The 71,094-nt window shown below is 47.6% G+C and overlaps 3 protein-coding genes across 4 annotated transcripts; all 3 read left to right on the top strand.

Moving 5' to 3' along the window:
• Positions 1-43,221: 43,221 nt before the first annotated feature.
• Positions 43,222-54,197, top strand: LOC126028563 (zinc finger protein 230-like; the record flags this gene model as incomplete). The annotated part of the gene is made up of 5 exons (XM_049787518.1): positions 43,222-43,247; positions 44,456-44,500; positions 45,554-45,680; positions 46,811-46,906; positions 54,130-54,197. Coding segments are annotated over exons 2-5 (306 nt in total), but the record flags the coding sequence as incomplete, so codon positions are not given.
• LOC126027512 (zinc finger protein 239-like) lies at positions 51,168-52,727 on the top strand. Its single transcript, XM_049786507.1, has 2 exons — positions 51,168-52,075; positions 52,412-52,727. The coding sequence occupies exons 1-2, from the start codon at positions 51,255-51,257 to the stop codon at positions 52,725-52,727; spliced, it is 1,137 nt and encodes a 378-aa protein (XP_049642464.1). The 5' UTR covers positions 51,168-51,254.
• A 4,153-nt stretch (positions 54,198-58,350) lies between the features above and the next one.
• On the top strand, positions 58,351-67,057 carry LOC126028209 (zinc finger protein 235-like). Of its 2 annotated transcripts, XM_049787256.1 has the most exons (4): positions 58,351-58,412; positions 59,542-59,668; positions 60,699-60,782; positions 65,149-67,057. In XM_049787256.1, the coding sequence occupies exons 1-4, from the start codon at positions 58,398-58,400 to the stop codon at positions 66,945-66,947; spliced, it is 2,025 nt and encodes a 674-aa protein (XP_049643213.1). In that variant the 5' UTR covers positions 58,351-58,397; the 3' UTR covers positions 66,948-67,057. The 2 variants fall into 2 exon arrangements, with proteins under 2 accessions (XP_049643213.1, XP_049643214.1); XM_049787257.1 differs by lacking the exon at positions 59,542-59,668 and having other exon boundaries at positions 58,393-58,412.
• The last annotated feature ends 4,037 nt before the right edge of the window (positions 67,058-71,094 follow it).

Here is a 71,094-nt window from a genome sequence, read left to right as displayed (position 1 = left end):
AGGTGGTTAGGTTCGAATCCCAGCGTCCCATATGGTCCCCCGTGCCTGCCAGGAGCTATTTCTGAGGAGATAGCCAGGAGTAACCCCTGAGTGCTGCCGGGTGTGGCCCCCCCCCAAAATAAAAAGTACACTTGCCTTGTGCACTGTCGACTGGCCCCCTATGGTCCCTAGAACCCACCAGGAGTGACCCCTGAGTCAGGAGTGAGCTATGAGCACTGCTAGATATTGTCCCCAAAATAAGCCAATGGGGAGGTTCTCCGACCAAACCTTTATTTTCCCCTCTTCGTGTGTGTCTGTGTTACTCCTGAGCAGTGTTTCAGGAGTCTGGGGATACCCAATCTGCCTGGACTGTTGTTGCTGTTCTGTACCAGGGCTATACCCAGTAGTATTGGAGGCAGAGCAGGGGCAGTATGTGATGTTAAAAGATCCTTGACCCGGAGAGATAGCACAACAGCGTTTGACTTGTAAGCAGCCGATCCAGGACCTAAGGTGGTTGGTTCGAATCCCGATGTCCCATATGGTCCCCCGTGCCTGCCAAGAGCTATTTCTGAGCAGATAACCAGGAGTAACCCCTGAGCACCGCCGGGTGTGGTCCAAAAACAAAAACCAAACAAAAAAAAGTTTAAAAGGTTTATTACATAGAGAATAAAAAGAGTTAGACAAAGAGAAAAAAGACAGACAAAAGAAAGTGAGTAAAGGAATTTGTTGTTTTTTTTTTTTAGAGAGAGACTTAGATACAGAAACAGACAAAGAACAATTGTAAATAGAGGATATTGACCTCTTAGAAGTTTACTAGAAAAGAAAGTGAAAAACTGATAACCCACAACTGTCCCTTATCAGCAGGAAGCAGCATTAAGATTTTTGTTGGGGCCGGGCGGTGGCGCTAAAGGTAAGGTGCCTGCCTTGCCTGTGCTAGCCTTGGACGGACCGCGGTTCAATCCCCCGGTGTCCCATATGGTCCCCCAAGCCAGGAGCAACTTCTGAGCACATAGCCAGGAGTAACCCCTGAGCGTTACCGGGTGTGGCCCAAAAAAAAAAAAAAAAAGAATTTTGTTGCCCTTTACCCTAAAGAATTGGAGTTTTTCACTTTCTTAGGCTAGGCATAGATTGGATAAAAAGCTATAAAGTTGAAGTTTTGTTTCTTAAAGACTGTTTCATTTCTTCCCTATACCTGTATCTTGGCTTTGGAGCTTCTAAACGAATTGTCAAGAAGGGAAATGCAGCAGACAACCAGCATGGCTTTTGCAGACTATCACCTGAATGAATTCCACTGGCCACTGAGGATAATTGTGTGTGTGTGTGTGTGTGTGTGTGTGTGTGTGTGTGTGTGTGTGTGTGTGTGTGTGTGAGAGTATTAGGGGCCAGAGAGATAGCACAGCAGTAGAGCATTTGGCTTGCACACAGCTGATCCAGGATGAACTGTGGTTCGAATCCTGGCATCCCATATTGGCTCCCATGATTTTGAGCACAGAGCCAGAAGTAACCCCTGGGTGCCACTGGGTGTGACCCAAAAACCAAAAAAATCTAAATATAAAAGATGGGGGCTGGAGAGATAGCATAACGGTAGGACATTTGCCTTGCACACGGCTGACCCAGGACAGAGCTGGGTTCGATACTCAAAGTCCCATATGGTCTCCCAAGGCAGGAGTGGTTTCTGAGAGCATAGCCAGGAGTAGCCCCTGAACATCACCGGGTGTGGCCCACAAACAAACAAAAAAACATAAAAGATGGAAATGTATGGCAGATGGACTTGGATATACCCCTTGGATATCATCACTTGGCAATTGGATTTGAACACGCTCCCTGGACATGCTTCTTCCTCCCATCCACCCTTTCATGTTTCCATCCCTTCCTTTTATACTCCTTGTCATGCGGGGTATAAAAGAAATAACTTGGACTCTTGCAGGCGTGCTCAGAATAGTGACCAGAGCAGGCCTGCTGGTCTGTGGGGGACCAGAGATAAAGCATCAGAGAGATGCTATCTGCTTTGTATCTACTTCTTTTTCTCTTTTTTTTTTCTTTAAACTCAGGCCTCCCCCAGTCACCTCTGTATGGTGAATTTTCATCTATCTCTTTTCCTTTCTCTGAAAGTCCCAGGTGTAACAGCATGCCTCAGACACCAAGAGGAATAAAAATTATATACTCAGTTCTTCTCTGTCCTCTCAGTCCCGGACCGGTAGTGGCTACAAGTTGGTGTTCTTGGGTAGACATGAAGCCCCACCCAGCAGCCAGCAGGGTCCAAGGACCCCTGTGAGCTTTGCAGCACTGGGCCCTGGTAGTCTTGGAGATCTGCATGCTAGGTTTGATTCCTGAAACTATGAAAATTAAGTGAAAGGCAGGATAGTTTGGGGACTTTCTGAAATCTTTGTATGTCCATTTTTCAGGGAGTGTGTTAAAAATGGGCTATCTAAGGGTCTCAGGTGTATTGAGTGGGGAAATAAAGGTCAGAACTAAATACCAGATAGAATCAAGAGACCCAAATTATAACAAGCTAATCACAAAATGTACCTGTTACACTAGCAGTCCATTGGGCTAAGGGCAGAGGCATGGATGAATGCTGGGAACACTGGTGAAGGGAGGTCAACACTGGTGGTGGTAATGCCCTAATTCACTGTCACTATATGCCGGAAATATAGCTGTCAAAGACTTGTAATTCACAATGGTCTCAATAAAAAAATTTTAAAAGGGGGGTGTGCTGAAGGTGGCTTCTGTCCTACAGCGCCACTGGGATTTTGATGAATCCGCTTCAGGGAGAGTGGGTTGCATGGGTGGCAAAATATGAAATAATGAAACCAACACAAAATAAATTGTATGGGGACTCACATCTTCAATTGACGTGAGACAGTTTTTACTCTTCCATGTTGGTAATATATATATAAAATCAACCAGTCTCTGTTATGAAAGGAATTTCAGCATTGACCAAAGGCAGGAGTCATAGAAGAAAGGACACAATGACAGTAGGCCCTAAAAATACATATCAAAACTAATCAATACAGGTAGATAGAATCCCACACTTGGAAGGAGGAAGTAGTATAAGGAGAAGGGGTGTAGCTAGTTTAGAAAGGAAGATCTTATGACAAAAGATGAAAAACTTGTTTTGCTACAATTTGGGGGCTGACCCAGAAAACAACTAGCAAGGAAGGTAGAAACTATTTGTTTACTACTTAGAAGCTGAGATCAGAAAAGGGGGTTTGCATCTGAGCTGGCCCTTTTGCTTTAGAAATGCAGATTTATTTGGCCAGAGGGGAAACTCTTTGTAGACTTTTGGTGCTGAAATTTCCCTGAGCTGAGTCATTGACTAAGGCCGTATTTTGGCCTGTCATTTTTACAAGGGAGAGAATGTGCCAAATAATAAGAAATTGTGATGTCAGTATCCTGTCATGAATTTCCGAAATATTGCCAGAAATCCATGTAGGGGGTATAATTAAAGCCCACTAATGAACCTGCTGGCTAAAATATTTCTTGGGAATTTATCAGCTCACTGCTCCAGGAAAATCAATAGATACATCTGGTGGGCCTGGCTCCCCTAAATAGAGGTGTCTTATGTTACACTATCTGAACTGGCACTGATTCACTAGTTTACTTCTGACTCATCATTCTGCTCTGCTCAGTGTGATCCAAAATAGCTGTTGGGATCCAGCCACCACATTCCTTTCCTGCCCACACACACATGCCAGAGACCTGTGCTGTAAATCATTCATAAAACTCTCACATCTCACTGATGGGATCTTTTTTTTTTTTTTTTTTTTTTTTGGTTTTTGGGCCACACCCGTTTGACGCCCAGGGCTTACTCCTGGCCATGTGCTCAGAAATCGCCCCTGGCTTGGGGGACCATATGGGACGCCAGGGGATCAAACCACTGTCCGTCCTATGCTAGCACTTGCAAGGCAGACACCTTACCTCTAGCACCACCTTCCCCGGCCCCCGAGATCTTTTCTTTTTCTTTTCCTCTTATTCTTTGTGTGCCTACTGCTGAGATAATAGGATTCTTCTATTTTTACTGCCAGAGAAAGGAAAGGAATTTGGTTTCACATTTTCTTTCTTGAAAAACCCCAGCTTGGAAAAAAGGGTTGCCAGCCTTGTCATCCTATGGTTTCCTTTGATCTCCTAGGCTAAGTTGAAAGTCTCCTAGGCCACTCCTGGTAACACGAAACTATCTGCTGATAAGGCTTTGCCAAACTAGGGTGTCACTCGAGTCATGTGGTTAGTACTTGGAACCATGTCAGGGATTGAACTTGGAACCGTGAACTGCAGACATGTGCTCCAGTCCTTTGAATTTTCTCCTTAGTTCCTATGTCAATTTCTGAGACTTTTTTTTGGTGGGGGGTCACACTTCCTCCCAGCTCTGCCATCAGAAAACACTCCTGGCAGGCAAGGAGGACCATATGGGATGCTGGGATTCGAACCACTTTCCTTCCTGAGTTGGCTGCGTGCAAGACAAATGCCCTACTACTGTGCTATCTCTCCAGCCCCAATTTCTGAGACTTTGGATCCTCCATTTAGCATTAATCCATCCCTCTATTCCTCCTTCCTTCCTTCCATCCACTCTTTCATCTCTCCATCCCTCTCTCCATTTCTCCATTCCTCCCTCCTTCCATCCTTCTATCTCTTCTTCTCTTTATCCCTTCTTCCATCGTTCCATCTCTCACTCTATCTCTCTCTTTTTTTTTTTTGGTGTTTTTTTTTGGGGGGGGGCCACACTCGGCGGTGCTCAGGGGTTACTCCTGGCTGTCTGCTCAGAAATAGCTCCTGGCAGGCACGGGGGACCATATGGGACACAGGGATTCGAACCAACCACCTTTGGTCCTGGATTGGCTGTTTGCAAGGCAAAGGCCGCTGTGCTATCTCTCCGGGCCCTCACTCTATCTCTTTATCTCTCCATCCCTCCATCTCATCCATCTATCCATCCATCCTTTCCTCCTTCCCTGAACCCATCAACATTTACACACGGTCTGAGATGTACATTCTCGCTTCCATGTTCTGAGGCCCAGGCAGAAGAGACAATGAGCTCTAGGGCAGGAGAGCAGAGCAGTGCTCAGAGCAAGGGTGGTGAACACGAGGCTCTCGAGCCTCATGCGGCTCCCAGCAAAATGAATGCGGCTCTTTGCCTCTTATCATTATTTTGAATACTGTGGCTCATTGCCAAGTTTGGATTTTGTTATGCTGCTTCTGAGGAGGGACCTCTGAGGAGAGATCTCCTGCGCGGAATCCCGTCTCCCATCCCTCCGAAACAACTGCACGGGCCAGCGAGCGGGGGACCCGTGTGTCACCTGTTGGGTCCCATCTTTTTTTGTTTGTTTGTTTTTGGGTCACACCCGGCGGTGCTCAGGGGTTACTCCTGGCTGTCTGCTCAGAAATAGCTCCTGGCAGGCACGGGGGTCCATATGGGACGCCGGGATTCGAACCAACCACCTTTGGTCCTGGATCGGCTGCTATCTCTCCGGGCCCTGGGTCCCATCTTGCCGTTAGTTCTTAGTGTGGAGGACGCAGCACACCCTCACCATCACTGCAGGATTTTGACCCTCACTCAAAATGGCAAAATGCAATATGTGTTTAATAGATCATTGTTCAAAATATATGCTTTTGTGTGAGCGTTTGTCTGTTTTGGCAGGTGATGCAGCAGCTGCTGAGATCCAGACAGGATTTGGCCATGGGCTTCTCCAAGGCAAGAAATGACTTAACTTCCCTTTTGACGGAGGTGAGTAAGAAGAAGGTGAGGCACTACTCCAGGGGGATTTTGGTTGATCACTGGAGCCTTAATAGTTGAGGCTTTGCCCAGGACTCAGGGGCTACTCCTGGCAGTGCTCAGGGGACCTTGTGGTGCCAGGATTAGGCCCAGGCTTCCAGCATGCAACCCTTTGACCTATTTCCATGACCCTGAAAGATATTTTGTGGCACAGAGTTGGTTTACACCTTATATTGCTCAAGGGTTACTCCTGTCTTTGTGTTCCTACACCCTGACGATGCTGGGGGTGGGGGTGGCTATAAAGTACAGGCGGATCAAACTGGAGTCTCCGGCAATGCAAAGCAAATGCTTTACTCCTATACAATCCAACTTGAAATATTTTATTTTGGGGGTCGGAAAGATGGCGCTAGAGGTAAGGTGTCTGCCTTGCAAGCGCTAGCATAGGACAAACTGCGGTTCAATCCCCCAGTGTCCCATATGGTCCCCCCAAGCCAGGAGCAATTTCTGAGCGCATAGCCAGGAGTAACCCCTGAGCATCGAATGGGTGTGACCCAAAAACCAAAAAAAAATTTTTTATTTTGTTTGGGGGTCATACCCAGTGGTGCTCAGGACTTACTCCTGACTCTGTGCTCAGGGCTTACTCCTTGCAGGCAGGGGAAACATATGGGGTTCTGGGGAATTGAATTCTAGTCAGCCATGTGCAGAGCCAAGTGCTTAACCTGCTGTACTCTCTCTAGACCCTACAAAATATTTCGAATGTGTTTGATAACCAGGGTTCTAGTCTAGCCTCAATATGTAAGGCAAGTTCTTTGCTGCTGAGTTACATTACAAGGCCTGAATAGTTGGGGTTTTTTTGGGTGGGGGGCAGAAAGATATTTTCATTTTAAGGGGCAGGGAGGAATTTGGGCTACACCTGTGGTAATCAGGGGTCACTCTTGGCAATGCTGGGAGACCATATTTAATATAGAGGATTACATGAATTCAGCCACAGAGAGACTTTAACCCCTGTCACCGCTCTCTCCTATCCCTGCAACAGTTACTTAGGTTGGGTGTTAGAGTTGCCCAGGTATTGAGAAAACAGATTCTGGCCATCCTGCCTGTTTCCTTGAGTGGTGTAATCGAGGACTTGGAAGCTGTAGGACAGAATCTTTATTTACCAGGTGGACAGAGAAGCTTCGAGTGTCCATTTGCAGGTTAGAGAAAGAGAAGCGAATGGGATTTCCTGGGATTCCCTATCCTCACCGCATTTGTCTACATGTATCCATACAGTGGCCAATAGAATGTGCAGAAGAAATGATGTGCCAAATCTTTTTTTTTTTTGCAAAATAATATCTTTATTTAAGCACCATGATTACAAACATGATTGTAGTAGGGTTTCAGTCATAAAAAGAACACCCCCTTTTACCTGTACAGTATTCCCACCACCAATTCTTGACTAATGGGATGTGATGAAAGTGATGCAGCGACATTTCCCACAGCAGGAGGCAGGAGAAATGCTCTATCAATCATTCTTCACTTGAGTTCAAAAGGGCCTGGCAGCACCAGGAATCTCATGTCTGCCATGAGAACCCAGCAGCTAGAGTGATGAGGAGGGATGGCCCACAGCCCACACAGCCCCTCAGCAAGTTGAGAACTAACCACAGTGGCTTAGGAGTACAGGGCTGAGAGACATTCCCCACTAGACCCAGTCCTGATCAGTAGGTTGAAAAGTGAGCAAAATCAGGATCTGATGTTTGATTTTTGCTTGTTTGGGGAACCACCCCTGGCGGTGCTCAGGGCTTACTTTTGGCTCTGCACTCAGGGATCACTTCTGGTGGTGTTCGGGGTTCCAACATAGGGGGCCAGGGATCAAACCCTGGGTAGATTTTTGCAAAGCAAGCACCCTACTTGCTATGGTTGATTTTTTGTTTGTTTGTTTGTTTGTTTGTTTTGGGGACACACCTGGTGATGCTCAGCGGTTACTCCTGGCTCTGTGCTGAGAAATTGCTCCTGGCATGGGGGAACCATATGTAATGCCGGGGATCAAACCCAGGTCGATCCTGGGTTAGCGCATGCAAGGCAAACTCTCTACAACTGTGCTATTACTTCAGTCCCTATGGTTGATGTTTTAAGAGATAAAGTTTGGTTATTCATGACACAGCAAGAGCTTATTATGAAAAAAATGGTTCTTTTATTTTCTTGGAGAACATTCTAGACCCTACGATTGAATCCATCAGCGATCTTCCCTAGCTTGGAACCCAAGAGTTTTGAGAATAGAGAGAAGCAGAGAAGGGGTGTTGGTAGCTGATAAGAGAGAGTCCAACAGCCCCCAAAGAGATGGAAATCAGAAAATCAGGAGGGAAGGGTGTCCAGTCAAGCTTTCTGGGAACTGGATCTTGTCTCAGTCTGGGGCTCTCCTTTCACGCTGACATCTTGGGCTGGCAGACAAGGGCTTCCATTTCCAGAGCACTGATTTATATTCTATTTCTCCTTCTGTGAATTGGGTGAGAGAGAAAAAATCAGGATCATCCCTGCTGGGGCCAGAGTGACTTAGTACAGCAGGTGAGGGCATATCCTTGCAAATGACTCATCTACTTAGATCTCATCTGGTCCCTCAAATCCTGCCAGGCATGATTCCTGAGTGCAGAGCCAGGAGTAATCCCTGAGCATCGCTGAGTTTGGCCCCAAAACAAACAGCCAAGAATTAAAAAAAAAAAAAAAAATTTCTATGGCTTGTGTCAGGGTCTCCTGGGCTTCTGACCCAACATCAGGAGCCGTTTCCAGCTTCACAGATGCCAGGCATGTTCCCCTCCACGGGAAGGCCCTGCCCAGCTTATTGAAGCCACCAGGCCTGGTTTTTGTTTTTGGTTTTTTGTTTTGAAGAAATGCTGGGAGTTATTCTAGGCTTTGTGCTCAGGAATCACTTCTGGTACGCTTAAGAGACCCTATGGGATACTGGAAATAAAACTGGATAAGTCACATGCAAGGCAAATGTCCTCCCTACTGTGCTATCATTCTGGTCCCTACCAGGCCTATTTTAAATTCACTGAAATTTTGGGATCTGGGGGGTATTCAGTGGTGCTCAGGGCTTATTCCTGGATTTGCGCTCAGGGATCACTCCTGCGACTCGGGGCCCCTATGGGGTGCTGGTGAGGAATGGAACAGTGCCTGTCATGTGCAATGCCAGTACCCTGCCTACTGCACCATCTCTAGGGCTCTATCAGGTTCATCATCTGTCACAGGTAAAAGGTGTCAATGAGAACAGGACTGATGAACCCTCTTTGGGCTGCCCCCAGAGATTTCTGTGGTTTCTGCACCAGCTCTAGAAGCTTTTGAAAAATTCACTCCTGGAAGAGCTAAAGGACCAGGCTTCAGGCACAGAAGGCTAGGCTCGAGCCTGGAGCATGTTCACTGGATTTAGTTCTGAACCATGAAGGAAAAAGGGAAAACTCTCCATAGGCCTGGAGATGGGGCTCTGGGAAGGTGTTGTCCCCATTTTACTGATAGACGCACTGAGACCTGAGAGGAGACGGAACCTTCCCTTGCACCTCAGTTCCTCTTTGCTCTGACCCTCTGAAGTCACCATTATTTTTTTTTCTGTCTCTGTCTCTCTCTTTTCTTTTCTTTTTTTTTTTTTTTTTTTTTGGTTTTTTGGGCCACACCCGGCGATGCTCAGGGGTTACTCCTGGCTGTCTGCTCAGAAATAGCTCCTGGCAGGCGCGGGGGACCATATGGGACACCGGGATTCGAGCCAACCATCTTAGGTTCTGGATCTGCTGCTTGCAAGGCAAACACCGCTGTGCTATCTCTCCGGGCCCTGTCTCTCTCTTTTCTTTTGTTTTGGGGACATGTCCGGTAGTGCTCAGGGGTTCTTCTTGGCTCTGCATTCAGGCATTACTCCTTGAAGTGCTCGGGGGACCCAATGGGATGCCTGGGATCAAACCAAAGTCAACCATATGCAAAACAAGCATCCTCCCCACTGTTACCCCATCCTTTCTGAGTGAGCCCCAAGATCCTAGGTTCACCCATGAGAAGATGGCAAGGATGTGTCATGAGCAGGGCAGGAAGTACCTATTCCACTGCTTGGCAAAGAACACAGCAGCCAAAATCATCGCGAGGGACCCCAGGACTCCTGCCACGATCACGGCAACAGCTGCTCCTTCCTTCATGTAGTAGTTTTCAAATGGGTCGGGGTCCCTGGGGTTGACTGGCTCCCCCTCTGTAGACAAAGAAAAGGTGCAGCTGTGGGGGATGCCTCTTTCTCACCCACTGACTCTCGTGACTCAGTCTACCCCATGGAAGCCAAATTTCTTGCTTGACTCTGTACCTCCCTCCCTCTGACACCCAGAGAGAAGGTCCTCAACTTCTTCAAATCCCTGACCTCCCTCAAAAGACCAGTTTTATATCCTTCCATGTCCCCCTGCTTTGTAACACAAACACTATCCTGTTCTACTTAAGATTTTTTGTTTTGGGGGGCGGCCACACCAAGTGGTGCTCAGGGTTTTTTCCTGGTTTTGCAGAAATTACTCCTGGCAGTGCTCATGGGATGTTGGGGATTGAATCGGGTCAGCTACATACCAGAAAAATACCCACCCTACTGTGATATTGCTCCGGCCCCTCTACTAAAGTTTTTAAGTTCATTTCTCTGTCTCTTTCCTATTTCCAGAAGAACATACATGCCTTTTTTTTTCTCTCACCCTTGAGTTGATTATTTTTGTTTGTTTGTTTTAGGCCATACCTAGTGGTACTCAGGTTACTCCTAGCTTTCAGCTCAGAAATCAGTCCTGGCAGGCTTGGGGGACCATATGGAATTCTGAGGATCAAACCCAGGTCTGTTGTGTACATGGCAAATGCATTACCTGCTGTACTATCGCTCCAGCCCAGACCTGGGTAATTTTGATGCATTTTAATCTCTCTCAGATGCCCCCTCCTCTAGGAAACTCTGGCTGACTGACTTCCCTCGTGAATTCAGTGCTCCATTGTTCCCCCAATGGATTAAGAGTTCTTTGAAAGGGCCCGGAGAGATAGCATAGCGGCGTTTGCCTTGCAAGTAGCCGATCCAGGACCAAAGGTGGTTGGTTCGAATCCCGGTGTCCCATATGGTCCCCCGTGCCTGCCAGGAGCTATTTCTGAGCAGACAGCCAGGAGTAACCCCTGAGCACCGCTGGGTATGACCCAAAAACCAAAAAAAAAAAGAGTTCTTTGAAAGTGATTAGGGCCACCTCAGTCACCAGAGGATCCCAGCATCACAGAGCATGAACTAGACACAGTTTAATGCTCAATAAACATTTATTTTTTTATGGGGGGTTTTGGGTTCACTCCGAGCTCAGGGAATACTACTAATGGGGCTTGGGGAACCATATAGAGTGCTGGGGGGGGGTGTCAAATCCAAATTGACCATGTAGAAGGCAAGCACCTCCCCCATTGTACTATTGCTCCAGCCCTCAATAAACATTTCTCAAAATAATATTTGTTCTGTTTAGGGGGACATCTGACAGTGCACAGGAAATGTGTCCAGCTCTGCTCAGGTGCCATGCTCTGAGGTGTTCTGGGGACTCTGTGGTACCAGGGATTGAACATGATCGTCCAACAAGCTAAGCCTGTACTCAGCCCATTGAGCACTCTCTAGCCCCACCCTTGAATTCATTCCTTCTCTTCCCTATATGTAGAAGCATATAGGTCACCCCACTTTATGCGCAGGAGAAAACCCGCTTCAAGAAGGAAATTCACTTGTCTTAAATGAAGCTCAGGCACACCAGAGGGCACTCGCCTTGTGGGCAGTTAGATTTGATCCCCAGCATCCAATATGGTCCCCTGAACACCTCTAGGAGTGATCCTTGAGCACAGAGTCAGGAGTCAGCCCTGAGCACAGCTGGGTATGTCCCAACAAAACAAAACAACAACAGCAAAAGGAAATGACCTCACCTTCCACTGACTCCCTACTCCCTTTTCTTTTTCTTTTGTCATTGCTGGGGGCCAAAGCCAGGTCTTAGGCATGTAAGACATACATATATCATCTAGTTCCATCTGGTCTATCCAGCCCTGTTTCTGTGGTACCTTGACACTTCCAACATGCCAATGCACAGGGTAATCAACACAAAATTAACAATAACACTGATCATGCATATGGTAGCAGCACCACCACTTTCCCTTACTGAGCCAGGATGGTACTCAATAGCTCAAATCTCTATTCTAAGTGACCCCTACTGGACACCATGAATGCTCCCTATTACGCACATACACAATATTTTGCAGATGAGGAGACACAGAGAAGTGAAAGCACTGCTCTAAAGTCCCACAGCCATGAAACACTGGAGCCAGAACTTGGGTTCCAAAGCCAATTCTTGAAACCACTAAGTTCAATGATTATCAACTACAACTATGCTTCCTTCTGCCTACGAGCAGGCCTGAGGGGGTGTCCCAATTCTCAAGATCACACCCTGATAACTGGTTCAATCTCCAGCATCCAGATGGACCCTGAGAACCACCAGGTGTAATTCCTAAATGCAGAGCCAGAAATGAGCCCTGAGCACAGCTGAGTGTGCCCTCACCCAATTTTTTTTTTTTTTTTTACACACAGCCAGGACAAGGCAGGAACTGAGACCAGAACAGTCTCTAGTCCCTTCTTCTTTTTTTCTTTTTCTTTTTTTTTTTATAGGGGTGGGGGAACCATATAGTGTACTGGGGATGGAGCCTGGGTCAACTGCATGCCGAACAAGCAAATGCCCTCTCTGCTGGACTAGGGCTCCAGCCCTAGGGCCAAGTACTTCTTTTTTTGTTTTGTTTTGTTTTGGTTTTGGTTTTGGGGCCACACCCAGGGTTACTCCTGGCATACACTAAGAAATTGCTCCTGGCTTGGGGAACCATATGGGACGCAGGGGGGTTGAACCACAGTCCGTCATAGGTCAGACAATTGCAAGGCAAACGCCCTACCACTGCGCCACTGCTCCAGCCCCACCAAGCACTTTTTGAGCTTGAGGCTTGGGGCCATGGACTTTCATCTGTAAAATGGGCTAAGAAGCACCACAAGGAGCTGGTGGGAGGATGTGGTGATCTGAGTCACACCGAGTCTCATGGGCAGCTGTTTACAGAAGGTAACTCAAGGGGTTCAGGCAGGCTAGAGGCAGGAAAAATAGCACCTGGCTAGAATTTGACCCCCACTAGGGCTTGGCCCCTGAGCCTCACCAGAGCTATCCCTGGAGGCTCCTGAGCACTGTGCGGCCCTGAGAAACATTGTCTCCTGGGGTCCTTGCATTGAACCATTCTCTCGGTTGGTTGAGCATCACTGGGATGGGTTTTCAGCCCCCCAAAATACCACTGGGAGCCCCTAAATAATAGGATCTGTCTAGTTGGTCCCTGAGCTGGGAGTGCAGGGGTCTGGGATGGGGCAGGAGATTCACCCAGCAGCTTGAGGGTCAGAGGTGATGAGATGAAGTGCTCCGTGCCATTCTTGGCCTCACACACGTAGGTGCCCAGATGCTCCTGGGCCAGTCGCCGGATGATCAGGAGCTCGTCGGCCTGGCAGGGCTGCCCATTCAAGGTCCACTTCAGCACGGCCGTGGAGCTGTTTATAAGCTGACACTTTAGCACCACTGAATAGCCCGCTTCACTCTGGATGACGCCATCCACCGCACTTGGAGTCGTTTTCAGGTAAAACTTGGAGGAGGAAGCTGGGACCACAGGGGGTGAGGGTGGGAACCACTCAGGGAGGCTGTGCACTCACCTCATCACTCATCCATTCATTCAGCAGAATCAGAGGGCAAAAAGAAACAGAGTGGGGGTAAGACACTTGCCCTATAGGCAACTAACTGCTCTGGCTCAAACCACAACATCATCTATAGAGCCCTGAATACCAGCAGGGGGCACTCTTGAGCACAGAACCAGGAATAGCTCCTGAGTCCCGCTGGGTGTAGCCCAGATGTGCAAAATCATTCATTTGGCACCTGGTGCCTGGTTTAGGTTTCTGGGGCCAAAGGAGGCTACATACAGTTCAGGGAGCATTTGGGGGGAGAGTACTAGCCTCACCTCCCTCCTCCAATACTGCCTCTGTGGCCTGAAGCCTTGTGCTTGTCCATAGAGCTCAAGGGGGCAGCATTCAACATGGCCGGGAATAAATAACAAGTGCATGTTGGTGGGTAGGAGGGGTGGACAGACTTCCAAAGGACTGACCTAGGCTCCCTGGCCTTGGCCTTGGTGGGTACAGGGGTCTGATAAGTTCTATGACAAAAGGGAAGAGGATCAAGGTTCAGCCAGCGGTGGTGTAACCCCGTCCTAGAAAGTTGGATCAAGGAAGGCTTCAGGGAGGAGGTGGTATTAGTGTAGTTTCTTTTTGTTTGGGAGCCACACCTGGCAGTGCTCAGGGATTACTCATGGCTCTACATTTAGGGATCACTCCTGGTGGGGCTCGTGAGACCGTAGCGGTGACGGGATTGAACCTGGGTGCACAAGACAAGCACCCTGCTTTCTATATTGTCTGTCTGTATGTCTATCTCTGTCCTCGTGGCACAGATTTCTGGAGGATGCAAGGCAGGAGAGTTGTAGATGGCTGGAAAAAGAATAGGAACCAAGGACCAGAGGGAGATGGGAGCTGAGATGAACAGAGACAAGAGAGAGACTGAGGAGGAAGCAATAGCTGGGAGGGGACCCAAGTGACCAATTGGCTGGGAATAGAACAGTGCTTCTCAAATAGTGGGGCACAGCCCGGTGCGAGGCTCCAAAAAGGAGGGTGCATTTGACCTCGGCAAACACTGTCCTACCACGCTAAGCCCCTTTTTTATGTCTCTGTATGTCTCTGGAGCTGAGAGTTGCTGTGTCCTGCTTCCAACCCCGCTTCGAAAAGCTATGCATGGCAAAACGTGCTCATTGGAGCCATTCATCCAGACATCACCTCTGATTAATAAATCAGCTCAAATTATTTTATATATGTTTGTTTTGCAGGTTAAAGATTTTTTTAACAAAGGTACTATTTACAGTTGCGCGGGGGGGGGGGCGCAAAAATGTTTTCTTCTTTCTAGGGGGGCATGACAGAAAATAATTGAGAAGCACTGAATTAGAAGGAGACCACAGTAATAGCAGACCTAGAAAAAGAATTTTCTGCCTCTTCAATGAGCGCAGACAGAGGGTCCTGGAAGAGAACAAATCAGCCAACCTCTCAATCTTGAAGACAGACACACCAAGACTATGAAAACAATAATGCACCACAGTTTAAAATGCTCCTTTCAACATTGCCTATGGTCTGTTAGGAGGATGGTGTGGGGGTCCTCAAGGCTTTGTTTGACTGGCTCAGATCTCAAAGCTCAAGTTCAGACCTCAAGAGTTTGCAGGCTTGCTCCTTGCAAACCTCTGTCCCTCTCCCATGGACGATGAATGAAAAATCCATCAATCTCCAATGGAAAAGGACGATGCGAAAAACCCAAAACGACTTGGCCGCTGAGAAATTCACAAGGGGGTGCAGCCTATTCCTGCCCAGCCCACTCCACTTCCAGCAGGACCCAATCCTTTGACTTTGCTCCGACCAATCAATGATGGCCGATGTGACACCATGCCCAGGCTCGAGGGCTGCAGGCTGGACCGCGTGTCCAAACTACTTAGGGCACATGCATGCAGGAGGATCAGGCCCAGCAGCACCCAGGGACACCCCAAGATATAGAGATGCACGAACTGCAAGCAGTTGGGTCAAAAGCATTTGGGTGCTGCGGTAGTGAGACTGGGGTGACCCTTGCTTGGACATGGGTCCCCAGGACATCACATGCCCCTGTAGAGCTTCTCACTGTGATCCACTCACCACGAATGCCGATCTGGGCCTTGGCGACCCTGGGCTCCATGCGGGCTTCTAAACCCATTGAGTGACCATCTGAGTCTTGATTCGACCAGACAGTATCGGGCGTAGTGTCTTCGAACCCGTAGAACGGAGTGTCTTCAGTCCCGTGGCCCCAAGATACAGACTGAGAGTCATCCGTGCTACCGAAGAGGGGGGTCTCTATTCTTTGGGCCAAGGAGTTCTGCTCCGTGGAGACACAGCAGGCACAGGCTGCGAATACGAGACCTTGGGAAAGTTAGGAAGAGAAAAAAAAATGAGACTTTTTGTAGAGGCTTTTGAGATCTGAATCGTCAAAATGTAGAATCCGTTCAGAAAGGTAAGAAACTTTAAAAATTTTTTGATTTGGGGCCACCCTGGCTCTGCACTCAGAAATTACACCTGGTGGTGTTCAGGAGACCATATGAGATGTTGGGGGTCCGACCCAGGTCAGCTGTGTGCAAGGCAGATGCCCAAACCCTCTATACTAGTGCCCTAGGCCCCAGTATGAAGCATTTAAAAGGAAAGAAAATAGTGTAACTGGGTTATATTATTTAGGTTATTTTTATTTGGCTTCTCCACCCATTCCTCACCCCCCCCCTTTTTTTTTTGGCCGTTGAAACATTAGAAGTTGGAGGATAAAGCTTTTTTTTAAGGTCACACACAGCTTGCTCTCTTTGGTCCCACACTTGATGGTGGGGTTGGGCAGCCCAAATGGCTTTGCCTGGGTAGGGCCCCAGACACTACATATGCTCTCCCCTCTGCCCAGAGCAACCCCCATGTAAAAAGCCAGGAGTACTTTCTGAGCACTGCCAATATGGCCAAACACCCCTAAATAAATTAGATTCTTTGTTTTTGTTTGTTTGTTTGGGGGGCTAGCGGTGTTCAGGACTGACTACTGGTTCTGCGTTCAGGGATCTCTCCTGCAGGGTTTCAGGGGACCATATGGGCTCCCGGAGATCAAACCCAGATCAGCCATGTACAAGACAAGCACTCTCTCTGGCCAGCTAGACTCTGTTATAATTTGGGGGGACTCCAAATACCCCAATACTCTCCAATACTTAGCAGTATTGGAGACCAGCAGAGATAAACCCTGTTGTGTTTGGGGGCCGTGTGGGGCCTGGGATTGAACTGGAGTCTTGAGCACACCAGCTACTCCTTGATTGCCTAAACTAGGTTATTTTTTGATTTTTCATTTTGAAACCACACCCAGTGGTGCTCTGGGGACTGGTATTTTATTCAGGCCTTTGAACTATCTCCCTGCCCTAAACTAAACTAGGATCTTAAACTAGGATCTTAATTGTCTTTTTGTTTGTTTAGGGGCCACACCTGGGTTAGTGCTCAGAAGTCACCCTGGCTATACTTGGGGTGTATAGGTGGTGCCTGGATTCGAACTAGTTTCACAGAGGCACATACTAGGTCAGGGGTCTTGCCTCTGAACCATCTCTCTGACTCTTCAGTCTTTTGTTTTGTTTTGGGGCCACACCTGGTGATGCTCAGAGATTACTCCCTGCTCTGCACTTAGGAATGGCTCCTGGCATTGCTCAGGGGAACCGTATGGGATGCCAGGGAGACAAATGCCCTCCCCATTGTGCTATAGCTCTGGTCCCCCTTTAGCTGTTTTTTTATGTACATGCAAGCATGTGTCCACACAAATGCATGAGCTGTAGGCTCCAGGCTCCAGAACTGGGGTGCCAATGTAGAAGTCCCCCCAAACAAATTAGCTGTGGGGGCTCTGGGAGAAACAATGACTTTCCCTCTCAACCCCTCTGAGCCTCAGTCTTCTAGTCAACAAAAAAGGAATCATAATGTGGTCATTCACCTTCGGTGACTCAGCCAGGGGACAATTTTATCATTCGGCCTTCTCTCCATTCCCCACCCCAAACCCTCGAGGACTCAGATGCAGTTTCTGGGAAACCTTTAGGAAGTCAACATGGGTGTGAGGGCCTCTAGTGGGTGGAGGCTAGAGATGCTGTAAAACATTCATTCTTGCAGTTTTGTTTTGGGGTCACACCTAGGCAGTGCTCAGGGGCTTATTCCTGAGTTTATTCTGAGCTCAGGATCTCTACTGGCAATGCTCAAGGGACCATATGGGGTGCCTTGCCTAGGAGTGATTCCTGAGCGCTGAGCCAGGAGTAAGCACTGAGCATTGCCAGGTGTGGCCCCAAAATAAACAAACAACATATTTAAAAAAGTACTTTGAACAGTGTAGGAGAGCTGATTCACAGATAAATGCCACATTGTAATGGGCCTTTGACCATCCTTGCAGCCACAGCAGGTGGAGACATCACAAATTTGTCCTTTAAAGGTAAAAGGGCAGGGGCAGGGGCAGGAGAGATAGCACAGCGATAAGGCATTTGCCTTGCAAGCGGCTGACCAGGACAAATGGTGATTCAAATCCCAATGTCCCATATGGTCCTCCATGCCTGCCAGGAGCAATTTCTGACACAGAGCCAGGAGTAATCCCTGAGTGCTGCCAGTTGTGGCCCAAAGACCACAATAAATAAAAATAAAGGTAAAAAGGCATCAGGTTTCTAATAGCAGAAGCAGTCATACACACTCGGGACACAACTGTGACCATGGCAGCTTGCCAACTTTGTTTTTCTCAGGGAGGGGTATGGAGCACACCCAGCAATACTCAAAGCTTCCTGGCTCTGCACTCACAAATCACTCCTGGGGTGCACGAGGGACCATATGGGATGCTAGATATGGACCCCAAGTTGTCTGTGTGCAAGACAAACACCCTCCCTGCTGTACTTGCTTCTTGGGGGCCAAGCAGGCTCAAATGGGGGCTCCCCAGGAACAGCTGACTGGGTACCAGAGACTGTGACAGACACTCCCTTACCCATCTGTTCCCCTTACTGAGGTTGGCCCTCGACTGTCTCTCAGGCAGGAAAACTGAGGCACGGCACTATTGACCTCCAGATCCAAGGGAGAGATGGGCTTTTTTTTTTTTTTTATCACACGCGGCCATGCTCAGGGGTTACACCTGGCTCTACTACACTCAGAAATCACTCCTGGCAGGCTCGGGGGACCATATGGGATGCGGGGATTCGAACCACCGTCCTTCTGCATGCAAGGTAAATGCCCTACCTCCATGCTATCTCTCCAGCCCCGAGATGGGCTTTTTGGTGTGATTTTTTTTTCTCATTTTATGGGAGGTCAGCAAGTAAAGAGTTTTAGAATTATCTTTGGGGGTCCCGGTTCAATCTCTGACACCACTTAGAGTGTCCTGAGTGTTACCTAGGTCTCTCCAGAGCACAGAGATAGGAATAGCCTCTGAGCATTATGGAGTGTGGTTCCCCCCCAAGAAAGGACCCCATTTGCAATTGGGGTTCCTTGTCACCCTTCCTGCTCTGCTGTCCCCAGCTCACCTCTCTGCACTGACTCATGTGCAGGAGGAGAAAGGCAGGTGTGGCTTTTGGGGGCAGGTAGAGGTGGCTTCTCCAATGTTGGGGCCACAGTAAAGATGTGTTGGATTCCTGGGGGCCAGTCTGCTTGGCTGGCAACCTAAGAGCCTAGGGAAACCTCAGCTGGACACTTTTTTTGTACCCAGTGGTGCTCAGAGGCTACTCCTAACTCTGCACTCAGAAGTCACTCCTGGCAGGTGAGGAAGGCCATTTGAGATGCCAGGATTTGAATCTTCGTCTATCCTAGATCGGCTGCGTGCAAGGCAAATGCCCTACCACTGTGCTATCTCTCCAGCCCCTCAACTGCACATTTTACAGTGCCTTGGGAAGCATTTCTGGTGACAAGAGCCCCGGGACACCCTCTAATTCAGGGAGTGGAGCCCTGGGCCCCGACCCTGAAGGCTCAGGTCCAGCAGACAAACTGAGTCTCTTGTGGCCTTGCTTGTACCCACTGGCCCCTCTGCCCAGAGATTGCAGGCACTGGCCATGGTTCTGGGTAGGGAAGGGGCGAGACACACACACACAGACACACCACTAGGGACAAGGCACAGTGGCTCCAGCCCTTACTGCTCTCTGCGGTGACAGACACTGGGGTATGGCAAGACTTGGTTGGGGGACTCTACCATGACACCAGACTGAAATTTTGGAGAGAGGCCACAAGCCAGCAGTGCTCAGGGCTCATTCCTGATGTGTTCAGGGACCTTATGGGTATGCCAGGGATTGAACTCGGATTTGCTGTGTGCAAGGTAAGTATCCTCCCTGCTGTGCTGTCACTTCAGCCCCTGAACTGGCCTTCCAATCAAAGTGAATAGTGGCTGGAGAGACAGTCAGAGAGTAAGGAGCTTGCCTTGCACCAGCCACCTCAGATTTGATCCCAGGAACTGCATAGGATCCCCTAAAAATTAAAAAAGTTATCCTTGAACACAGTCAGGTATGGCCCAAAAACTGTCCAGAGACACACAATGACACAGACACATAGAGACACACAATGACACAGACACACAAACAAACAAACACACACACACACACACACATCAATACTTCCCAAATAAAAGGTCTCTTGGAGAGGTGAATTTATCTGGATATGGGGTGGGGAGCATGATCTTGGGGTCAACTCATCCTGTCACTTTCCATCATGTGGCCTACAGAGATCAAAGAACCTATCTGTGCCTCAGTTTCCCCTGCTATGGAATAGGGCTCATATAGCACTGCCAGGAATGACTCCTGAGCATATTTGAGTGTGCCTCTCCAAAAAAGAGATAGGAAAAGATGTAGGGCCTAAATAAATCACCCAGGGCCTTTAGAGCAGGTGCCTTGCAAGTGTATGGGTTCGGGTCCAAATCCCTGGCGCCCCACATGTGCCACACATGGCCCTGGCAGCTTGGCCATCTGTTATCTCTGCACCCTAAGAGTGTTCCAATGTGTGAGCATTTTTAAAAGGGGCTCGGGGCAGAGCACTTGCCTTGAACTTAACCCACCCATGTTTGATCCTCGGCATCTCATGTGGTCCTCTAAGACCCGCCAGGAGTGACCCCTGAGCACAGAGTCAAGAGTAAGCCTTGAGCACTGCCAGGTGTGCCCCCCCCCAAAAAAAATAGTGCTGTAGCGCCCTGCGAGCACTACAACTAAGAAAATTCTGAGCCCTCCGGGCCGGAGAGATAGCATGGAGGTAAGGCCTTTGCCTTGCATGCAGAAGGACGGTGATTCGAATCCCAGCATCCCATGTGATCCCCCAAGCCTGCCAGGAGCGATTTCTGAGTGTAGAGCCAGGAGTAATCCCTGAGCGCTGCTGGGTGTGACCCCCCCCCAAAATAAAAACAAAAAAATTCTCAGCCCAAGCCAGAAAGGGCGCCCCTAGTGGTTAAGATGTGAGTGCCACAGACACCTTTTTGCCTCAGACCGGATGAGCTTGTAAGAAACCCTGTAACTAAGGGGGTGCAAATCTGTGTGAGTGCTGTGACTGAGGTGCAGGCATTGCAGCGTGATGTACCTGCGACTATGTGCATCACCAGAGCAAATATATATATATATATATATCCATATATATATATCCATATATATATATTTATATATATATACACATACACATACACATATGTATGTATCTACTGGCTGGAGCAGTAGTACTGGGCTTTTGCTTTGTAAATGACTGACCCAGGTTCAATCCCTGGTATCCCAAATGGTCCTCTAAGCACTGCTAAGAGTGATTTCTGAGTGCAGAGACAAAAGTAATCCCTGAGCACTGCCGGATGTACCCAAAAAAAAGTCACACACACACACACACACACACACACACACACACACATACATTTTTAAAATGGGAATTTTAAAAGTGGGATTGGCCAAGCCATTAACATAGCCAGTAGGGCATTTGCCTAGCATGCAGCCCACCTGAATTTGATCCCCAACATCCCATATGGTCCCCCCAAGAACTTTCAGATGTAATTCCCAAGTGAAGAGCAGGGAGTAACCCATGAGCGTTGTCAGATGTGACCCCAAAACTAATATGTGTGTATGTGTGTGTGTGTGTGTTTGTGTGTCAGGAAGGAGTGTTTAAATAGTGGGGTGGGGACCTCCAGAGCAATATAGCACAATGGGTAGGGTATTTCCCTTGCATGCAGCCCACCTAGGTTTGATCCCCAGCATCCCATATGATCCCCTAAGCCAGGGGTCCTCAAACTTTTTAAACAGGAGGCCAGTTCACTGTCCCTCAGACCATTGGAGGATTTGACTATAGTAAAAACAAAATTTATGAATGAATTCTTATGCACACTGATAGATCTTATTTTGCAATGAAGAAACAAAACAGATACAAATACAAGATGTGGCCCGCGGGCCATATTTTGAGGACCACTGCAGTAAGCACTGCCAGGAGTAACCAATGAACAACACTGGATGTGACCCCGAAAAGCAAAAATAAATTAACTAAATTAAAACACAATGTGTGGGAGCCATGAGTGGCTCAGAGAGTTGGAGCTCATCTCGTGCCTTCCATGCACCAACCCTGGGTTTCATTTCGGCACCCCAAGGGAGAGGCCAGCACCCCAGTGAGTGACCTTTCCCCAACCCCTCTGGACCACTGGATTTGGTCCCAAACAAGCAAACATACAAAAAAAAAAAAAAAAAACTAACAAACTTTCACAAAGAAATCCACCATCCCTATGACTGTGACTGTGTCTTCCTCCTCTCATCCTCCTCCTCAATAGTGGATGGTCCCCCAGACACTAGGAGGGACCCAGGGGTTTTCTAGATGCCAGAGCTGGGCAGGTCCTGAATTCTAGTGCTTCCCTGGCCAGCTCTGTGATCTTGGATCAGAAAAATCTCTCCTGCTCCGAGCCCCCTTTACTTTGTGAAAGGGGTCACCAGACTGGTCTCCGGCAGCTGTCTCAGCTTTCCAGTGTCACTGTCAGACTCAGAGAAATGGAAACTTCGACCCCATGGGTGTCCTTTCCTGTCCCCCACCCAGCCCCTGGGGGAAGCCACTGTCCCTCACGCACCTGTGAGAAGCAGCCACCTCCAGGAAGAGTGGGATCCAACGCTTGCAGGGCCCAGAAAGCACCGCATGATTATATGATTAGTCGAATTAGAGTCGCCCCCAGAACAATCCTGCAGAGAGCCCAGGCTGGGTCAGTTTTGTAATTTGGCCCCGCCCCCTGTCCACTTTGGCCCCGCCCCAGCCCTCCATCAATTGGCTGCTATGGCCCTTTCAGGCCTGCCCCTTTTCTTTTACGAGCCTATTAGAAGAGGTGAGTGGGGAGTGGGAAGGGTCAAGGATCCTGGGGCAGGTGGCAATAAAGCTTGGTGCCTGGTCGAGAGAAGCAAGATGATGGGAGAAAGGTGGGGTCCAACTGTCCTTCTCCCACAACTGGGCGAGGACTGGACAAAGGTCCTCCAGAGGAAACTGGGCTGACCCAGAGATTGCTCGCTATTCTTTGAGCACTGAGCCCCGAGTCAGAGGGGCAATATGTATTGGGCGTATAGTGGGCGTCTACTAAACTCAGACCAATTTTTATCACTCATGTCCAGGGATATGCCTTTTCTTGGAGATTTTCGCACCCCATATTCCGAATGTCACATTTGGGAGGGCCAAGATACAAAAGCTCCGTGTTTTCATCCTCTGTGCTCAGGGTGGGCTCAGGGCACTATATGAGGTACTGGGATCAAACTTTGGTTGGCCACGAGCAAAGCAAGTGCCTTATCCTGTTTACTCTCAGAAAAGGGGTTAGTATAGCAGTTAGGGTTCAAGCCTGACTTAGGTCCTACTCTGAGAACCACCAGGTGGACCTGGGCATCCCCCACACTACAGGGACTGAGCTACATCCTTCAGACCTTGCTTTAGTCCAGGTAAAATAGCACCTGAGAGCCCTGAACTTCCTGAGCACTGCTTTCAGACACACACACACACACACACACACACACACACACACACACACACACACCAAGTCATGGGAGATGAGTTTAAGGTGCTTAAAATAGGTTTTGCATGTGGGGACCTTGGGCTTGACTTCTGGCATCATTAAGTTCCCCCAAAACCATCAAGAGTAGCCTTGAGCAGTGTTGGATGAGGCTCCAAACTAAGAAATTGGGAAGGGGGTGACAGGAATGTGACTTAAGCAGTACAGCATATGCTTTGAATGTGGAGGCATGGGTTCCATTCCTGGCACTACATTCTCTCTACTGGCCCCACTATCACAGTCCCCTCTTTCCCCCAAAAAAAGATTATTTGAATTTTATTTTTAATTTCTTTGGGAAGGGGAAAGGCTACACCTGGCTGTGCTCAAGCCTTGTTCCTAACTCTGCACTAAAAAATTACTTGAACTTGGCCTGAGATGCCAGCGACTGAACCCGGGTTAGCCATGTGCAAGGCAAACACTCTCCCCTCTATCCTATTGCTCTGGCCCCTCATTTGAGTTTGTTGTACCCCTACATGGTAGGTGTTCCTGTTCCCATTTTCAATGGAGGAAGCAGATCTGTAGAGCTGGTTCAATTAACTGTCCAAATCATGCTATTTTTGTTTGTTTGTTTATTTGTTTTTGGGGAAATGCCTAACTCCCAGTTCTGCAATCAGGGTCACTCCTAGCATGTCACAGCAGACTCAGGTGACCATATAGGACTCTGGGGATTAAAACTGAGCCAGCCACGTGCAAGTAGAGCATCCTCCCACTTTCCTTTTTTCCTGAAGCTACACTTAACAGCAACAGAGCCAGGTTGGGTATCTGGGACTTCGGGCTCCAGGGCTTACCCAGGAGGGGGTGCTTGGATGGAGTGTGGGCCCCCAGAGAAGCCCATCACTGCTAAGGAGTTGACTGGCTGACTTTGTTCTTGCCTCCTTGCCATGCAGCCTGGCTGTCACGGTTCCAGTTCCCAGCAATCTGTTCGCTTCTCCTGGGTCTGCTGGATCTTGTGATTGAAGTCGAGAAGCAAACCAGCTCAGCCCAAGGTCAGCGTTATTCATTGATAAAATACCTGCCCAGCCCTACAAGCTCGTGTCTCCCCCCAGAGCCTCACTTTCTTTCTTTCTTCCTCCCATCCTCAGACCAGCTCTCCTCCTTTCATGCTTAGTGGATGTGAGATAAGGGTAATGGTAGGGCCAAGAGCAAGCTCCCAGAGCTAGAACTTGACTTTCAAGAGCAAAATGGTAGACATTTCCGCACAGTTTAAGAAGTGGCGCCCCTAGTGGTCAACTTTATATCTCACATTCCCATATGAGGGGCTGCAGAAAAGAAGGGGCTGTTCTGGCCAGCCCCTGACTGTAGCCAGCTTCCTGCTGGGCTCATAAAACTAAATGGTTGCTGTCTGATTGCTGCATCTCACCATCTGTCCCATTAGAAAGAAGCCTATGAGTTCAGCTCTGAGCTTCCACTGCATAATTGTCACAAACTTCTAAGGGGAATGTCCTCCCAGGGTTTTGACAGGGGATTTATTTGCTTCCTTTGGGTATTCCTTCTCCAAAGGGAGAGCAAAGCTAGGGAGCTTCAACTCTGCCTCCCTCCCCACCTTCATGTGAAGCTCAGGATCTGCTGAAGGGACAGGCAGGAATGTGGGGAGTAACTCTGAGATCACGTGCCCTTCGCATGCTCTTCATGTGCCTCTCATGTGTCTTTTAAATGACTCCCACATGCCCATCATGTGCCCTTTACATGCCTCTCATGTGCCCTCTATGGGTCCATCATGTGCCCTTCATATGCCCTTTAAGTGCAATGCACATGCACTAAATCTGTCTTTTATGTGCCTGTCTCGTGCCTCTCAAGTGCTCTTTATATGCCATCCATGTACCCGTCATGTGTCCTTCATGTGTTTTTCACATGCCTATCATGTGTCCATCACATGCCTATCATGTGTCCTCACATATCTTTCATGCTCCTATTACAAGCCCTTCATGTGCCTATCGTATGCCTCCTTGATGTCTTTCACATGCCATCACATACTATTGGCATGCCCTTCACTTGTCCTTCATGTGCCTATCTTGTATCCTGCATGTACCTATCATGTGGTCTCAAGTGTCCTCACATGCCTCCCAATGTGCCCTTCACATGCCTATTATGTGCTACCCATTTGACCTTTAGGTACCCATCCCATGCCTCTCACTTTGGTTTGACACTTAAGTGTGTTAGTCACAGAGAAGGGGTGTTGTTTCTTTCAATCTCTGTATGTGTGTGTGTGTGTGTTTGTGTTGCTAGGGATGAAAACTGTCACCTCCTACAGGCAAACTTGGCCCCTACCCACAGCCAAACCCCAACCGATATTTTGTGCTTTTGGAGACAGACCCCATGTGCGGCTGGTGTTTTGGTTTGTTTGTACATTTGTTTGGGAGGCATACCTGGTGGTGCTAAAGGGTTAATCCTGGCTTTGTACTCAGAAGTTATCCCTGGTGTTTTCAGTCGACAATGTGGGATGCCAGGAATTGAACCTGTTGTGTTGGCCACACAGGTTTGTGTAAGGCAAATGCCCTACCCACAGTGCTATCACTCTGGCCCCAATATGGCCGTTAATTTTGGAATTGGCCCCATATTTTTGAGATAAATAGGCAAGAACTTCCCTGGAGGTTCAGTTCTGCAGTTTGGAGGCATCTGAGGAGGGTAGATGGAGGCAGGAACCTTCTTTTCCATCAGAGACCCACTGCCTGATGCCCAGGGTTGGAATGAATCCAATTGGGAACCCAAGAATATCACAATGCAAGCACCCTGCAGGGTTGCACTGGAGGAGGCAATGGTGGGCGGGTGCATGTCCAGATTTGGGGCACTGCGTGTCCTGTTTTTGGACAGCAGGAAGGGAGACTATCCCATCCATAGCTCTGACGGTTGCAGGTAAACACTGGCTTCAATTCCTAAAGAGAATAAGTTGTTGATATGTTATGGGGGTAGGGGGGAGCCAGGCAGGGACTTGGGGACTTGCCCAGGGTGGGGCAGAATGATTGTCTTCCTGATAAGGCAAATAACAGCTCACAAGACTTGCACCTGCTTCCCAAGATCCACCTGCTCACCCCCCTCCCATGGGTCCATCACAGAGAGCCCCACTGTTGGCATTAGTCCTGTACTTCTTGTGGCTGGAGATGCAGGTACTCGAAGCCAAAGGAGTCCATTGGGACACTCCCACACACCCTGAAATTTATATCCCCTTATCCCTTAGTCCAACAAACTTTCATTTTTATTAGAGTACAAAAGACTGGGAAGTGGATTGAAGTAATAGTGTAGTGGGTAGGGCACTTGCTTTGCATGCAGTTGACCTGGGTTCAACCCAGGGAACCACTTGGAAATCTAGGATATTAGCTAGAAAGAGGATGGTATGAGGAGAGGGGCTGACAAGGTGAATTAGAGACCCTTAACTACTAATTACCAGAAAGACAGCACTCTTATGAATACCCTATTAGTGGGGCTCCTATGACCTGCCCTGAATGCCCGATTTCCCAGAAGACAATCCAGAGACCTTTGCATGAGCTATTCCAGGTCCTTTTGGTATGTAAAGGCCCAGTGAGGTTAGAGTAGCAGAAACCGGGAACTCTGTTAACGTTTGTTCTTCCTCCAATATCTACTGGCTCTAAACAGTAAATATTATACATGAGGGACAGTTGGGGCTCTCGGTCTACTAGGCTGTGACCACTCTGGCCCCTGGCTTTTCTCTCATTCAAGATTGTTGTACCACACTCATAAATATCAAATCATGCCATCAAAAAAGTTTCTAGGTCAATTATCATAAAGAAAAAAGAGTATAATGTCCCTTTTAAGCACAAAGACTTTTATTTTTATGGGGCTCTCACACAGCAATGCTGGGACTCCCTATCCATCCTGGGAGTTCTCAGCCTCCAGGTGCTTAAAGTGCTCTGGTCTGTGGTATCTGGGGTCATTTAGGGGTTGGGGGATAAGTGTGGGGTAGTGCTCAGTTCCTGAGTCAATAGGAATTGGGGTATAGTGGGCATATAGTGGCACCTACTAAAGTCAGATCAAGTTTTATCACTCATCTCCAGGGATATGGGACTTTCACACCCCATATTCCGAAAGTCACATTTGGGAGGGCCAAGACACAAAAGCTCCATGTTTTCATCCTTTGTGCTCAGGGATCACTCCTGGTGCCTCAGAGCACCATATTGGTGCTGGGGACTGAATTTTGGTTGGCCATGAACAAAGCAAGTGGCTTATTCTGTTTACTCTCATGAAGGGGGTTAGTATAGCAGTTAGGGCTTGAGCCTGGCATGGGTCCTACTCTAAACACCACCAGGGGTACTTGGGCATCCCCACTCTACAGGGACCAAGCTGCATCCTTGGGACTTGCTTTGGTCCAGGTTGAATTACTTGAGGGCCCTGGACATCCTGAGCACTGCTTTCAGACACACACACACACACACACACACACACACACACACACACACACCAAGTCATGGAAGATGAGTTTAACATGTTGAAGCTAGGTCACTTCTCCCCCAAAGAAGGATGGGATGCATGCTAAGAACAGAGGTGGAGGGAAGACAACACTGGTGGTAGTAATGCCCCTGATTAATTGTCACTATGTACCTAAAATATTACTGTGAAAGATTTGTAATTCATTTTGGTTACAATAAAAATTATTAAAAAAAAGAAAAAGATCATTTGAATATCTTTGGGGAGGACAAGGCTATACTGGCCGTGCTCAAGGCTATGTGCTCAGAAATCATCCCTGGCTTGAGGGACCATATGGGACTTCTGGGGATTGAACCACTTGTCCATCCAAGGATAGCATGGGCAAGGAAGATACCTTGCCACTTGTGCCACCACTCTGGCCTCCCGTTATTGTCTTTATTTATTTATTTATTTTTGGTTTGGGGTCACACATAGTGAAACTCAGGGGTTACTCCTGGCTATGCGCTCAGAAATCACTCGGCTTGGGGGACATTATAGAATGCCGGGGATCAAAACCTAGTCCACCCTGGGTTTGCCGCATTCAAGGTAAACACCCTATGCAAACATGCTGTACTATTTCTCCAACCCTTGCATTGTTGTCTTAACCCTAGCTAAGCCCCTGCTTCAGGCTCATTCACCCAGGGCCAGTCCCCAGCAGTACCTTATAGGGTTCCCTGAGCCTGGGACAGGTGGTGCTTGTGCTCAGGGATCACTCCTAGAGGCATTCAGGGGACCCAATGGGGTACAGGGGATTGAATTCAAGTTGGCCACCTGTGAGGTGAGTTCCTTCCCCGCTGTACTATCTCTCTAGGACAACAAATGCAAATTCATTCAGTGGTCTTTTTGGTTGCAAAATTGTTACCCTAATCTCTCCACCAGTGTTTCAAACTAAAGTAGTTTTGGGGTCACACCTGTATGCCCAGGTGTTACTCCTGGCAGGCTTTGGAGACCATATGGAATGCTGGGGATCAAACCCAGGCTGACCACATGCAAGGCAAACACCCTCCCCATTGTGCTCTTGCTCCTGACCCCCTAGAGTAATTTTTTAACCATACTTCAGGCTTTATAATGTACAAAACAATTTTTCCTTTATATTAATTTTAATCAGTATAAATGACATCAAAAGGCAAAGAGAGATATATACTGTCATATAGCAACAAATTTATACACTAACTTAAAGCAATTTTGTCTTTTTAAAATAAAATCTTTATTTAAGCACCGTGATTACAAGCATGATTGTAGTTGGGTTTCAGTCATAAACAGAACACCCCCCTTCACCAGTGCAACATTCCCAATAACAATGCACCCCTTTCTCCTTCCCAATCACTGTCTGTATTTGAGACAGGTATTCTACTACTCTCACTCATTAAGATTGTCATGATAGTTGTTAGTATAGTTATTTCCCTAACTACACTCACCACTCTTTGGATTGAGCTTCATATTGTGAGCTGGTCCTTCTGGCCCTCATCTCTATTGTCTCTGGGCTTTATTACAATAATGTCCTTAATTTTCCTTAAAACCCCATAGTTGAGTAAGACTATTCTGTGTCTACGTCCCTTCCTCTGACTTATTTCACTCAGCATAATAGATCCCATGTTTATGCAGGTATAGGAAACTGTAATGACTTCATCTCTCCTGACTGTTGCATAATATTCCATTGTGTATATGTACCACAGTTTCTTTAGCCATTCATCTGTTGAAGGGCATCTTGGTTGTTTCCAGAGTCTACCTATTGTAAATAGCACTTCGATGAATATAGGTGTGAGGAAGGAAATTTTGAATTGTACTTTTGAGTTCCTAGAGTATATCCCTAAAAGTGGTATGGCTAGATAATATGGGAGTTCAATTTACAGTTTTTTGAGGCATCTTCATATTGTTTTCCATAAAGACTGTACTAGACAGCATTCCCACCAGCAGTGAATGAGAATTCCTCACTCTCCACATTCCCTCCAGCACTGATTGTTCTTGTTCTTTGTGATGTGGTGTGAGATGTTACCTCATTATTGTTTACCAAATTGTTAATAGTTGGGTTTTGTGCATCAAACATTCCAACACCCTCCCCTCCCCTATACCAAAGCCCCACTTCCTGTCCCCTCAATTTCTGCTACCTCCAAACCAATACTGTTTCTGTTGCCTTTGGGAAATGTTTTGTTTCCTTATTTATTAACTCCCTCATATGTGATAGATTGCTCTTTTAAAGAAAAATTTAATGACTTTTTTAAAATATTAATCTAATATTATTTTGGGGAGTCACACCGGGTGTGTGTGACTGTGCTCAGGAGCTCAGGAGCTACTCCTGCCTATGCACTCAGGAATCACTCCTAGCAATGCTCAGGGGATTCCCATATGGAATGCAGGAGATTGATCCTGGTCAACCCTATGCAGGACAAGAGCCGTAACAACTATGGCCCCATTTTTTTTGAATATTTTTTAAAATAGAATCATTGTGAGATACAGACATACAAAATTGTTCTTTCATGAGTTTCAATTATACAATGTCCAACAGCAACACCCTTTACCAGGGCACTTTGCCCACCGCCAATGTCACCAGTTGCCCACTTGCCTGCCTCCAAGGCAGACATTTTTCTTTTCTCTCTTTCTCTCTCTCTTACTTTCTGTCTCTCTCCCTCTTCTCTCCTTCTGTCTCTTTGTTTCTATATACATCTCCGTCTCTCTCCCTCTCCTCTCTTTTCACTGTTTCTGTCACTCTTACTGTATCTTTCTCTGTCTCTCCTCTCTCTCTCTCTCTCTTTCTCTCTCAGGCATCATTCTGTCTCTGCTCCCTCACTCTGACTCACTCATTTTGCTCAACAGGAATTTCCCTCCAGCTCCATTCATGAAGAATCAAACTGGGGGATTTCATCTACTCCAGCCAAGTAGTGTTTTGCTGTGTAGATACACTTTTGTGTAGTTCCTTTATCCTCTCATTTGTTCTTGAGGACTTGGGCAGTTTCCACATTGTGGCTATTGTGAATAGTGCTGCTGGAAATATGGGAATGCAAATGTCTTTTCTGAATCAAATGTTTGGACCCTTGAGGGTAGATGCCAAGAAGGGGATTGCAGGGTTGTGTGGGTTTGAGTGGATCCTAAACATTCTAATCCCAGAGAAACAACAGAAGTGTGTGATGGTGGGTGTGGACAGATATACTTCGAGGTCATTCTACCATGCCCATAAATATCAAATCATGCCATAAAAAACGTCTCAAGGTTAATTAGTCCATTAATAAAAAACGTCTCAAGGCTAATCATTCCGTTAATAATGATAAAAGAGAATAATATCCTTTTCAATCCCTTTGATTTTATTTTTATGGGGCTCTCACCCAGCAATGCTGGGGCTCCCTAACCATCCTGAGAGTTCTCAGTCACCAGGGGCCTGCAGTGCTCAGATCTGCGGTATATGGGGACATTTAAGGGTGGGAGAATAGGTGGGGGTAGTGCTCAGCCCCCAAGTCAGGGAGGCAATACCTATAGGGTGTATCTTAGGCATGTACTAAAATCAGACCAAGTTTTATTACTCTTATCCAGGGATATGACTTTTCTTGGGGACTTTCATACCCCATATTTCAATGTCAACATTCAGGAGGGTCAACATCCAAAAGGTCTATGTTTTCATGCTCTGTGCTCAGGGATTACTCCTGGTGGGCTCAGGGTACCACATGGGGTGCTGAGGATCGAATTCCGGTTGGCCATGAGCAAATAAAGTGCCTTATCCTGTTTACTCACAGGAAGGGAGTTAGTATAGTAGTTAGGGCTTGAGCCTGGCATAGGACCTACTCTGAGCACCGCCAGGAGGACTTGGGCATCCCCTGCACTAAAGGAATTGAACTGCATCCTTGGGCCCTTGCACTGGTCCAGGTTGAATTACCCCAGGAGCCCAGGACATCCTGAGCACTGCTTTCAGACACACACACACACACACACACACACACACACACACACACACACATGCACGCACGCACGCACACACAAACCCCGAGTCATGGGAGATGAATTTAATGTGCCGGAGCTAGGTTTTGCATGTGGGAACCTTAGGTTTGATTCCTGGCATAGTCGAGTTCCCCAGAACTGTCAAGAGTAGACTTGAGCACTGTTAATTGAGGGTCCAAACCAAGTAACTGGGGAGGGGGTATCAGGAATGTGACTTAAGCAGTAGAGAATATGCTTTGCATGTGGAGGTCATGGGTTCCATTCCTGGCACTGAATTCTCTCTGCTAGCCCCACTATCACATTCCCCTCTCCCCCAAAAAAGGTTATTTGAATTTCTTTGGGTGAGAGAGGGCCATGCAGGCTGTGCTCAAGGCTTGTTCCTGGCTCTCCTCTAAGGAATTACTTCTGACAGAATTTGGGAGACCACCTGAGATGCCAAAACTGAACCAAGATGGCCACTTGCAAGTCAAACACCCTCCCCACTGTCCTATTGCTCCCCACATCACATTTGAGTTTGTTGTACCCCTACATGGTAGGTGTTCCTGTTCCCATTTTCAGAGGAAGAAGCAGATTCATAGAGGTGGTTTAATTAACTTCCAAAGTCACACTATTTTTGCTTGTTTGTTTGTTTGTTTGTTTGTTTTGAGGAAATGCCTAACTTCCAGTTCTGCAATCAGGGGTCACTCCCAGCAGGCTCGAGAGACCATATGGGACTCTGAAGACTAAATGAGTTAGCCATGTGCAAGTAGAGCATCCTCCCTGCTTTCTTTTGCTTTATTCCCTGAAGTCACCCTTAAGAGCAACATAGGGGCTGGAGCGGTGGCACAAGCAGTAAGGCATCTATCTGCCTTGCTTACGCTAGGTTCCAAGGGACCATGGTTCAATCCCCCAGCATCCCATATAGCCCCTCAATCCAGGAGCAATTTCTGAGTGCATAGCCAGAAGTAACCTTTGAGCTTCACCAGTTGTACTCCCCCCCCCCAAAAAAAAAGGAGCAAAAGAGCCAGATTGGGGCTCTGGGACTTTGGGCTCCAGGGCTGACCTGGGAGGGGTACTTGGATGGAGTGTGATGCCCCTGAGAACCCCATCACTGCTAAGGAGTTGACTGGCTGATTAGTTCTTGCTTCCTTGTCACACCACCTGGCAATCTCCATCGAAGAGGATTAGGCCTTGTAATCTAGCTCTGGGCTTCCCCTACCCAATTTTCAGAAACTTCTAAGGAGAATGTCTCCCTGGGTTTTGACAGGGGATTTTTTTTTTCTGCTTCCTTTGGGTATTCCTTCTCCAAAGGGGGAGCATAGCTAGGAATCTTCAACTCTGCCTCCCCACCTTCCCTCTAAGTTCAGGATATGCTGACAGGACAGGCAGGATGTAGGAAGTGACTCAAAGACCGTGTGCACTTTATGTGTCTTCACATGTTCTTCACGTGCCTCTCATATGTTCTTTCACTGATTCCCACATGCTCTTATGTGCCCTTTAAGTACCTCCAATGTGCCTTTCATGTTCCCATTTTTGTGCATCTCATGTGCCTCCCATTTGCACTTCACATCTCCAGCACGTGCCTTGCACATGCCTGTGTTCACATGCCTATCACAAGACCCTTCGATTACTTCCTTGTGACCTTCACATGCCCTTCAAGTGCAACGAAGTGCACTAACTGTGTCTTTTATATGCCTCTCATGTGCTCTATATACCCTCCATGTACACATCACATGCCCTTCATGTGCCCATCATGTGCTTTTATGTGCCCATCATTTGTCCTTCATGTGCCCATCACATGTCTCTCATGTGTCCTTCACGTGCCTTTCATGTGCCCATCAAGTGTCTCTCATGTGTCCTTCATGTGCCCTTCATGTGCCTATCACGTGCCTCCCTAGTGCCCATCACATACCATTCACATGTTTGTCATGTGTCGCTTTGTCCTTCACGGATGCCTATCACATACCACCCTCATGCCCATCACATGCCTATCACGTGCCTCCCACATCCCTCTAAAATGCCACATTCATGCCTCTTACTTGTCCTTCACTTGCCTCTCACCTTGGTGTGACACTTAGGTATGATAGTCATAAGAAAGGGCCAGGGGGAGGCAGGAACCTCCTTTTCCATCAGAGACCCACAGAGAGAATCGAGTCCAATTGGGAACCCAAGAATATCACAATGTAAGCCCCACTGCGGAGTAGTGCTGGAGGAGGCAGTGGTAGAGGAGGGTGGGCTGGGTGCATGTCCAGATTTGGGGTGGGGGATGCGTGTCCTGTCTCTGGACAGCATGGTGGGGGGCTACCCAACCCCACAGCTCTGACAGTTGCAGGTAAACACTGGCTTTATTCCAGGGGAGAACAAGTTGTTGATACTTTACAGAGGAGCTGAGCCAGACAGGGACTTCGGACTTGCCCAGGGTAGGGCAGGATGATTGTCCTCCGATAAGGCAAATAACAGCTCACAGGACTGGCAACTGCTCCCCGATATTCATCTGCTCATCCCCCCCCTCCCATGTGGCCATCACAGCAGACCACAATGTTCTCGAAGCTGAAGATTGCAGGAGCTCCAAGACCCCAAATTTAAGGGAGGGATCATTTGGGACACTCCCCCCACACCCTGAAATTCATATCCCCTTCTCCCTTGGTCCTACAAACTTTGGTTTTTATTAGAGTAAAAAAGACTGGGGGTGGACTGGTGTAATTGTGTAAAGGGTCGGGCACTCACTTGCTTTGCACACAGCTGATCTCGATTGGTTCAACCCTGAAGACGCTTTTGGAAATCCAGGAAATTAGCAAGAAAGATGATGGTGTGAGGAGAAGAGCTGATAAGGTGATTTAGGGACCCTTCATTCTCATTACTGGAAAGCTGGCACTTCTAGAGAACACCCTATTGATGGGAGTCCTGGCCCTGACCTGCCTGGCCCCTCTCCCAGAGGAAGACTCTAGAGACTTTTGCATGACCTACTCCGGGCCCAATGAGGTAAATGTAGCAGAGACAGGCAACTTCCTGTGTCACTGGCTCTACACAGGAAATACCGTTCTTGAAGGAAAATTGGAGCTCTCTGGGTCAGGGCTATGAGCACCCTGACCACAGTCTTTTCTCTCATGTCTGCCTTGTTGTCTTAATGCTCGTTGAGCCCCTGCTTCAGGCCTGTTCACCCAGGGTCAGTCCCCAGCAACACCCCGTCGGGCCCCCTGAGTCTGGGACAGGTGGTGCTTGTGCTCAGGAATCACTCCTGGAGGCATTCAGGGGACTCTCTGGGGAGCAGGGGATTGAATTCAGGTTGGCCATTTTGAGGTGAGTTCCTACCCTGCTTTACTTTCTCTCTTGGACAATGAATGCAAATTTATTGGATTTTCTTTTTGTGGCAAGACTTTTACCCCAAACTCTCCATCAGTGTTCAAGCTAGAGTAGTTTTGGGGCGGCACCCTGTATGCCCAGGGGTTACTCCTGGCAGGTTCTGGAGACCATATGGGATGCTGGAGATTAAGCCCAGGCTTACCACATGCAAGGCAAAACACCCTCCCCATTGTGCTATTGCTCCAGCCCCCCTAGAGTGATTTTTTAAACCTTATTTTAGGCTTCATAATTTACAATACTGTTATTATTTTGGTTTTCTGCATCAAACATTCCAGCACCCTCCTCGCCCCTCACTAAGCCCCACTTCCTGCTACCTCCAAACCAGTACTGTTTTTGTTGCCTTTAAGAAATTTTTGTTTTTGGGGCTGGAGAGATAGCACAGAGGTAAGGCATTTGCCTTGCACGCAGAAGGACAGTGGTTCGAATCCCAGCATCTCAATGGTCCCCCGAGCCTGCCAGCAGCGATTTCTGAGCATAAAGCCAGGAGTAACCCCTGAGTGCTGCCGGGTGTAACCCCCCCCAAAAAAAGAGAAATTTTTGTTTTCTTACTAACTCCCTCATTCATATGCAAGAGATCACTCTTTTAAAAATAATTTTTTAATATTTTTAAAATATTAATTTTCTATTATTAGGTTTGGGAAGCACACCTGGCTGTGCTCAGGAATTATTCCTGGCTCTGCATTAAGAATTCACTCATATGGTCCCCCAAGCCAGGAGCGATTGCTGAGCGCATAGCCAGGAGTAACCCCTGAGCGTCACCGGGTGTGGCCCAAAAAAAAAAAAAAGAATTCACTCTTGGGGCCCGGAGAGATAGCACAGCGGCGTTTGCCTTGCAAGCAGCCGATCCAGGACCAAAGGTGGTTGGTTCGAATCCCGGGGTCCCATATGGTCCCCTGTGCCTGCCAGGAGCTATTTCTGAGCAGACAGCCAGGAATAACCCCTGAGCACCACCGGGTGTGGCCCAAAAACCAAAAAAAAAAAAAAAGAATTCACTCTTAGCTGTGCTCAGGGAACCAGATGGGATGCCAGAGATTGACCTCTGGTGGGCCGCATGCAGAGCAAGAGCCTTAATCACTATGCTATCAATCTGGCCCCAAACTTTATATACTTTAAAAATAAAATCATTGTGAGATACACAGATACAAAATTGTTTCTGATTAAGTTTTAGTCATACAATGTCCAGCCACCAATGTCACCAATTGCCCACTTGCCTGTCTCCAAGGCAGACAGTTTTCTTTTCTCTCTCTCCTTCTCTCTATATCTCTCTCCTCTCCTCTCCTCTCTCTTCTCTTTGTCTTTCTCTCTCTGTCCCTCTCCTCTCTTCTCTGTTTCTCTCCTGTCTCTCCTGTCTTTTCTCTCCGTCCCTGTCTTTCTCTGTCTCTCACCCCCCTCCTCTCTCTTCTGTGTGTGTGTGTGTGTCTCTCTCTCTCCCTCTCCTCTCTCTCACTCCTCAGGCATTATTCTGTGTCTGCCTCTCTCTCTGACTCATTTCCCTTAGCAAGAATTTCCCTCCATGGGCCAGAGTGGTAGCACAGCAGTAGGACGTTTGCCTTGCACACAACTGACGCAGGACGGATGCAGGTTTGATTCCTGGCATCCCATACAATCCCCCGAGCCAGGAGCGATTTGTGAGCACAGAGCCAGAAGTAACTCCTAAGCACCTCCAGGTGTTCCCCCCCTCAAAAAAAGAATTTGCCTCCAGCTCCATTCATGAAGTATCAAGTTGCAGGATTTCATCAACTCCAGTTGAGTAGTATATTCCGCTGTATATTTTATTCCCTCATTTGTTCTCGGGCACATGGGCAGTTTCCACATTGTGGCTGCAGGGAACATGGGAATGCAGATGTCTTTTCTGAATCGAGTGTTTGGACCCTGGAGGGTAGATGCCAAGAAGGGGGGCCCGGAGAGATAGCACAGTGGCGTTTGCCTTGCAAGCAGCCCATCCAGGACCAAAGGTGGTTGGTTCAAATCCCGGTGTCCATATGGTCCCCCGTGCCTGCCAGGAGCTATTTCTGAGCAGACAGCCAGGGTTAACCCCTGAGCACCGCCGGGTGTGGCCCAAAAACCAAAAAAAAAAAAAAAAAAAAAAGATGCCAAGAAGGGGAAATCCTGGCTGTGTGGACTTGAGTGGATCCTAGAGGTTCTCATGCCAGAGAAAGAATGGAAATGTGTGATGGTGGGTGTGGACAAGACTTACTTTGAGGTTGTTTTACCACACTCATAAACATCAAATCATGCTGCCATAAAACCTCTAGGCCAATTATCCCCTTTATAATGATAAAGAGTACAATATACCTTTCAAACACAAGGAATTTGATTTTGTTTTTTTTTATAGGGCTGTCTCCTAGCAATTCTGGGGCTCCTGAACCATTCTGGCAGTGCTCAGCCCCCAGGGGCCTGCAGTGCTCAGATCTGTGGTATCTGGGGAGTATATGTAACATATGCATGGCAGGTATGAACCCCCCACTTGAACCATCCCCATTCGGTGGGGGGATTAGTTTTATTTTACTGCTTAAGTTAATCATTTTGTTTCTGGAGCCCACCTGGCAGTGCTCGGGGCCCACTCCCAGCTCACTTCCATCGGTGCTCTAGGGATCAAACCCAAGTTTACGAAGCTTGTAAATTCGTGTGTTCAGAATCTGTACTCTGGCAGGGCCCAGGGAAACCCACTACAAGGCTGAGAATTGAACCCTGGCTGGCAGTGTGCAAGGACAGCGTCCTTTTCCACTGTGCTTCTTTCCCACAGCCCTATTTTTGTGTCTTAAATATAGGACCACTGCTGACATTTCATTCATACGTATCTCAGAGAGAGAGAGAGAGAGGCAGGATTGGAGAGGGGTTGGGAATACCCCCGCTGAACCCCTCTATGCCGGGGGCTCTCCAAGTAAGTCCTCGAGCCCCAGTTAGTAGGTCAGTTCTCCCTAACCACTCTGGCACAAGTGTTAAGACCAACAGGACTAAGCTCAGAACTCTCCATCTTGGGAGTGCCAGCCCTGGGACCCATGCAGCCCCCATTTTTTTTTCTCCCCTGACCTGTCTACCCCAGGCTATCCTGTGTCCTGGGGTAATACTTTGGGAAAGCCCAGTTAATTCGGAGTGAAGTGATAGCAGGCATGGCACTTGTCTTGCACAGAGCAGATCAGAGTTTGATCCCCAACACCCCATATGGTTCCCCTACCATGGCCAGGAGTGATCCCTGAGTGCAGAGCAGGAAATCAGCCCTGAATACTGCTAGGTGGGGACCTCACAACATTTTTTTCAAATCTTTTTTAAAATTCAACTTTATTTATTTTGGTCTGGGGGCAACATTCAGTGATTCTGGGGCCAAAGCAATAGCACAGGGGTAGAGAGTTCTGCCTTGCACGCAGCCAACTGTAGATGGATCCAGGTTGGATCTCTGGTATCCCATATGGTCCAGAGACTACCAGGAGCGATTTCTGAGTGCAGAGCCAGGAGTAAACCCTGAGCGATGCAAGGTGTAACTCATAAATTCTCCCCCCCCCCAAAAAAAAAAAGTGAAAGATTATAGTGAACAAGGCACCTGTCTTGTGTGGGTAGATTTTTAAGCCAGGAATCTTGAGACTTGGGAGGATAAATGCTTGAATATTACTATTTTCTCAGAAATCAGGAGCCACAACCAGGGGTGCTGAAGGCCCTGGGGGCTTGGGGGGAGGGGCATACCACCTGGGATGACCAACAGGGAAAGGACACCAGGGGCTTTGAGTCAGATCTCTGGGTGTTCTTCCTCCCACTTTAGGGTGGGGAGCCCTGGGAAGCACCTCAAAGGCCTAGCTCTGATGCTTTCTCCTCAGCCAGGGCTTCTATGGGCTCAAGCAGAACCCTCCCCTCGTATCACAGACTCCCCCAAATCTCTGTGGCAAAGTCAGAACAGTAGGATTGTGCCCCAGACACCCATCCAAACCTTCCTGTCCTTGGGGTGGGGTGGGGTTCCCTAGAGAGCAGATGCCAAAACCGACTTCCTCCGACCCCCCTGCAAGAAGAAAGAAGGGCACAGAGACCCCCGTGGACCAGCTTCACCCGATAACCAGCTCCAGAGTTGAGTCATCCCCTGGAGAAACTCCATTTTGGTCAGTGTCCTGGCTAAGGTCACCCTGTCACTTTATTACATCAGATCACTGGAGGAGACATTTGTGAGTGGAGGTGGGGGAATCCCAAAATTGCCATTTAAAGCTGGGACCAGACCATCCCATAAAGACGTGTAGATGAGTCCAGAAGCCAGAGCATTTTATCTGGGCATCACCCCCATGACAGCCCCAGTGGCAGGAATCCAGTGTCCGTGGGCAGGTAAACAGCTGGTAGAGCAGCTGCACTCTATTGTTGTTGTTGTTGTTGTTGTTCTTTTGGGTTTGGGGGTTACATCCTGCAGCGTTCAGGGGTTCCTCCTAACTCTATGCTCAGAAATAGCTCCTGGCAGGCTCAAGGGGGGACCCAATGGGATGTCAAGATTCGAACCACCGTCCTTCTGCATGCAAGGCAAACGTCCTACCTTTATGGTATCTCTCCGGCCCTGCAACTTCACTCTTGACTTTAGGGAGCTGGACCTGCTGCTGCTCCTGAAACCGGGTTCTCTATCAGTCCAAGGCTGTTTACATACACAATCTTCTAGAAAGTTCTAGAAGCCGTATGTGAGTCCCCTTCTTTCTCCAGACTATAGGTTCAATAGAATTTAGGGAGAGCCTGTGCCTGGGGTTAAACGCCAAGGGTTTCGTGCCCTCTGGTGGCCGAGAAGGGAGAGAGGCCTGACACCTCCGCGTATTCACCATAGACCAGTGAGTGCTTCTCAAATAGTGGGGCGTGCCCCCCAAAGGGTTCCGTAAAGGGGGGCCGCGTTTGACCTCGGCAAGCACTGTCATAACAAGCTAAGCCCCGTGTTTATGTCTCTGTATGTCTCTGGAGCTGAGAGTTGCTGTGTCCTGCTTCCAACCCCGCTTCGAAAAGCTATGCATTGCAAAACGTGCTCATTGGAGCCATTCATCCAGACATCACCTCTGATTAAAAAATCAACTCAAATTATTTTTGTTTTGCAGGTTAAAGTGTTTTGTAATAAAGATACTATTTACAGTCGCGCGTGGGGGGCGCAAAAAATGTTTTCATCTTCCTAGGGGGGCATGACAGAAAATAATTGAGAAGCACTGCCTTAGATGCATCGTTGCTATGTATGGGTCAGGCACGTTCCCGCCTGCCTTTCTGTGTTGGGGATTCTGGGGGGTTGTTTTAAGCCGCATGACTTACTGCAGGTGAGGCTTAGGTTTGGGTTTGGAGTGGGTGTGTGGGGTGGCCAGAACAAAGCCTCCTGTGTGGGCCCCCTGGTCATGTGGACAGGCTGTCTCCTTCTGCCCTCCAGAAGGATGCAGGAAGAATTGAGAAAATTAATTGAAGATTGGAATGCCAGAATTTTTGCCCAATTGTAAATATTTCTGCAGACCAGACCAGAGTTTCTCAAACATTTTCCAACCGGGTTCCTTTCTGACCTGTTTCCCATCCTCTGTTTCCCTGCCCTACCAGTTGACCCCTAATCTTGTGCCATCACCCCATGGGGGTGATTTTCACTGTGGTCTCTTTAGAATATGCTGGAATCTACCTGGCTGCATTGGCCTCCAGGGAGAAATGCTGAGCTAGAAGCCCAGCAGAGTAATATTTGGATCCACCTGGGCTACATTTTAATACATATTATTATTTCAAAAGTTCAATCTCTGGAAGCTCCTGTGGAAACACTTTATTTTTGCAAGTGTAGCATAGCTAATATAAATAATTGTTCATCTTTTATGTGCTTTCCTATGCATGAATGTGGATGCCCCAGTTGTTTGCATTCCATTGCATTATATTTTTTTGGGTTATTTGGGGGGAGGGGTTCCAACCATCAGGCTACGTTCAAGGGTTACTCTTGCCCCTCTGTAGTCGAGAATTACTACTGGCAGTGCTCAGGGATAGCGAGGATCGAACCCCGGTCAGACACATGCGAGGCTAGTGTTGCAAGTCAGCCCCTGAAGAGGTTGACTGATGGCGGGATGGAGGATGAGGCCTTTCTCCTCCAGCTCTTCTGTTACCCTGTTCAGTCGGCTGTTCTGAGGTGAATGCGACGGGAAGAAAGCCAACAGGTAGGGCCCGGAGAGATAGCACAGCGGTATTTGTCTTGCAAGCAGCCGATCCAGGACCTAAGGTGGTTGGTTCGAATCCCGGCGTCCCATATGGTCCCCCGTGCCTGCCAGGAGCTATTTCTGAGCAGATAGCCAGGAGTAACCCCTGAGCGCCGCCGGGTGTGGCCCAAAAACCAAAAATCAAACAAACAAATGAAAGCCAACAGGTAGTTAAGCTTCCGAAGAAAACAGCTCTTTATACCGTGAAGAGGCCAAAGCCAAAAGACCTAAGAATAGGCCAGGAAAAAAGCCTCCCGCCTTCCACAGATGCTTTTATGCCCCAGAATCAGGTCCCACCCAATGGTGGGAGCAGAATCAGGTACCACCCTAGGGTGGGAGCAGAATGCCAGGTCACACCCTAGGGTAGGGCACAATCACCCATCAGTAACATAATAATCCCATTGAAATGTTTATATACACAACAGCTAGTAAGTGCCTTACTCACTGTCCAATCCACTCTCCTACCTTCTGTACAATTTCATCCCTGAAGAAGTTCTATATCTATACCTAGGCTGAAGGGACAGAATTAGTTACCCATATTTTGCCCAAATTAGAAAGTGCTTCTCAGAGCTGGAGCAATAGTAGGAAGCTTGCCTTCCATGAGGCCGGCCCAGATTTTATCTCTGAACTCCCATATTCATCCCTGAACACTTTCAGGAATAATTCTAGAATACAGAGTTAGTAGTAACCCTTGAGCATCTCGGGGCACAGCCCGCAAACAAAAACAAGTGTTTTTCTTTTTCCTCTTGTTTTCCAGTTTTTCTCTTGTAGCATCTGCTAGTTGGGGCAGTGCTGGCAAATGGCCACCAGGCTGAGGCAGGAGTCCAGTTGGAAAGAAAGTGAGCAGCAGAAAGAAAGCAGAGCAAATTTGAGGTTTCAGTATCTCTGAGCCAAGCTGGCATCCTCGGAGGAATGTGTGTGGTTCCTGTCTGAACAGTTCCTGAAAAAACAAACAAACAAAACAAAACAAAACAAAACAAAAGACTCTTCGAGGTTGATATTGCCATCAAATTAGCACATAGGGCCACTCAGTGTTGGGTTAATACCTGTTTCACCCTATGGAAAGCTGGTTTCTGGTCCTTCCCCCCTTTACATTTCTGAGTCACCTAAGTGGGACTAGTTCCAGATTGGCCCTTTGTCTTCGAGGATTGTCTTAGTACCTAATAAAACCTACAATTTTGGGAGTCTCTCCCCTCCCCAACCCTCCTCTCTCCTCTATCTTTTCAAATCTCAACTCTCAACCTCTCACCTGTTTTCCCCAGGGTGGGATTACGGCATATGGAACCTTACAACTCAGGATTTAAAATATTCCTTCTTGAGGAACAGGATTATGGGCATGTGAGCTTTATTTATTTTTTTTTAATATATATCCAAAACCAAAGGAGCTTCTATGCCTAAATGCTCTTCTCCTGAAGGAATTTGTGACAATATGAAATTTTGGGAGCAACGAAATTCTGGAAAATAGTATGGACATTCTATTCCAAATCGAAAAGCATTTTATTTTAGTTCTATTTTCTCTATTCAAAAAGAGAGGGTAGTCTTGAGCAAAGGGCTGCCCTGCAACAGACTCGCCTACAATGTCTAAAAGATCCAATAGGCCCAGGACAATGGGCCATCCGAATGCATAATAGCTGGAGAAAAACGGAGATATATATAATACACGGCTTTATTTCTGGAATCGTTTTGCATTCTAGAGAGTAATTGCAGTGAATTACGATAGTACCTGCCTCCTGGGGGAGGGGGAGATGACGTTCGTTGCATTGCGGGAAATGTAGTCCCAGAACGCCGTCCTGCGGTAACTTCCGCATTTGAGAGGCAATAGCCCCGTTCCGCTTGGAATTCTGGGAAATGTAGTCTGGGAACACCATATTGGGAGACCTTATCTGCCGGTAAAGCCACGCCCTCCACTCGCGCGGGGTGTTCTGGGAAATGTAGTCTGAGAACACCATCCAAGCTGGATAAGGCCACGCCTTCGCGCCCACTGCGAATTCTGGGAAGTGTAGTTCATTAGGTCTTCGTAGGCTCACACTTCCGCTCCAGGGACGTCTGGCCGCGGCCTTCATTCCTCTCCTAAAGGTGAGCGAGCCCTCCCCTCCGGTCGCGGCCGCGACGCCCCTTTTTTCGCCTACTTTGGGCGCTTGGCTCACACCCGGCGGCGCTCAGGGGTTACTCCTGGCTCTGCACTCAGAAACCGCTCCTGGCAGGCTAAAGGGACCATATGGGATGCCAGGGATCGAACCCGGGTCCCTCCTGGGTCAGCCAAGTGCAAGGCAAACACAACAAAAAAAAAATGCTACCGCTCCAGCCCCAAACAAAATATTCTTTTATTTTTTTAAATAATAATTTTTATTGTGACCAAAGAGGGAATAACAAATCTTCACAGTAGTATTTAAGATACATAATGATAAGGAATCAGGGTCATGCCCACCACCAGGGTTGTCCTCCTCCCTCCACCCCTTTTCTCAGCATATATCCCATATCTCCCCTTTGTCCCCCCAGAGTGCTAGTGAAACTGTTCCCCTCTGTGTATAGCCTGTTGTAGATAGGGTATCGATTCTGTTGTTGACTTTAGGTTTGATGTTTAAGTGGGATCATTTTTTAATTCCACTCAATGTTTATATGGCTGTTTGGTCCTGGTACCGTTCATTTTTATTCTCCCCCGCAATCCATGAGGTAGAACAAGATGATTCATATCAAGCAAAATATTCTTATTGAAACTGACTTAGAAAGAGGCAGGGGGAGAGAAAGAGAAGAAGTATGTGTTGGAGCAAAAATACAGGTTTCAGAGTGGAGAAAAGCAGAAAGAGCCACAGCAGGTATGTGTTCAAGAGAGAACATGGGCTGGAAGCCTTTGTATTGTGTTTAGAAAACATAAGTAAATATGAAGGAGAGAGATTCTTGCAGTGAACCTCAGTTCTATCCCTGGCACCTCAGAGGATCACACACACACACACACACACACACACACACACACACACACACAGAGTTCTGCTAGGAGTGATCCCTGAACACAGCCAGGATTAAGCCATGAGCATTGCATGTTCAAGGGTGTTTTGTCCCCTTAGACACAGGGCCAAGCGCTAACCACTGTGGAGCACACAGGCAGGTGACAGGCCAGCAAACTGCACATGGCTGCTCATTTCTTATCTTTCTTCCTCCCCCTGCTCCCAATGGTTTATTACAAGTTCAGGGTTAGGATAGGCCAAAAGACTGGTATATAAAACTTTCTGTGCCTCCCTGAAAAAACTGCGTCTCTTTATCATCACCTTCTTCTCCTTCTCCAGGTCTCTGCTTTCCCAGGAACGGGGCCAAACATGATGAGGCTCCAGGTGAGCAGGATTTTTTATTATTTTTGCCTATGAACAGGTAATTTCATGTCTCCTTAGCACCAGGAGTAAAGATGTGGAAGGACCATGTTAGACCACACACATGTGTTCTGGGCTCTTTACTCTCCTTTATTTGTTTTTGTTTTGGGGTCACACCTGGTGATGCTCAGGGGTTACTCCCTGTTCTGCGCTCAGAAATCGCTCCTGGCAGACACCGGGACCATATAGGATGCTGGGATTCGAATCACCATCTGTCCTGGATTGGCTGCGTGCAAGACAAACGCCCTACCACTGTGCTCTCTAGCACCAACTCTCCTTTCAAACATGCGCTTTGGGGAACCTGAAAAGTAGTACAGGGGGAGGGTACTTACTCTACCAATCCGCTTTGACCACCACCGCCCAGCACTCCATAGGATCTCTTGAGCTCCTTCAGAAGTGCTCCATGAGTTCAGAGCCAGGAGTCAACCCAAGCACCCCTGGGTGTATCCCCCAAACAAAAGCAAATCAAATTTAAAATGGACTTTTAGTGTTTATTCTACCCTCAGTTCATAACTGAAGGTATCAAAGAGAATGGAGAAATGTGTGTGTGTGTGTGTGTGTGTGTGTGTGAGAGAGAGAGAGAGAGAGAGAGAGAGAGAGAGAGAGAGAGAGAGAGGGAGGGAGGGAAGGAAAGAAAGAGAGTTATTACAGTTGGGAAGGAGAAACAATGGAGAAGGGAGGAAGGGAAGGAGGAAAGGAATGGGGGATAAAAGGGAAGAAGAAGGCCGGAGAGATAGCATGGAGGTAGAGCATTTGCCTTGCATGCAGGACGGTGGTTCGAATCTTGGCATCCCATATGGTCCCCTGTGCCTGCCAGGAGTGATTTCTGAGTGTAGAGCCAAGAGTAACCCCTGAGTGCTGCAGGGTGGGACTCAAAAACAAAAACAAAACAGAAAACAAAAGGGAAGGAGAGAGGAGAAGGAAGGAGGTAAAAGAAAGGAAGGATTTCACAGAGCTGTTTTCATATTTTAATCTCCACTCTCCCCTGGATACATGAACACATGTTTGGGGTTGCAGGAGGCGCTGACGTTCCAGGATGTGGCTGTGATCTTCACCGAGGAGGAGCTGGGGCTGCTGGAGCCTGCCCAGTGGAAGCTGTACCAGGATGTGATGCTGGAGAACTTCCAGAACCTTCTCTCCTTGGGTATGCCTGGGCACCTCATGAAATTGAGCGTCACGTGGGCATTCCAGGGTGTCTATGGGCTTTAATTTTGTCATTCTCTGAGCTTGGATTTGTAATGCTACTAGTTTTTATCTTAATATTCCTATGGAGCAGACTATTTCTCCTGTGATTATGTAGGAAAAAAATCTTTCCATGACCTGATAATGATCCAACTGTAGTTGTTCTTGGGGTGGAGAATGAATCATAATACTGAATCCTTTTTACTGGATTTGCTTACTGTGTTATATAGAGGAAGCATTTCTGGGGCTATTGTAATTTTTTGGGGGGGATCACACCTGGTTATTCTGAACTCCTGGTTTTTCACTCAGGATCACTCCTATGGTACTTGGGGGACCATATGGGACACAAGGGATCGAATCTGGGTGGGTTACATGCAAAGCAAGTGTACTATTGTTCCAGCCCTCTTCAACCATTTTAGATTATTCCATTCAGATACTCAGACATCTGTTCTCAGCTGATGGTATGGAAACATTCAAATATTTCTCCAAAGCTAAATGTATGTCACACACCTCACCAAGCGATAACTTCAGAATGAATGAGACTAATGTCAAATGTAAAAGTATAAAATTTCTGGAAGAGGGGCCAGAGCGATAGCACAGTGCGGAGACATTTGCCTTGTATGTGGCCAACCCAGGTCCCATCCCTGGCATTCCATATGGTCCCCTGAGCCCGCCAAAAGTAAATTTCTGAGTGCAGAGCCAGGAATCACACGTGAGTGCTATTGGGTGTGGCCCCAAAATAAAGCAAAACAACATCTTTTAGAAGGAATTAGAAGAGAAACTATGTGACCCAGAGCTATAACACCAAAAATTCTCCTTTAGAGAATTCTCCTTTAGAATAGAACAATAACACACTGGCTATTGTCAAAACTTAGCACTTTTGAGACTATCGCCTCAGTGGGGAGGGACAGCGCTTGCCTTTCACATTGCTGACTTTTAAGTTCAATTCCTGGAACCACATACATTTGCCTGAGCCCCACAAAGAATGATCCCTGAGTATAGAACCAGGAGTAAGCCCTGAACATCCCCAGGTTGGGCTCACCCTTAAAGCAACAACAAACCTAAGTGCTTTTGTTCTCTGACTCCTGACAGTGTCCCAGTGTTTCACACCACAGCTTATATTCCATTTGGAGCAAGAGCAGGAGCTGTCCATGGTGGACTCAGAAGCTGTGCGAGAAGAGAGTTCAGGTGAGAAGTCCCAACAACCAGAGCACCCCTCTGAAGTGTGAGTCGGGAGGGTCTCTGGAGAGGAACAGAACTCAGTGGTCAAGTCTTGCCAAACAAAAAAAAAAAACAGTGTCACCTTGTTTCAACTCTGTTGGCACCCATGTTCACTCTTGGTAAAATCTAAAGCCCTGAACAGAGACTAGAGAGGTAGTGTGATGGGTAAGGTACTTACCTTGCATAAGACAAACCTAAGTTTGATTTATGGCACTACATAGAGTCCCCCAAGCACTTAGTCGCTCCTTAGTGTGCCTGCTCTTACACGCACTCATGTGCGTGCACATGCACAAAACTATGTTTTAAAAAAAATGACAGCTTTTTGGCATAGACTTGGACACACACATACACACCACAAAACTATGTTTTTAAAAATATGATAGCTCGGGGCCGGGAAGGTGGCCCTAGAGGTAAGGTGTCTGCCTTGCAAGTGCTAGTGTAGGACGGACTGTGGTTCGATCCCCCAGCGTCCCATATGGTCCCCCCAAGCCAGGAGCGATTTCTGAGCGCATAGCGTCAAACGGGTGTGGCCCAAAAACCAAATATATATATATATATATTTATATATATATATATATGATAGCTTTTTGGCATGGACTTGGAGATCAGATATAGCATGTTAGTAAGGTAGAACTCAAGCTCAGTCCCAGACTCACATGGAATATTCTGGGTCATGGCACATACACCTTAAGAAATGCTCATTTTGGGCCCGGAGAGATAGCACAGTGGCGTTTGCCTTGCAAGCAGCCAATCCAGGACCAAAGGTGGTTGGTTCGAATCCCGGTGTTCCATATGGTACCCCGTGCCTGCCAGGAGCTATTTCTGAGCAGACAGCCAGGAGTAACCCCTGAGCAATGCCAGGTGTGGCCCAAAAAAAAAAAAAAAATGCTCATTTTGGTAAGGCGTTTGACTTTCATGCGGCGATTCAGGATGAACCTCAGTTCGATCCCTGGCATCCCATATGGTCCCAAACCAGGAGCGATTTCTGAGCACATAGCCAGGAGTAACCCCTGAGCATCACTGGGTGTAGCCCAAAAGAGACCAAAAAAAAAAAAAAAAAAACCTGCAAGGGCTAGAGTGATGGCGCAGCAGTAGGGCTTTTGCCTTTCACGGTGCTGATCCAGGACGGACCTTGCTTCGATCCCCGGCATCCCATATGGTCCCCCGAGCCAGGAGCGATTTCTGAGCACAGAGCCAGGGGTCACAAGCTAGAAACCAAAATATGTAAAGGTTAAATAATGCCCTTCCAATGGATTGATGAAGAGGAGTTATAAACTATTTTTAATTAAATCCAAAGTAAGTAGAAGAAAAGAAACAAAAATCTGAGCAGAAGTCAACAAAATTCAAACAGGAACTTTATTAATAGAGGAAAACAAATGAAGCATAAAATCTAGTTCTTTGACAATATTAATAAAAGTTGATAAACTTCTAGTCTTACAGACTAATAGCAGGAGCAGAATGAAGAGGCACAGAGGGAGAGAGCAGGAAAAGAAACACTAATCTCAGGAGTAAAATGGGGGCCAGAGCCAATAGTACAGCTGTAGGGTGCCTACCTTGCATGTGGCTGACCTGAATTCTATATCTGGCACCGCACAGGTTACCCCAAATACCTCCAAAACTGTTTCTTGAATGCAAAGCCAGGTTTAAGTCCATGGGACCCAAAACAACAAACAAAAGAATCTCAATAAAATGATAGTGAAATAAATGACATCACTCCAGAACCTATGGACATTATTGACTGGTTCTTTGAAAAAGAGTATTTCCAAAACTCACTGAAGAAATAGTCTGAAGACATTTGTTAAAGAAACTAAATCAAAGAATAACCTAAAACAGAAAGATAGAACTTATTCAATGGTAAAGGAAAGAAGTGGGAGCCCCAGAAGTTATCTTAAGGTCCCCAGTTAAAGACAGTGAAGCATCAGGTGGGGTTAAGAGAGTAGCGAGCACAACAGTTTACTTAACTATCTACTAAATACTGTCATTCTCTCCAGCTCCTTTTCTCCCAGTAAAGGAGAAAGGAATCTACTCAAATTGAAAATAATACATTATGGGGCCGGGCGGTGGCGCTAAAGGTAAGGTGCCTGCCTTGCCTGCGCTAACCTTGGACGGACCGCGGTTCGATCCCCCAGTGTCCCATATGGTCCCCCAAGCCAGGAGCAAACTTCTGAGCACATAGCCAGGAGTAACCCCTGAGCGTTACCGGGTGTGGCCCAAAAACCAAAAAAAAAAAAAAAAAAAAAAGAAAATAATACATTAAGGGGGCAAATGTGTATTGTCCTGATAATTTTATTTGGACTTTGGCATATGGACATAATAGTGTGTTTTTGTTTCCTTGTAAGACTATGTCAAACCTTCTAACTTCAAGGAAACAAATCTTTATCCTTAACCTACGATAAGGCATCATATGGTCTATTGCTAATGAGCTTATTATCTTCATGACGTCTTTCTCAAATGGGCAACAACACTTAAGGGAGTAAGCGCTGGAATGATACAGGAATGGAGATGGTGATAGACTTAGGTAAAATCGCAGCAAAATTCTCTTTGCACATTTAGGAGTTATAGGACAATAAATTTGGGAACCGCTGTCAATGGTAACTCTAAGCCAGGGGTCTCAAACTCGAGGCCCATGGGCCACAAACGGCCCTCCGTACAACATTTTGTGGCCCTGCCCTAGAGGAATCTTTTTCTGTTTTGTTTTGTTTTAGTTGTTTGGGTCACACCCCCCAATGTTCAAGGTTTACTACTGACTTTGCACTCAAGATCACCCGACTTTGCCTCCTGCGGCCCCTAGGTAAATTGAGTTTGAGACCCCTGCTCTAAGCTATGAGAATTTTTCATTCCTTTCAAGAGAGATTTCTCAATTCCCAAGGGCTGTAGCACAGGACAAAATGTAAAACATGGTTACAGCATTTAAATACAAGACAATGGGGTTTTTATAGCCTAAATCATGTGGATCACAATTGTATTCAAAGAAAAACTTTCATTAAAAAAAAAAAAACATTTTTGGGGTGACTGGGAGGGTGTGGGCTTGGGCCATACGTAGTACTCAGAAGCTGCCCCTGGCTTTGAACTTCGGGGTCATTACCAGTAGTGCTCAGGGAGCCAGAATTGAACTTGGACTCTCCACATGCAAACCATAGTCACCTCTTTGAGCTATCTGTCCAGTTCAAGAGCACTTATTTCAGTATGAAAGGTACTACCATGAACTCCCTGTTTCATTGAAATTTCACTTAATAACCTTAGTGCAAAATCTTGAAATATCTGACTTAAGAGCATTCGTGTGTGCACCTACCTAAATTCTCTTTATTCTATAGAAACCAAGAATCAACAAAATATGAAGAGTACTCAAGAAGTGGGATTAAGCACCCTTTCCCCAAAAGAACTTTTCTCCTGGCAGACCTGCCAACACAGTACAGTCAGGTTTACCAGATGTCTGGAGACTATGAAAAAATTTCAAGGGATTATTTCTCAGTTGCAAAAACAAGGTGATTCCTTCTGCCAGGATGGGACAGTAAAACGAGTTCATATATCTGAAGATGAGAGCTCTGTACCAGGCCTTAGAGTGAATGATTCCAGTTATATTAAAGATCAAGAGTTTCCATCATGGATAGGCCAGGAATCCTGGAGGAAACTGTATTTGACGGAGTCATATAATAATTGTCGATGCCAGTGCATTGCCCTGAAAAATACCTTCCGTAAATGTAGTAACATCAGTTTGATGTCACCTCATAGTGATAACCCAGAAATACAGAGAACGGACAAATCCTCCAGCTGCCATGATTGTGGAGAAGACACTGTGGAGGTGTCTAGGTCTACTCAAGACTCAATTGGAGTAGTCCAAAAACCTACCCCATGTAATGAAGACAGAAAATCCATCAGTGATGACGCCAGCTTTGACACTCACCAGCAGTTACTCTTCAAAGGAAAGTCTCACACATGTGATCTCTGTAGAAAGGGCTGTAGTTATGGCTCACGTCTTCATATTCATAAAAAAGAGGATTGTGGTTTTGAGTGCCCACATCTGCAATCCTGTCATCGGATGCAGACAGATGAGAAGCCATTTCAGTGGATCTCTGGCAAGAACTTCAGTTCGTGTTTCTCTTATCAGACTTATCAACTTCACACAAAAGAAAGGGGCCCTAGCTGCAGCATTTATGAGAAAGCCCTTAGTCATAGCTTAGACCTTAGTGGTCTGTTTAGAGACTGTACCAAGGGGAAATCCCACGAATTCACCAAGAATGGCTATGTTTTCAGTCAGAGTTCGTGTCTTCTAACCCATCAGAAAGTACTCCCTGATGAGAAACGATGCACAGAGATGGAGTGTGGGAAGGGTTTGATTCGTGGTTCCAATCTCAGCATGCACCGTCAAGTTCAGGTGCAAAAGGTTCCCTGTGATTCTGAAGAAGGTTTTCATAACTTCTGTCTTTCTACACACTTTCCAGACCTTCACACTATCGACACTAGGGAGCAGCCATGTAGACACCATGCATGTGGGAACACTTTCGGCCAGAATTCCTGCCTTCAAGGCCATCCTAAAATTTGCCCTGAGGAGAAACTGTATAAGGAGCTTGGGAATGGTTTCAGTTGGAGTTCAAAGCAGAAGGAACACCAAAGGGCTCACGGAGGAGAGAAACCACACAAATGCAGCCTGTGCGGTAAAGGCTTCAGTCATAGATCCATTCTGAATGTGCATCAGAGAGTCCACACGGGAGAGAAACCGTACAAATGTCAGGCATGTGCTAAGGAATTCAGCCGGAGCTCATACCTTCAAGCCCATCAGCGAGTTCACACTGGCGAGAAACCATTCAAGTGTGAGGAGTGTGGGAAAGAATTCAGCCGCAGTTCCTACCTTCAGGGCCACCAGCGAGTTCATAGCGGAGAGAAGCCATACAAGTGTGAGGCGTGTGGGAAGGGTTTCAGCCGGAGTTCTCACCTCCAAGGCCACCAGAGAGTCCACACTGGCGAGAAGCCATTCAAATGTGAGGAATGTGGGAAAAGCTTCAGTTGGAGCTTTAATCTTCAGATTCACCAGAAGGTACACACGGGAGAGAAACCCTATAAATGTGGAGAGTGCGCAAAGGGCTTCAGTAAGGCCTCGACACTTCTGGCCCACCAGAGAGTCCACACAGGAGAGAAGCCATATCACTGCGGGGACTGTGGCAAGAGTTTCAGTCAGCGAGCCTACCTTCAGAGCCACCAGAGTGTGCACAGTGGAGAGAGACCTTACATCTGTGAGGTGTGTGGCAAAGGCTTCAGTCAGCGAGCCTATCTTCAAGGCCACCAGAGAGTCCACACTCGAGTAAAGCCATATATATGTGAGATCTGTGGGAAGGGCTTCAATCAGGGCTCACGCCTGGAAGCCCATAGGCGGGTCCACACGGGAGGGAAACCCTACAAGTGTGAGGTGTGCATGAAGGGCTTCAGCGAGAACTCCCGCCTTCAAGCCCACCAGCGGGTTCACACGGAAGGGAGGCCCTACAAATGTGAACAGTGCGGCAAGGGGTTCAGTGGGTTTTCAAGCCTTCAAGCCCACTACAGGGTCCACACAGGGGAAAAACCATACAAGTGTGAGGTATGCGGGAAGGGTTTCAGTCAGCGATCCAACCTTCAAGCCCATCAGAGAGTCCACACAGGAGAGAAACCGTATAAGTGTGATGCCTGTGGAAAGGGCTTTCGCTGGAGCTCGGGCCTTCTCATTCATCAGCGAGTCCATGGCGGAGAGAAATTCTATCAAAATGGAGGATTTGGTACAGCTTACCCTTCATCCGAGAACCCATATGGAAACTAAATTCATTAAGAACGGTGTGCTGTTGGAATCAAAAGTCTTTGAAGAGGAACTGAAAGTTTTCCTGAACTTAATTCTTCTGGTGGAAAATAATTTTAAAATAGCAGTTGTCTTGTTTGCCCATCTGGAACTTTCCCAGTCAGATTCTTGAGGGGGCTTCCAGAATAGATTCTATCAGAATGTGACCTCCTTTTAGTCGTTGCATTAGGGTTTATAAGAGCCTGGAATTTGACAAAGGCACATTAGTGGCACAACTCCAGGGGACTCATCGTTGCTTAGTCAACAAAATGTATCACTCAGTGTAGAGGCTCAGTGCTTTGGCTATCAAGAACAGTGTGTCAAGGTATCATATTTGAAAACTAAGTCAGTCTTCCCCAGATAGTTTAAGAATGAATTTGGAAGAGGGGTGTTGCTTGTGACAATAAGTAATTCAAGCGAATGAACATTACCATTAAAGCAGTATTGTGATCTAAACCAACCTGAGTTTGTTTATAATCTTGTCAGGGACTAAATGGGTCCCCTCCTTTGTTCCATCCTAGTCAGCTCTGTCTCTGAAGTTAATAACTGGTTTAAGTTTAGCTCTCTGTGTGTATATGTATGCAAACACCCACATTATCAACAACAAAAGCTGATCACCAGGGTTTGCAGTTTAACTTTGCAGAACTGGAACTCAGCATTTCACATCAGGGAGACTTCATCTTCACCCTCGGTGTCACAGTAGAGTTTTGCTATCATTGAGAAGTGTCTGAAGAGGTTGCCAATGAAAAAATACTTTCTTAATAAATGTCCACAAAGCCACACTGGAAATTTTGGTCTCCATATTTCCTTCATAGTCCTTTGGGTCTGACTGCTTTCGCTTTTTACCCTTTTGGGTTGATGCTTAGCCAACCAGGCCAGTGAATGCAAGGGTCCAAGGATGTGGTATTGGGGGTTACCCAGGTCATCCCCTGAGGTGCTCAGAAACCACTGGGGCTGCACCTGGCAAAGCATAAGGGGGTCTGTGCAGTGTAGGAATCAAGCCAGAGTCAGCCACATGCAAGGAAAGTACCTCAACCCCTGTACAATCTCTCTGACCTGATCATACTAATCAAATTTCATCTTTGGAACATTCTGAGGTGTAATCTATGATGAGTTTGAGGGACTTGAATTTTTTCCACATTCTACATCTCCATATTCTGATCATAGAGTGACCAAAGTGATCGTATAGCAAGGAAAGCACTTGCCTTGCACCTGGGCAACCTGGGTTCTATTTTCAGCACCTCATTACGGTCCTCCTAGCTCTGAATTTTGGTCTGTTGGCCCAAATTAAAGAATGAAACTGGACATTCATTTTACAAATATTCAGTTCTAAGGATACAGATTAGTGTGAGGTCAGCAGTTTTATCTTTCTGTGCAATTTCTTTAGGTGGTCAACTATCGTGCAGTTTACAATGTCCCGAGCACTTTAGCACTGTCGAGATCAACGGCATCGTGGGTCTACTGTTGGTTTTCCTCTTCCAGGTGAGTGGGGTGACCAGGGCACTTGTATTTTTGGTTTTTGATCTTCATACAGCAGCTCACAGGGATTACTTCAGGTGAGGCTCAGGGGATCAAACCCTGTCATAACCATCCTCAATAAGTTCAAAGCAGAGGTACAAGGAGAATTAAGAAAAAATAGAAATAAGAGAAAAGACTGGGGCAGGAGCTCATAGCCTTGTAACCTGGGAGCCCTGGCTATTAATGTTTGATATTTTTTGCTTTGAGCCAGGGTCATTAGGAGGAGAACAACATTTCCTGATGAATTGACTAATTATTCTGAAAAAATATTTTACATATCCAAGGTACTGGGTATATAGGGTTATTCATCATTCTTGGGGGCTTATCTGAAGAAATAATTTTGTCTGGGGCAGGAGGAGAGCAGAGATAACTGTCACAGGAGATGGTCCTCAATGATTGACACCAGCTTTCCTGATAGCAGGTTCCTATTTTCTGCCTGTTCTGCCTTTTTCCTTTTGGGGGGGGGGGGGCGTATAACTGGCAGTGCCCAGGGCTTTTGTCTCTGCACTCAGGATATATTCCTGGTGGTGCTCAGGGGGACCACATGGGATCCCAGGGGTCAAACCCAGGTTGGTTGTATGCAAGGAAATTGTACTTCCTGCTGTTCTAGTTCCCTGTCCCCTATTCTCTATTTCTTTTTATTTGTTTTTGGGTCACACCAATGAAACTCAGGTTACTCTTGGCTATGTGCTCAGAAATCACTCCTGGGTTGGGGGACTTTATGGGATGCCGGGGATCAAACCCGTGTCCGTCCTGGGTCAGCCGTGTGCAAGGCAAACGCCCTACCACTGTTCTATCATTCTGGCCCCTATTCTATATTTTAACCTTTTGTTCCCAATAAAACCCAAGGTGGCCATGAGCAAGGCCAGCATCCTGACCACTGTACTATCTCTCTGGCCCCAGAAGTCCATAGGTTCTAATGAGTTTACTTACTACCTCCCATTTCCCATTACATTGTCAGGAGAACTGTTAGCAATAACCCCAGAACCACACACCTATGAAGAAGAGTCAAATGAAAAACTGGACAGGTGCCAGAGAGAACCAACGGGCTGAGTGCAGGCTTCGTCTGCTGGTGGCTAGATTCAATCCCCAACACCTAATAGTTCCTTAAGCACAGAATCAGGAGTAACTTTTGAACATAGAGCCAAGAATAATTCTCAAGCACTGCAGGTTGTGAAGAGAAAAACTGGATAAAACCAAGTCCAGAAAAGGTTGAGTGGCCACTTGAATACTCAGGCAAGCTATAGCAATCCGAACACTGAAACACTACATGGCGGGGCCAGAGAGATAGCATGGAGGCAGTGCGTTTGCCTTGCATGCAGAAGTCGGTGGTTCGAATCCCGCCATCCCCAGGAGCCAGCCAGGAGCGATTTCTGAGCATAGAGCCAGGAGTAACCCCTGAGCACTGCCAGGTGTGACCCAAAAACCAAAAAAGAAAGAAAGAAACACTACATGGGAATTACAAAGACTAGACACACAGCATGCATCACAGCAATCCCATAGAAAGAGGTCAAGACAAGAACTTTGTGCAGCATTATTATGATTGCAAAATCTCAGACGACATGCCCATTAGCTGGAGAATGGGAAACAAACCATGTTCTGTTTACACAGTAGAATATACTACTCAGCAAAGAAGAAATGACAAAGCAGAGGAAGCTCAGATGCTCAGTAAAACAGAGAAGGCAAAGTCAAGGCAATTCCCCATGATCCCATTTCTGAGACATTCTGGAAACAGGGACAGATCACAGGTCAGTGTTTGTTCAGAAGGAGAGATGGGAGTGATGACATGTTTTTGAGGGAAGAATTCCACATCTTGATTTTTCAGCAGTGTGGATGTTAAAGTAGGAATCTACATCTGGGATGGAGAAATAATAGGGGGAGTCAGGTGCTTCCTTGCACATAGGTTTGATTCCCCACATTACATTTACATTCCCTGCACTTACAGGAGTAACCCTTGCTTACCTCAGGGTGTGATCAGGACAACTCCTCCCAAATTACAATTCACTGGATGCTAATACAGCCACAGAGCAGTTCGATTGTCACTGTTCTCAACGTTAGAACCTCACAACTCACCATTCTGTTTAGATATCTCTTCTTTCTTAGCACCATAACTACACTTGGGTTTTGTCTTATGAGCAGCTCATCACGGTGATATCCACACTTTGAAAGCCACTGTGCCTTTAGATCTGTATTAGCAATGCTTAAGTGACTTTCATAGTTCCCATCCTTCATTTACTTTTTTTCCTTCTGAAAAACTTGTTTTGAACTCCGTTTCATAGTGCTTTCCACTTGGATGCAGCCGCCTTCTTTTAAGAAAATAAATAAAAAAATGTTCTTTTTCCCAGGTGCTTTAAAAAGATGAATAACCCAAGTAATCTGCCTGCGAAAGCGCCCAAGAGGAGATTCCAACCAACCAACCAACCAACCATTGCTGGCCAAAGAACCACCGGGGGCGCGTGCTCCCGGCTGGGAAATGTAGTCCGGAAGTCGCACGCGTTGCATGCCGGGAGTTGTAGTCCGCGGCTGGTATGTGCTGGGAACCGCATCAGTCCCGGGAAGACAATCTTGGCATTGAGGTTGCTCGCCCGGAGGTGAGTTTCCTGCGCGTCCCTGGATTCTCCTCCGCCCTGCGGGGATGGGCGTGGGGCCAGCGGCGACCACTGCTCGGCCCGCGGCGGGGATCGGATTCGCCGGCGCTTTGCATCAAGTGCTTGGCAGAGCCCCCGCGTCGGGCTCCGAGTTTGTGGGGTTCCAGGCGCCCCCCCGTCACCCCTCAGCATCTCTTGCACGATGTGAACGGCTGGGCCAATTGCTTGGCCTGCGTGGCCCGTCGGTCTCTGATGGCTGGGAAGGATCCAATCCCTCCCCCCTGGTGTTCTGCAAAGCGGGGTGCTTACTGCGTGCCCCCACCCAAGATCCGTGCAAGGAAGCCCTGCGAGCCCAGGACAGGACCAGCAACGGCGCCTGGTCACCCCGAGTAGAGGGTTATGGGGGAACCCGCGTCCTCCTGCAAGTGGGGTGAGGTCCAGAGAAGTTAAGGGTTTGCTCGAGGCCTACTCTGCCAGTATTAATGAAGGGGGACAATTTGCCACTCCTAAAATATGTCTCTGGGATAGGAATATTTTAGACCGATGACTTTGAGGAAAAAAACGAAACAGTAGACATAGAAAAAGCTCTAAAAATAAAGTTTCCAATTAGGAGGGTCCCCTTTGATAACTGTAGTAGAATGCCTGTCTCGAATATAGGCAGGGGATGGGAAGGGGGGAGGAGGTAATGTTACACTGGTGAAGGGGGGTGTTCTGGTTATGACTGTAACCCAAATATGATCATGTTACTTAAATAAAAAATATATTAAAAATAAAATAAAGAATATATACAATAAAAGAAAGGAGGGACCCCTTTGTAGGAATTTTTCTCTATCTGGAAGAAGATCAACTCTAGAATCTTTGATCCATAAATATGCAACCTTGCACCTCTCTCTCTCTCTTTCTCTCTCTCTCTCTCTCTCTCTCTCTCTCTCTCTCTCTCTCTCTCTCTCTCTCTCTCTCTCTCTCTCTCTCTCTCTCTCTCTCTCTCTCTCTCTCTCTCTCTGTCACCTCCCTTTCACTGCACCCTGTCACTGTAGGAAAGGGGCCTATTTGGAAAGGGGCTGTAAATCACTACCTCTCCCCTCTAAGAAACTATGTAACTCACCCAACTTTGTATCCCAAGCACTAATCCCACAGACACCCCCTTTCCTCAGCACTGCTTCTTGGGCTGCCTCTTGAGTCCCTTTGTTTTAATGGGCTACCAGAGGGACAATTTTTAAAAGGGAAGAATGAAATGGGGCCTTCTGGGGAACTCAGTTGAATTGCTAGGGTTTGGACTCAAGCCTTTTGAACCCTTGAGTGAAAATGCCTGTTGGCCCCTCCTCACCTGTGATCTCTCTTGCAAGCCATGCAAGTGGCAGATCGTTCCTGAACAGAGGCAGCTTCGGGTACCAGGGAGTTCTCCAGAGACTTGTTTTCTGGCAATTTGTTTACACGGTCTGAGGCCTTGGCTCATCGAACAGCACCCCATCCTCTCCCTAATGATGGCTTTCCCTCCTCTAATTCTGCCTTTCCAGGTCACCACCTTTCCCCGGGAAGAAAGAAGAAAATGACCAAGTTTCAGGTACTTTTCACAAAATGGCTTGTACATTCACTGTTTCGTAAAATGGTGCATCATAAGATGACATCTCGGGTCCCAAAGTGTAGACATGCTTTTCTCCTGCTCGGGAAGGGTAAAAGGTGCCGCCTGAAAAAAATCACAAAACAGCTGCTTTGGGATGAATGGAAAATTGGCATGAAAACAGCGTCTGTGGGAATGCGGCCCCCAGTGGCCAGCTGAGAACAGCTTTGAAGAGAGGCGGAGGTCTGGTTTCGTTTTTAGGGAATTTGGGTTTGGTCTGGGAGCACCCTTAACAGTGCTCAGGGCTTACTCCTGTCCCAGACGTGACCTCTGATCCCAGTTGGTCCTTCTAATTCTATTTTAGCCATTGGCAAACTTGCTCTGATTTGGATATTGAGAATAGGGGAGGTATATGAGTGCAGGGGGGGGAGTGTGTGTGCCAGGTCCTTCTTGGGTGTAATCTTGGCATTTTGGGGTTTAGGACTCACCCCATCGAGATAAGTGTCTGCTCTATGGAAATCTAGATGTGAGGATGCTCATGGTCTCAAAGATGGTCCCCAAGAGCCTAAGTGCCTCAAATTGGGCTGTGCCTTACCTGGGCAAAGCCTACCCAGGGATCCCCTAGGGCCTGTCGGAATGGCCAGTGTTGCTGAGGGGTGGAGCTAGTAGCCAGCACTGAAGCATTCAGTCTTTTTTTTTTTTTTTTTTGGTTTTTGGGCCACACACGGCGGTGCTCAGGGGTTACTCCTGGGTGTCTGCTCAGAAATAGCTCCTGGCAGGCACGGGGGACCATATGGGACACCAGGATTCGAACCAACCACCTTTGGTCCTGGATTGGCTGCTTGCAAGGCAAACGCCGCTGTGCTATCTCTCCAGGCCCAGCATTCAGTCTTAAGGAGTGGTAGGTCAGCACTGGGGCCACATTGCAGATGTTGGGCCAGTGATTTAATGGGGGGAAGGTAACACAAGACGCCTTGATTTAGGAACATGTGGGGGGTTTATTTCTTCCTGTGATTACACCCTGCTCCCCTCACCCCTTGACCCCTTGTGTGCCAATTGGCAAGAGGGTGATGGGCAGAGGAGGCACAGAGGCAACTGAAGTAAGCCTGGGGTTCCGTGTTTGGGGTCGCAGGAGGTGCTTACATTCCAGGATGTGACTGTGACCTTCACAGAGGAGGAACTGGGGCTGCTGGAGCCCGCCCAGCGAAAGCTATACCGGGATGTGATGCTAGAGAACTTCCAGAACCTTCTCTCTGTGGGTGAGCACCGGCACCTGCAAACCTCATCCTGCCCCGGGCCTGGGCTGGCTGATCCTCCTTCATGATGGGGCCTGAACTCTGCATTTTGGGGTGCTGTTAGCTTCCCAGGGGTCATCTCCAGACCTTAGGACTTGGAGGTTTTGGAGCCTAGAGGTAAGACGAGCCTTAGTATAGGGGTGAAGGCACATGCCTCGCATCTCGCAAGCCTGGGTCAGATCTTGGGCACAGCCCCTGAGCGTTGCTTATTTGATTCAGCCCCTCTCTGCACACTCAGAAGGATTCGGGTCTGCTTGCAGAACATTCTGCTTTGTAAATGAGCCCCAGATGAACAGCTGGGCTTGGGGACACCAGCCTTCATATCTCAAAGATCATGTTTAATTCAGTGGTTCGCCTTGGGCAGCCACATCGGCTGTTTTTTTTGTTTGGGTTTGGTTTTTTGGGCCACATCCAGTGACGCTTAGGGGTTACACCTGGCTATGCGCTCAGAAATCACTTCTGGCTTGGGGGACCAGATGGGGGATCGAATCACGGTCTGACCTAGGCTAACACAGGCAAGGCACACGCCTTACCGCTTGCGCCACTGCTCCAGCCCCCATATCAGCTTTTTTTCTATCACATCCCTGAATAAGGCTATGGGCAGTTTAGCAGTTTAGGCAAGAACTTAGCAAGAACCATAGCTGCTTGCAGTAGAAGGCAGAAGGTTCTGGAAGGGATGAGACAGAAACAGAGATAGTCCTTTACTCAGTCCTGTCGTGGAATACAAAGTATTTCACATGACTCATTGTACAGTTTCTGATTAAACACAAATATATGGGGGTCAAAGAGTTAGTACATGCTTTGCACATAGCTGACCCAGGTCCAAGTCCCAGCATACAGCCTGCTCCACTGAACCTGCTAGGAAAGATCCCGGAGTACTGTGGGATACAAAAACAGCTATTTGCCAGGTACTGCTTTGTAGAAGGACAACACAGTCCTGTGGGAGGGAAAGCAACCATCTTGATGTTTTCACTTGGATCTTCTCCCCTCACAGGCCATCAGCCCGACAAGCCAGACCTGATCTCCCACCTGGAGACGGAGGACACCCGCTGGACCACAGAGCTGGGCTTTGAGAGAGGTAGGAAGCACAGTACTGTCACTCCTCTGCTGGCCTGCCTCTTCAGGATCGAATGTGTCCCGTTTGCTGACCTGCCACCGCTTCTTGCCACTTGGGCTCTGTGACAAGTCTTCCTCCATTGTTTAGTCATTTTCTGTGCATGTTAACTATTCATTGCCAATCAGATATATAATTGGCAAATATTTTTGTTTGATTCTGTTTGATGATTTTTTTTATACTTTCAAAAGTTTCTTGTTGGAGGGCTGGAGAGATAGTATGTGGGGAAGGTGCTTGCCTTGCATGACACCTACCTGGGTTCTGTCCACAGCTATATATGGTCTCCTCAGCATTGCCGTGTGTGGCCCCAAAACATAAAGTCTGGGCTCGGAGGAATAGCACAGTGGCATTTGCCTTGCAAGCAGCCAGTCCAGGACCAAAGGTGATTGGTTTGAATCCCAGTGTCCCATATGGTCCCCCGTGCCTGCCAGGAGCTATTTCTGAGCAGACAGCCAGGAGTAACCCCTGAGCACCACCGGGTGTGGCCCAAAAACCAAACCAAAAAAAAAACAAAAAAACAAAAAACATAAAGTCCCCCTTTTTTATTGTTTTTGAGTCACACCCAGTGGCACTCGGGTTACTCCTGGCACTGTGCTCAGAAATTGCTCCTGGTAGACTAGGGGGGACCATAGGGGATGCCAGAACATGAACCATCATCTGTCCTTGGTTAGCTGCGTGCAAGGCAAATGCTTTACCATTATGCTATTAGTCTAGCCCGAAATACCCCATTTTTAAGTAGTCATATTGGTCTTATTTCTTTTTTTTTTTTTTTTTTGGTTTTTTGGGCCACACCCATTTGATGCTCAGGGGTTACTCCTGGCTAAGCACTCAGAAATTGCCCCTAGCTTGGGGGAACCATATGGGATGCCGGGGGAATCGAACCACGGTCCTTCCTTGGCTAGCGCTTGCAAGGCAGGTACCTTACCTCTAGCGCCACCTCTCCGGCCCCAGTCTTATTTCTTCATTTTTTGTGCCTTTGATCTCACAGGTAGGAAATCTTAACCAACTCCACTACCAGGAAGCTGTAGCCTTGTTATCAAGCATTTGTAGTTTCAACTCTGGTGGCTTATTTTGCCTGATTTTTAGGGTGTTTCTGTTTGAGGAGCAGGGTCATATGCAGAAGGAATATGAAGGGGACAGCTTTATTTATTTTGCAAGTGGAGTTCTAGAACCTCATAGTGAAAATACCTTTTCTTACAGAAGGGTCTTGATTTTTGTCAGACATATTTAACAATTTATGCGATGTTATGCAGTGGCTTGTTTCTCAGAACATGTATCTGGATTCTCATGACCTGTGTAGGAGGTAGAGAGTACCACATGGCTTTCAAAGGTAGAATTTTGTTTTATATAATAGGCACACCAGTTAGAAAGTGGGAGCTCTCCTTTTTTCCACAAGATTGTGAATGGAGATTCTTTCTTTTTGTTTGTTTTTGGTTTTTTTTTTTTTTTTTTGGTTTTTGGGCCACGCCCGGCGGTGCTCAGGGGTTACTCCTGGCTGTCTGCTCAGAAATAGCTCCTGGCAGGCACGGGGGACCATATGGGACACCGGGATTCGAACCAACCACCTTAGGTCCTGGATCGGCTGCTTGCAAGGCAAACGCTGCTGTGCTATCTCTCTAGGCCCAGTGAATGGAGATTCTGCCGTAATTGCTGGGAATAGCAGAGAAGCTATATTGCTTTAGGTAGCATTGACATTACAACAATATTCAGTCTTCCAACCATGAATGTGAAGGTCATTGCATTAATTTATCAGTGTTCTGTACTTGTGTCAAGTAGGCCCTCCCTCAACTATGGAGGACATCTTCTGCCCAGCCCTGAAACCATATGCTGACAGTTCTTAGAGGACCTTGTGATACTGGGGACCGGCCCTTCTGCATGCAGAACAGCAGTTTGAGTCATCTCCCAGTTCAGTTTTACAATATAAACATGGCTCTGATACTTTTGTTTTTACATATAAAAAATGACTAATATAGGAGCCGGAGCGATAGCACAGCAGTGAGGTGTTTGCCTTGCACGCAGCTGACCCAGAGCAAACCTAGGTTCGATCCCTGGTGTCCCATATGGTGCCCAAGCCAGGAGCAACTTCTGAGTGCATAGCCAAGAGAGTAACCCAAGTGTCACAGGTGTGGCCCAAAAACAAAAACCAAAAAAATGTGATTAATATAAATGAAAATTTGGTGTCAGCATGGTCCCCCAATCACCACAGTTATGACCCAAATCCTCCTTTCCACGGAAGGGAAGAGATATCAGGTAGATTCTAAATAAGGAGTCTGAGGCGGGGCTGAGGCTATGGTTCAGCGATTAGAGCATATTCTTTCTATATGGGGGTCCCTGCACCACCACCTAAGAAACCCCAAAAGATCCTAAGATGAATGAGACCTGTTGGGACTGTTTCTGGGAGTGCACTGTGGTACCTAAGTTAGGAGAAAGGGTAAAGGAGGAAGTCAGTGTGATACAACAAAGCCGGTTCCATCTGCAGCTGCACTTTCAAAAAATCCTGAGGCGCTGATACAGAACAACGTTAATTATAGGGTTTCATGCAGATGACATCCTGCCACCATTATCTCAGTGTCCCTGGGCCCTTGTAGAACAAATCTAAACTGTTCAAAGTAAAAACAACACTCTCAGGGCTCTGTAGTTAGTGGAGAACAAGCTGGAGACTTGGAGAAAGTAGTATAGGAGCATTTTCTAGGCTTCAGGTTCTGGCCTGGAGACCAGACACACAGCATGTGTGTCTAAAAAACTAAAAGCCTGGCTGGAAACCCTAATGATGGCTTCCTAGTCCTTGAAAATCAGAGTTTGAGACCATCTCAAGATCAAATTTGAGTGGTAGGAAAGCTACAGCATATTAGTGATGCATATTATATTGCATATTAATGATGCCCAAATGCCTTACCTACTCCTAAATTCCATGTACACTGAATTCCAGGGAAAACACCTCAATATGGGATAAAACTGAGCAGAAGTTTGAGCTGCTCCTATATGGATCCCTGAGCCTACCAGGAGTGATTCCTGAGCATAGAACCAGCAGTAACCTCTGAGTACCGCCAGATGTGACCCAAAAGACAAAATAAAAAAATTAAATAAGAAAAAAAAAAAAAAGAAATTTGAGCTGCTACCCTAGATTTCTGCATGAGTTCAAATGAGTTAAAATCTAAAAAGAAACAAAAGTGACATTTTTCAAAGAAGCAAAATAGAATCTGGTGATTTAAGAATATTTATATAAATATCTGGGCTACAGTCCAACAGTTTTTTAATAAATGAAGAAGTAGGACAACATGACAAAAGAAAAAAATCAAAATAATACCCTAATTTAAGCCAAATGCTGAACTGAGCAAAAGGAAGTGAAACATCTGCTGTAATTATATATTTACTAAAGGAATGTTAACTCTGATGACTATCAGCAGAGAAGGAGATCTATATTGGAAGAAACACATTGCAAATATTTTAAAACTAAAAAAGCAGTATCAAGATGCAAAATTTATCTAAAAGTATTAAGATCTAAATTGAACAGAACCAAGATAAAAATCAACAGATCCCCATAACTAAACTCCTCTCCCACGCTTTGTTTTTATTTTATTTATTTTAAGTACTGCCAGAGATGGGCTCAGGCTGCTGGAGTCCACGGGGCCTTGCAGGAAAGACTCTGACAAATATCTCTGTCTTATTTGTTAGAGAAGCCCAAGTCCTCTGACAAACCCCTAGGCTAGGACAGAGGTAAAGAGTGAGAGAGAGAGCTGGGTTTAGGACCACCCAATTATCTCTTCCAACTGCCAACCATCACTCCAACCATCTTTCAACTGCCAACCCAGGGGAGGGTTTTATAGACTGTTACCAGTCACAATTAGGGTCTTATTTAAAGGGGCGGACCCCTTTTATGACTGGTTGGTGCTGGACTCTAGGACTGGAGTTTTAAGTACAGTGCCAGAGAGTGTGTGGCAGGAGAAACACCTATGGCCCCCAAGGACTGAAAAACAAAACTGGCAGCTCCGAGCTGGGGTGGGTACTCTGGAAGTCCCTTCAAATATGCATGCACTTTATGACTTCATGTCGCAGCTTTGGAGTTAGCAGTGCCCCTGTCTTCCCCTCACACTCTGGTTGCAAGCTGTAGTATCTAGTTTAAATCCTGCTGGGTCTGTGGGAGACATTGGACGCTGCAGTCTTCAGACTTGCCCACTCACCACTTCCCAAGAAATGGAGTGTGGAGGCCATGAGAGAGGCTGTGAGCATCCCCAGGGCCTAGTGTCCATTGGGGTTCTTATCCTTTGTGCTTTGCAGTGTGTTCCTAGTTTCTCTGTCCTTGTCCAACCCCCCTTCTCTCTCCTTCCAGGAGCCAGGACAGTGACGTGCCATCTAGCTGGGGCAAGGTGCCCATGGCTGAGGGAACTTACATGCTGGAAGGCCAAGAGATGCAGAGCCAGCAGACTCACCCGGATTCACAACTCGGTACTGGACGGTCTGGGATGGGGGTGTCAGCTCCCCAAGCCACCAGACTCACCCCATGCGGGCAGGGTGCTGGGTCCAGGCTCAGTGAGGCCCAACTGTCACGTATCCAAGGATCAGGGTGAGCAGAACCTATGGGGAAGCTGTGAGCAAGTACTGGGGAGCAGCCCTCAGCCCTGTGTCATGGACAGCTTCACCTGTACCTCACAGCCCCTGAGAGACAGAGCCTCCAGCAGTGACTGTAGGACAGACACCTGCCTGAAAAGGGGGCAGGACACGGCCCACAGGGACAGCCCCAGCGTGGCACCAAGTTCGCAGGGACATACAGGGAAGGAGGACCCCATATGCCCCTCACCCCAAAAGGAGCCCTGTAACAGCCTTCCCAGACCCAGGCCCCCAAACCCTCGGCCCGGCAGGAAGCGCTATTTTTGCCACACCTGTGGAAAGGGCTTCAGACAGAGCTCCAACCTGCAGACCCACCAGCGCGTCCACACCGGTGAGAAGCCGTACTCGTGTCCTGAGTGCGGGAAAAGCTTTAACCAGACCTCACACCTGTATGCCCACCTGCCGGTCCACACCGGCGAGAAGCCGTACCGCTGCCCGAGCTGTGGGAAAGGCTTCAGCCGCAGCACGGACCTCAACATCCACTGCCGGGTGCACACAGGTGAGAAGCCCTACAGGTGTGGTGTGTGCGGGAAAGGCTTCACACAGAGGTCGCACCTGCAGGCCCACGAGCGCGTCCACACCGGCGAGAAGCCCTATGCGTGTGGGGAGTGTGGGAAGCGCTTCAGCTGCAGCTCCAACCTGCACACACATCGGCGTGTCCACACCGAGGAGAGGCCCTATGCCTGCGGGGAGTGCGGGAAACGCTTTAGCCTCAGCTTCAACCTCCAGAGCCACCGGCGCGTGCACACAGGCGAGAAGCCCTATGCGTGCAGCGAGTGTGGGAAAGGCTTCAGCTCCGCTTCCAGCTTCCAGAGCCACCAGCGGGTCCACACGGGCGAGAAGCCCTTTCGCTGCAGTGTGTGCGGGAAGCGTTTCAGCCAGAGCTCCTACTTCCAGGCCCACCAGCGCGTCCACACCGGGGAGAAGCCCTACAAATGCGACCTTTGCGGGAAGCGCTTCAACTGGAGCCTGAACCTGCACAACCATCAGCGCGTCCACACTGGCGAGAAGCCGTACAGGTGCGAAGAGTGTGGCAAGGGCTTCAGCCAGGCCTCCAACCTGCAGGTGCATCAGAGTGTCCACACCGGTGAGAAGCCCTTCCAGTGCCCCGCGTGCCAAAAGCGCTTCAGCCAGGCCTCCCACCTGCAGGCGCACCAGCGTGTCCACACCGGCGAGAAGCCGTTTGCCTGCGTGACATGCGGGAAGGCCTTCAGCCAGCGCTCCAACCTGCAGGTTCATCAGATCATCCACACCGGCCAGAAGCCCTTCAAGTGCGAGGCCTGCGGCAAGGAGTTCAGCTGGAGCGCGGGGCTCAGTGCCCACCAGCGCGTCCACACCGGCGAGAAGCCCTATACCTGCTCACAGTGCGGCAAGGGCTTCAGCCAGGCCTCCCACTTCCACACCCACCAGCGGGTCCACACTGGGGAGAGGCCCTACGTGTGCGGCGTCTGCTGCAAGGGCTTCAGCCAGAGGTCACATCTTGTCTACCACCAGCGGGTCCACGCAGGAGGGAGCATCTAGCACTCTGGGAGAACTCTCCCTCCTCCTTCCTGGACTGTTCTGCTAAGGGTGGGCCCAAGTTCCTTCATACTCCAGGGCTTCCAGGAAGGAAGAAGCTTCAAAAGTGCTGTTTGAGGGCCCGGAGAGATAGCACAGCGGCGTTTGCCTTTGCAAGCAGCCGATCCAGGACCTAAGGTGGTTGGTTCGAATCCCGGTGTCCCATATGGTCCCCCGTGCCTGCCAGGAGCTATTTCTGAGCAGACAGCCAGGAGTAACTCCTGAGCACCGCCGGGTGTGGACCAAAAACCAAACCAAAAAAAAAAAAAAAAAGTGCTGTTTGTGGCCCAGGTGCCTGACCCAGATGTGATCCCCAGCACTATTCGGCTTTTAAGCATCACCGGATACCCTGGAGAGTCCTAGCACAGAAGTGCTGGCCTGATTGCCCAATTATCACCTGGTTTGGTCCCCGCCCCACAAAAGTTGCTTTATGAGCATTTGCAACACCAGATTTCAGAAGCTTTTCCCTCATCTGTTTTAGAGATGTGGTCACTTTATACCCAAGAAAGAGTTCACATTCTAGGGCCGAGTGATAGTATGGCAGGAAGGGCGCTTGCCTTGCATGCAGACCTCGGTTTGATCCTTGGCACCACATACGGTCCCTTGAGCACTGCAAGGCTAGTGGTCCCAGAGCATCACCAGGTGTGTCCCCTCTGCTTAAATATCTCATATTCTCCAGGTGTACCAGTTATTGAGTCTTGAAACCCTTCAGCCCATACCTAGAAGAGAGGCCTTAGAAGTGGTGCCTGCAGGCAGAACTTGAATCAAATACGACCCACAGCCAGTATCACATGTCCCATGTAGTGTTTATGTTGAGAGGGGCCCCCACACTATTATCTACCATGTAGGGCTGGAGAGAGACATCTCATACAGAAACAGTACTGAGATGGCAAACTCAGTTCCTATCCTCCATTCACATTGATACTTGGGGTACTCCTGCAAGTAGCCTTAATAGTTATTCCAGGAACCTGGGAAGATTATGTGGTCTTGCCATCCATACCATGTCCCATCTGGACATGTGACTGGCTCCCCTGCATCCAGGTTTTATGAAAAGTAGCTGAAAGTTCCACAGGAAATAATTTAGCCTTTGTAGGGTTTTGGCTTTCTTTTTCTTTTTTTGGTGCCATGCTCGTCAGTGCTCAGGAATTACTCCTGGGAACTTGGGGGATCATATGTTTTTGTCAAGGATTAAATCTGGGTTAGCCTTGTACAAGGCAAGCTTCCTACCACTGTTCTATCACTCTGGTCCCTATTTGTATTTTATAGACTGAAAAGTGAGATTTTTAATTCCTCTATAATAAAGCACTGTCATTTATTTCTATGACTGAAAGTGTTGCACCCTCGTTCATTATGGTGGGATTTTACTATGACTCTGAGTGGGTTCAAAGTAGTTACCAGTGACCGAAAAGATTTTTAGTGAAACCTGAACTATTACTTGCTCTCATTTCTTCTCATTCGACATGAGTTAGGTGGTCTGAGTATTCCTCTTTACTCAGCAATAACTTGGGGAAGTTTCAAGTGTTTTCACATTACACCTCCAGATCCCCCAAACTGTGGAGAGGACTAAATCAGGTTGGTTGGAAGGTCATAAAAGATAGTGCCCTGGACAAACCATTTACACACTGAGTGTAATAGAACCTCTCAGCAGGGGTGAATCACATTTGTTTTGAGAGAAGAGCTTGTTGGTACCAAAATAACTCTGGAGGGCAGGAGTTAAGGCATCTGGATGCATGCATCCAATCCTGCTTCAGTTCCCAACATGGAAGGGTCCTCTGGAGGCCCTCATACCACAGGGGTGTCCTGAACCCCGGCATGGCAGGCCTGTCGGCACTAAGATTAGCAGACTCTCACACTGAACCATGTTGAAGCAATACTGGCCGCCTCAATTTCCTTAAGTAGCAAAAGGAGCAAATGGTAAAATGCTGGGTAAGTCTTACCTGCCATGCCTGCCTGGGCTCGAACCCCATGTATACCGAGAAAAGGAAGGACAGTTGTTGACACACTGTCAACTGGGAACAGCACAGCTTTCACTCATTCCTCTGGTGGCTAATCTCCTGCACATCTGCTCAGCAGGACACTACTGAATCCAGTGAGAAGAGTGATTCGATTTATTGACTGTGCAGTGGGTAAACATTTAGTCACACAAACCTGTGTGGAAATACACATACATATAGCCTGGTTCTCTCATTTCCCACCATCACTGTCACAGTGATCCTTTCTCTGCCCTAAACGCACTCCCTCCCTCCTAGAGCCAAGCTTCATACCATGGACCAGTCTTCCTGGCTCTCACGTCTATTGTCTTATACTCTTTTTTTAATATCCCATAGATGAATGTAATCATTCGATATCTATCCTCCCTCTGATTCATTTCACTCCACATGATACTCTTCATTTATATCCTCATATAAGCAAATGTCATGACTTCATTTTCCTCATGGTTGCATAATATTCCACTGTTTCTTCATCCTTTCATCTGTTCCCAGCATTTGGGTTGTTTCCAGATTCTGGCGATTGTGGATAGTGCTGTTATAAATAAAAGGTATTCAGAGGCCTTTCCAGCATTGTAGTTTTGAGCCCCTAGGCAGCGATGGCGAACCTATGACACACGTGCCAGCTGTGACAAGTGAAGGCCTTGCTGCTGGCACGTGGGAAGGTCCGCAGTTAAGATATGCGGTGCAGCGGGAGACAAGTGTGCCGGTGTCTGCTTTGCAGCTCACTTGGCAACAGGGCCAGACTGGCCATTGGGAGGACGTGCTGGCACTTTGAGGAAATTCTTTGGTTTTGTGTGGCAGTTTAGGCACTCGGACTCAAAAAGATTAACCATTGCTGTCCTACGGTATATTTTCAAGGATAATATTGCTAGGTTATAAGGATGCTCAACTTCTAGTTTTTTGAGCAATGTCCATATCTTTTTCCCCAAAAAGGAAACCTAGCAGAATTGCCTCTGCCCAGCCTAGCCTTGGAAGGGAATAGGCCACTTCTGCGTGTGTGTGTGTGTGTGTGTGTGTGTGTGTGTGTGTGTGTGTGTGTGTGTGTAAGGAAATAGGCCACTTCTGCCTCTGTGTGTGGGGGGGGGGGGGGGGATACCCAGCAGTGTCAGGGGTGACTCCTGGCTGTGTGGTCAGGAATTGCTCCTGGCAGTGCTCAGAGAACCATATGGGATGCAAAGGATCAAACTAAGGTCAGCCATGAAATTAAGTGTCCTAACTGCTGTAGGATCACTCCTAAGAGGCTAGTTTTGTGGAGGGGTCATGTGACTCGTGAGTGATGAGCAAATAAAGAATGGAAATAAAGGGGGGGTTAAAAGAACAAACAAGATGGGGCTGGAGAGATAGGATAGTGTTAGGCTGTTTGTCTTCCACACAGCTGACTTAGGACAGACCTGGGTTCGATTCCCAGCATCTCATAGGGTCCCTGGAGCCTGCCAGAAGCGATTTCTGAGTGGAGAGCCAGGAGTAACCCTTGAATGCTGCCGGGTGTGGCCCCAAAGCAAAATAAAAATAAAATGAACAAGATATGGCCAAAGCAGGGACCGGAGAGATGGTATGGAGGTAAGGCATTTGCCTTTCATGCAGGACGGTGGTTCGAATCCCAGCATATCCCATATGGTCCCCCCTGCTTGCCAGGGATGATTTCTGACCATAATGCCAGGAGTAACCCCTGAGCACTGCCGGGTGTGACCCCAAAACCAAAAAAAAAAAAAAAAGGATATGGCCAAAGCAATGACCAAATGTTTTAATGACTCCTAAGTCCCAGGCACACAGGCTGGAGTAGAGGAAATGCTTTTAAGGGAAGATTCACAAATGGCAGAATCTGAGATGCTGCCCACAGATAAACTATGTGATGTGAGTTCAACCAAGTTAAGAACCAAAACTACATTTGAGGGGGACACCCTGTGACACTCACCTGTTACAGCCTGTTACTCCTGGCTATGTGCTCAGAAATCGCTCCTGGCTTGGGGGACCATATAGGACGCTGGGGGATCAAACCACAGTCTGTCCCTAGGATAGAGCCAGCAAGGCAGACAGACACCTTACTGCTCTGTGCCACCACTCTGGCCCCCAAAAGCTACATTTTTACAAAGAGCCAAATGAAAATCAGAGACTCAGTG

This window comes from Suncus etruscus, chromosome 14 (assembly GCF_024139225.1).
Source record: "Suncus etruscus isolate mSunEtr1 chromosome 14, mSunEtr1.pri.cur, whole genome shotgun sequence".
Taxonomy (NCBI): Eukaryota; Metazoa; Chordata; class Mammalia; order Eulipotyphla; family Soricidae; genus Suncus; species Suncus etruscus.
Note: the sequence above shows the minus strand (reverse complement) of the source record. Positions and strands in the feature narration are given on the sequence as shown.

What these genes read in the sequence shown, in the direction of transcription:
- LOC126027512 (XM_049786507.1), top strand. Translation starts at nt 51,255, where the DNA reads ATGGAGTGTGGGAAGGGTTTGATTCGTGGTTCCAATCTCAGCATGCAC. An exon ending in AGAGTCCACACAGGAGAGAA is followed by an intron (nt 52,076 to 52,411) that starts GCCATATCACTG and finishes CACGGAAGGGAG; the next exon opens with GCCCTACAAATGTGAACAGT.
- LOC126028209 (XM_049787256.1), top strand. An exon ending in CCAGAACCTTCTCTCTGTGG is followed by an intron (nt 59,669 to 60,698) that starts GTGAGCACCGGC and finishes CTCCCCTCACAG; the next exon opens with GCCATCAGCCCGACAAGCCA. An exon ending in AGAGCTGGGCTTTGAGAGAG is followed by an intron (nt 60,783 to 65,148) that starts GTAGGAAGCACA and finishes CTCTCCTTCCAG; the next exon opens with GAGCCAGGACAGTGACGTGC.